This window comes from Littorina saxatilis, linkage group LG8 (genome assembly GCF_037325665.1).
Source record: "Littorina saxatilis isolate snail1 linkage group LG8, US_GU_Lsax_2.0, whole genome shotgun sequence".
Lineage (NCBI taxonomy): Eukaryota > Metazoa > Mollusca > Gastropoda > Littorinimorpha > Littorinidae > Littorina > Littorina saxatilis.
Window position 1 is genome coordinate 72785321 of NC_090252.1, and position 72089 is coordinate 72857409.

The 72089-nt window shown below is 41.3% G+C and overlaps 1 protein-coding gene and 1 long non-coding RNA gene across 3 annotated transcripts; both read right to left on the bottom strand.

Moving 5' to 3' along the window:
* Positions 1 to 28740: 28740 nt before the first annotated feature.
* LOC138974434 (hexokinase type 2-like) lies at positions 28741 to 47911 on the bottom strand. The gene is made up of 8 exons (XM_070347148.1): positions 47891 to 47911; positions 47255 to 47476; positions 33271 to 33426; positions 32360 to 32472; positions 31466 to 31624; positions 29788 to 29804; positions 29293 to 29432; positions 28741 to 28827 (listed from the first exon to the last, which is right to left on the bottom strand). Exons 1-8 carry the CDS (start codon positions 47909 to 47911, stop codon positions 28741 to 28743), a joined length of 915 nt encoding a protein of 304 aa, XP_070203249.1.
* A 6699-nt stretch (positions 47912 to 54610) lies between these two features.
* LOC138974306 (uncharacterized) lies at positions 54611 to 58281 on the bottom strand. 2 transcript variants are annotated; one of them, XR_011458388.1, is made up of 4 exons: positions 57602 to 58281; positions 56991 to 57106; positions 55974 to 56034; positions 54611 to 54811 (listed from the first exon to the last, which is right to left on the bottom strand). It is a non-coding gene; the product is annotated as an uncharacterized lncRNA (long non-coding RNA). The 2 variants fall into 2 exon arrangements; XR_011458389.1 differs by lacking the exon at positions 57602 to 58281 and adding an exon at positions 57469 to 57488.
* Positions 58282 to 72089: the final 13808 nt, after the last annotated feature.

Here is a 72089-nt window from a genome sequence, read left to right on the forward strand (position 1 = left end):
AACAAACTGACATGTACAGTCAGTGATAAGGGAGGCACCATAGCACTGATCTACAGGTCAAACAAACTGACATGTACAGTCATTGATAAGGGGCACCATAGCACTGATCTACAGGTCAAACAAACTGACATGTACAGTCATTGATAAGGGGCACCATAGCACTGATCTACAGGTCAAACAAACTGACATGTACAGTCTTGATAAGGGAGGCACCATAGCACTGATCTACAGGTCAAACATACTGACATGTACAGTCATTGATAAGGGAGGCACCATAGCACTGATCTACAGGTCAAACAAACTGACATGTACAGTCATTGATAAGGGAGGCACCACAGCACTGATCTACAGGTCAAACATACTGACATGTACAGTCTTGATAAGGGAGGCACCATAGCACTGATCTACAGGTCAAACATACTGACATGTACAGTCTTTGATAAGGGGCACCATAGCACTGATCTACAGGTCAAACATACTGACATGTACAGTCATTGATAAGGGGCACCATAGCACTGATCTACAGGTCAAACATACTGACATGTACAGTCAGTGATAAGGGGCACCATAACACTGATCTACAGGTCAAACATACTGACATGTACAGTCTTGATAAGGGAGGCACCATAGCACTGATCTACAGGTCAAACAAACTGACATGTACAGTCATTGATAAGGGAGGCACCATAGCACTGATCTACAGGTCAAACAAACTGACATGTACAGTCTTGATAAGGGAGGCACCATAGCACTGATCTACAGGTCAAACATACTGACATGTACAGTCATTGATAAGGGAGGCACCATAGCACTGATCTACAGGTCAAACAAACTGACATGTACAGTCATTGATAAGGGAGGCACTATAGCACTGATCTACAGGTCAAACAAACTGACATGTACAGTCTTGATAAGGGGCACCATAGCACTGATCTACAGGTCAAACATACTGACATGTACAGTCAGTGATAAGGGAGGCACCATAGCACTGGTCTACAGGTCAAACATACTGACATGTACAGTCATTGATAAGGGGCACCATAGCACTGATCTACAGGTCAAACATACTGACATGTACAGTCATTGATAAGGGGCACCATAGCACTGATCTACAGGTCAAACATACTGACATGTACAGTCAGTGATAAGGGGCACCATAGCACTGATCTACAGGTCAAACATACTGACATGTACAGTCATTGACAAGGGAGGCACCATAGCACTGATCTACAGGTCAAACATACTGACATGTACAGTCAGTGATAAGGGAGGCACCATAGCACTGATCTACAGGTCAAACAAACTGACATGTACAGTCTTGATAAGGGAGGCACCATATCACTGATCTACAGGTCAAACATACTGACATGTACAGTCTTGATAAGGGAGGCACCATAGCACTGATCTACAGGTCAAACAAACTGACATGTACAGTCATTGATAAGGGAGGCACCATATCACTGATCTACAGGTCAAACATACTGACATGTACAGTCATTGATAAGGGAGGCACCATAGCACTAATCTACAGGTCAAACAAACTGACATGTACAGTCTTGATAAGGGAGGCACCATAGCACTGATCTACAGGTCAAACATACTGACATGTACAGTCATTGATAAGGGGCACCATAGCACTGATCTACAGGTCAAACAAACTGACATGTACAGTCTTGATAAGGGAGGCACCATAGCACTGATCTACAGGTCAAACAAACTGACATGTACAGTCTTGATAAGGGAGGCACCATAGCACTGATCTACAGGTCAAACATACTGACATGTACAGTCATTGATAAGGGGCACCATAGCACTGGTCTACAGGTCAAACAAACTGACATGTACAGTCTTGATAAGGGGCACCATAGCACTGATCTACAGGTCAAACAAACTGACATGTACAGTCTTGATAAGGGAGGCACCATAGCACTGATCTACAGGTCAAACAAACTGACATGTACAGTCTTGATAAGGGAGGCACCATAGCACTGATCTACAGGTCAAACAAACTGACATGTACAGTCATTGATAAGGGAGGCACCATAGCACTGATCTACAGGTCAAACAAACTGACATGTACAGTCTTGATAAGGGGCACTATAGCACTGATCTACAGGTCAAACATACTGACATGTACAGTCATTGATAAGGGAGGCACCATAGCACTGATCTACAGGTCAAACAAACTGACATGTACAGTCAGTGATAAGGGAGGCACCATAGCACTGATCTACAGGTCAAACAAACTGACATGTACAGTCATTGATAAGGGAGGCACCACAGCACTGATCTACAGGTCAAACAAACTGACATGTACAGTCAGTGATAAGGGAGGCACCATAGCACTGATCTACAGGTCAAACATACTGACATGTACAGTCTTGATAAGGGAGGCACCATAGCACTGATCTACAGGTCAAACATACTGACATGTACAGTCTTGATAAGGGAGGCACCATAGCACTGATCTACAGGTAAAACAAACTGACATGTACAGTCATTGATAAGGGGCACCATAGCACTGATCTACAGGTCAAACAAACTGACATGTACAGTCATTGATAAGGGGCACCATAGCACTGATCTACAGGTCAAACAAACTGACATGTACAGTCATTGATAAGGGGCACCATAGCACTGATCTACAGGTCAAACAAACTGACATGTACAGTCAGTGATAAGGGGCACCATAGCACTGATCTACAGGTCAAACATACTGACATGTACAGTCATTGATAAGGGGCACCATAGCACTGATCTACAGGTCAAACAAACTGACATGTACAGTCATTGATAAGGGAGGCACCATAGCACTGATCTACAGGTCAAACAAACTGACATGTACAGTCATTGATAAGGGAGGCACCATAGCACTGATCTACAGGTCAAACAAACTGACATGTACAGTCAGTGATAAGGGGCACCATAGCACTGATCTACAGGTCAAACAAACTGACATGTACAGTCTTGATAAGGGAGGCACCATAGCACTGATCTACAGGTCAAACATACTGACATGTACAGTCTTGATAAGGGAGGCACCATAGCACTGATCTACAGGTCAAACAAACTGACATGTACAGTCATTGATAAGGGAGGCACCATAGCACTGATCTACAGGTCAAAGTCTGTAAGTCTGCACGGAGAACAAGGCATGTTGCACTATGTGTGCAGGGGGCGTGGCCTGTGTCGTACAATGTGTGCAGGGGGCGTGGCCTGTTGCTGACAGACGGTACAGGTGCACCCGTCACCCACAAGGTAGGTCACACAAGGGGACGTGTCATTCGCTGATTCGCGTCATCAACTTGAGTTTCCTGGAACCTTACGACGCCAGGTGTTGACATGAAACACGGAAATGACACAAATAGAAAGATAAACAGCAGCACAAACAAACACACTGAGACCAACAGCAAAAAGACCAACAGCAAAAAGACTTAACAACACACACACACCACACACACACACACACAACTGTAAAGAAATATAAGCACAAGGTATAAACGAGCCTATTAATAAATGTCGACAGTTATGTTCAAACTCTGTTCCTGTGTTGATATACAGGCTCTCTTCTGATACCAGCACCTACACTCTTCGTCGCTAGGCACGCCTAACTGCACGTTAATTACACGTTAATTAGGTCTAGCACACTTGAGACTTTCTACGCCCCGCATAAGTTAACAAAAGTCTTGTCATTGGATGCGGCTTTTAAAGACAAACGACATCTCCATTCTCGACATTTGATATGAGGAGATAGTTAACACAGGCATTCTGTAAGATGGTCAATCATTTCATTCACAGTATGTGCTTAAATAAGCCATGAATACTTGGTGCGCAAAGTTTGACGTGTACGTAAAGCTATAACGTCATATGATGAAACCAGCTGTTCACAAATAATACTATATTTTCTTTCTTATTATAAGAAGTCTATCACGACTTGCAGTAGTGTTTGGAACTTAGCGCATGGTGGCCGCCATTGTTAGTCTCGGCTTACCCCTTTATTGGGGGACAACAAACTTCCGGTGTTTTTTTGACAAGAATTATGAAAAACCTTCACCTTGGGTCTGTTAATTATGCTGGGTCACGAGGTCCTGCCAGTCGTGAATATATATATATACTACCACAATGTTCTGATATAACCAGCCCTCGTTTACTCTCGTTAGATGTCTCCAGCTGGTAGAGTTCAGTATGAGAAGAGGGTTTGGATCACAAAGCAAACAAGGTGATATCCACACTGAACGTTGTTCAAGTACTACATCAACTTTGCACGCGGGTTTTTTAATTTTTAAATACCTTCCTTTAGTGTAAACCAACCTGTAAACCACCTTCCACGTGCCCTGGCGTTTACAAAGTACAGGTCTGTTCAGTTACACGTGAACACGTGCCAAGAATCAACAATATAGAAATCCTGCTGTTACAATCAACAATCAACAATATAGAAATCCTGCTGTTACAATCAACAATCAACAATATAGAAATCCTGCTGTTACAATCAACAATCAACAATATAGAAATCCTGCTGTTACAATCAACAATCAACAATATAGAAATCCTGCTGTTACAATCAACAATCAACAATATAGAAATCCTGCTGTTACAATCAACACTATAGAAATCCTGCTGTTACAATCAACAATCAACAATATAGAAATCCTGCTGTTACAATCAACAATCAACAATATAGAAATCCTGCTGTTACAATCAACAATCAACAATATAGAAATCCTGCTGTTACAATCAACAATATAGAAATCCTGCTGTTACAATCAACAATCAACAATATAGAAATCCTGCTGTTACAATCAACAATCAACAATATAGAAATCCTGCTGTTACAATCAACAATCAACAATATAGAAATCCTGCTGCATCGCACATTGATACAAACATAACGCACACATGAGCACAGTCATAGAAACAAATATTGCGTGTTCAAATTCCGACATGGTAAAATCTTCAATTCTCCAACAAACAAAATTGGTACCTACATTATCAGCTAGAAACACACATTGTGCTAAGTCAGCCTCAAGCCAAACAAGGCACGGTATGTTGTACACTCTCTGTTATCTAACACACAACGAATTACACTCAACATGTTATTACCTAACTACCAGCCTCAAGGTGTATACGTGTGCCATATATATATATACTAGATGATTACCCGCTTCGCCGGGTACCGGCTTCGCCGGGATGATCGCGAGACGGAGTATGAATACCCGGCTTCGCCGGGAAGAAGTAGAGCCGAATACCCGGCTTCGCCGGTGTGAGTTGCGCACCGTACGCCGGCCGCGTTCGCCGGGTACCCGCGATTGACGCCACACGAAGGAAGGGAGATAAACGCGCAAAACACTGGAGAAGATAAGGAAGAGTTACGGGGAATGGATGTACAGAAAAACCATAAAAACCAAAATCGGTTCAGCGCTGCGCGCTGAGAGCACGTGTTGAACATTTTCATCGACCAGATTGGGGTCTACCTGAATATGCCCACCAAATTTGAAGCAGATCTATCGAGAACTTTGGCCGTGAATCGTGAACACACAGACAGACAGACAGACAGACACACACACAAGCCGTATATAGATATAGATGCAAACGTATTTTGTGCACCCATTGTCGTAGGGGAAAGTCGCTAAACCTGGAACAGTTAAGGAGAAACAGCCGTACCAGACAAAAAAAATGGATATTGCAAAGCGTTCTTTATATTGTCACATACTAGACTCTATCAGTAAATAAACGAACCACATAAAATAAAATAAAAGTCACGCAACTCATCAGACTGATCATTATAAAAATGTCTGCATTTGTTCCAGGTTGGACGCATGGGTGTGTAAAGTGGAACACTGTGTTGTCAAACTCGGAACACATACAAACACACCCTGACTCTCTTTCTAGCTCTGTCTGTGTCTCACACACACACATATACACCCACACACTCTCATTCACACACAAACAAGCACACATTGCCACACACACAAGATAAATAAATACGTCATAACATTTTGATTAAGCCATTTTATGTAAATGTCTTTTTTTCAACATCATATTTTGATTTTTACCAAGGAAATAACAAATCGGATAACAATTTAAGCCTTAAATGTAAAACAAAAAGATAAATAAGGGCTAGGTCTAAAAAGGACTGAAAAACAAAACCTTAAAAAAAAAGAGGAAAAAATAGGCAAAGAACCGATTTTGCAGACAATGTCCTTTGTCTTCTACTGTCAGCGCAGTCATCGTGTGATTACTGTGTGCACTTCTGGCACTATAACATATCCTCAGGGGAGTTGGTGCCACATATGAAGCAGTACCACGAAATTTCGCAATTGACTGAATGTAAAAATCATTACGCATAAAGTCTCAAAACAAATAACTAAAAACAGATTTAAGAACTGATTTTGCAGACACACAAAAATTGCTAAGTACATATTTCGAAGTCCTTTTGTCCGCTGCTGTCAGCGCAGTCCTCGTGTGCCCACTGTGTGCACCTCTGGCACTGTATCATGTTCTCAGGGGAGTTGGTGCCACACATGAAGCAGTACCAAGTGGATAGAACGCATCGTCGAGAATGTTTTCCTTTTTTCCCTCTGAGCAGAAGATATTCCCCTCTTGTTTCTCTGATCAGAAGATATTCCCCTCTTGTTTCTCTGAGCAGAAGACTGTTGTAGCTTCATTCTTTCCGGCCTCTTTTCTGTTGACCTGCACGCCTTTTTGCAAGTGAAATCTCCAGCTTTTGCTTATAAGGAGAAGATTGTTTTTTCGTGATGATCTCTTCGACGAGCTTGTGGTTGTGCGTTGCAGGACATCAGCAGCAGGTAAGCTTACATTTGCTGCTGACACCAAGCAATCATAATGACCAGAATCTCCTTGTACAGTGTACAAAACAACGATGGGGGTGACGTTGGCAAATTTAGTTCAGCTTCAAGAATGCTATTGATTAGTTCTTGTTATTCCCCCCCTCTGCTTCTTTTTCTCTGTAAACTTGTAGGGCTAGTTATTTTTCGGTAACTTACCCAACAACCAAAATCACTTACCCAACAACGGGCCTGAATCCTCGATAGCTCATGGGTAGAGACTGTACACATTGTGGATATACTTTTTGCGACTCAAAAGTTCAGAACACTCTAATGTACAAAATATACATTTCTGGAGCAAACAATACAACCATACCGCATTCAAACCAGCAACTACAGGCTTGAACACATGAATCTCAATATAAAATCCATGAGTTTGGTTGTTTTCTGAATTCAGATCTGCCGTGCACAATCGTTTATCGCTAGCAAGATTCCAAGGAAAAGTAACTCTCATACTTTGTCTAGCGACACGAGTAGTTCCCCTTCCAGATTTCGGCTGCATCGACAAGACTGCAATCCGACGGTCAGTTTTCAACAATATCTCATTTTATAAACAGATCACACGCAATCAATTGCAAACATTTAATCAACTTAAAAAACATGCAGCGGTTTCATACACTATTTTGCCCCAGAAAACTGAACTTCATACAGTTTTTAACGTTGGAACAAGGGTGTAAAACTTCGTCTGCTTGTCACATTCGATGAAAGAACATTTCCTGAGCGATACCAAAACATGAACAGAACACACACTATCTGCCTTTACCGCCACAGCAGAATGACAACATAACTGTGTACTTGATTTTAGTTCAAAACATGGAAACTGACAAGAAGTGTTAACAGAATTGAATGATTTGCACGGAACTATACAACCGCGCATTAATCGATCGCCTGCGCAGGTAGACTGGTTGGGTAAATATGATTCGATCAAATTTTCGCACAAAAACTCCTCTTTTCTTTGAATAACTGAAGAAAGGAGGAATAAAGAGGTTACATACCTCGTCTCAGGGATTATCAAAAATAATGGTCCCAGTTCGCGGTCATGACTCGGCATGTAACCTCTACTTCTATCTCTGGTGTTAATGTAGAAGGTCTTCCTGTGAACTTTACTTCTTCTTTTGCAAAATTGTTTGTTTCCTTCTAAATGACTTTTAAGAGTTGTGACAGTAACACCATATGCTCTTGATGCGCAACCCAAACCCATATCTCCGTTTTTCACTGCCGACAAAGCGCAGCCCATTTCTTCTGGTAACCACCGCCGTTCGGGTCTCATAATACTGTCAAACAAATCAATCAATCATTCAATAAAACTTATAGAAAGGAAAAACACAACAAAACCGAAAAGAGAATTGAATACGTGAATAAAACAGCAGTGTTCTGTTTATTGTTTGATGAGGGTAAGATGGAACAGAATGCGGCAAAGCTGGAACACTGTTCCATGTTTGCCTCTCTTATGTGTTCCATCATTGCCGCATGGCACCTGCATGGATTTCGCGTTTTTCTGTTGGATACACGTGACGTTTCAAATCTTTTTTTCTGTTCAAGTTATTGCAAATCTATGAAGGTTTATCACAGCAATCAACATTTTACGTGAACGTATATAGATAAAGAGTAATAATACGAATTGTAGACGGTAGAAATAAGAAGAAGAAGGAAGAAAAGTTTAAATAACGTACCATTTTTTTTGTTTTGCCGCGGTAGTCATTTGTTTTGCTGGAATAATATCAAGGAATGTCACTAGACATTTCTGCAAAACAATTGTTCATGAATTGTTCCCCGTTGATCGCATATTGAGGTGTTCCAAGTTGGCCGACTGTTCCAGGATTGGCGACTTTCCCTTACCCCAACTAAAACATTCATTTCAGTGTCATTTCATTCGAACTTTATATGCCATTAAAGGCCCTCTACCTGTCTATTTGACATACTTTCCGGATCAAAGATTTCTGATGTAGATGTCACATGACCGCCTCTGAAGTAAGGGTACCCCCAAAATCGACCTAACTAAAACTGCAGGTACTCATTACAAAATCGACAAAAAATCAGAATAGGGGCAACTTGGCAACTTTCACATACGAGAAGAATGCCACATTAATCCTTTATCCAGAACAGGTTGTTGTGTTTTGCTATCTTGCGTATCTCTTGTGTTATGTCATTTCTACTGATGCAGGTGTGGAGCGCATGCATGAGCAGTAGAAAACGAGAGGTTATTGCGTCCATTTTGAGGGGTACCATGACTGTATTTGAGCAGTGACTTTCTTGTAACCGATGTCATGACACAGCCCGAAGGGTTCACAGGAAAAGACAGGTTAGTTGTTGGATCATTTAATCACGGACAACACCTAACATTCACCAGCAGGCCCAAGCACTGCAAGGTCTTTGCAGTAGATTTGACAAACCAATTTAAGGGAAGGGACCGCTATATAGACCTCTCTTTGCTTTCGTGCTGATAACTAGTGTGGCTTATTGTCTCTCGATGAAGATACTACTCTGTGCGTTTTAGTTGTTCTTTGATCGGTTTACCGGTAGGCCTAATTAGAGAAAATTAGTTTGAATGGACATTCAGGGAAAATTCAGAGCAGAAAAATGGACAACTGTTCCACATTATAAAGGAGTCTTAATATTGACCAGTGAAGAGGCCACCACGAATTACTGTAATAAACACTTTGTATATCAAAATGGCACGATACAAATCACCATACGAGTCAGATTAATTCAAATATGAGTTAGATTTGTATGTATCAGTTTATTATGAAAATTATGAATAAAGTACAGGGTGACCCAAAACGACGTTAAACACCAAATAAAGAAAGAAAGAAAGACAGGGTGACCCGAAAAATATGCAACGCACAGAAATGTTAATAACTTCTACATCTGTTGACCAAGTCACTTCATATTAGTGGGACATCCATGCATTATGCATGACCCTTCCACAAGGTGATAGTTTTATTTAATCAAATGGTCTGAGTTTTGTGCAATTTCAAAAAAGGTTGCCAAATTCGGGGATCGACTCAACAGTCCGAGGTTTGAAATTGAGCGCTAGCCAGACTTACACGATTTAAGCCCTCCAGAGCTCTGTAGGACGACATCAGAAGGGACATTAGGCGCATACAAGCTGACAGCTGACATGATTGGATGAGTCATGGACAATTTCAACGTTCGTGTTGCAGCAGTTCTTCTACGAAGAGGACTGTGGATAGAGCAGATTATCAACTACTTAGTATAAACCAATTTCTACCAAATTCGCAAGACATAATTTCCCAACATTCTGCTACTGTTTGGTGAAGAAATTTTCTAAATCTCTCTTCGCATTCAAAAATGAGATAAAAAAAGAAAATAGGGCGGTATGTTTGGACCACCCTGTCATGGAGCTCGACGGTGCAAAAGAGGAACAACATGATCATCGCACAATACTACAGATTGAAACATACACTACACAGCACTTACCTGAGAGGTTACAACTTCTCTTAATTTAATACTATAGATTACAACATACACTACACGGCACTTACCTGAGAGGTTACAACTTCGCTTAATTTAATACTATAGATTGAAACATACACTACACGGCACTTACCTGAGAGGTTACAACTTCTCTTAATTTAATACTATAGATTGAAACATACATTACACGGCACTTACCTGAGAGGTTACAACTTCTCTTAATTTAATACTATAGATTGAAACATACATTACACGGCACTTACCTAAGAGGTTACAACTTCTCTTAATTTAATACTATAGATTGAAACATACATTACACGGCACTTACCTGAGAGGTTACAACTTCTCTTAATTTAATACTATAGATTGAAACATACATTACACGGCACTTACCTAAGAGGTTACAACTTCTCTTAATTTAATACTATAGATTGAAACATACATTACACGGCACTTACCTGAGAGGTTACAACTTCTCTTAATTTAATACTATAGATTGAAACATACATTACACGGCACTTACCTGAGAGGTTACAACTTCTCTTAATTTAATACTATAGATTGAAACATACATTACACGGCACTTACCTGAGAGGTTACAACTTCTCTTAATTTAATACTATAGATTGAAACATACATTACACGGCACTTACCTAAGAGGTTACAACGTCTCTTAATTTAATACTATAGATTGAAACATACATTACACGGCACTTACCTGAGAGGTTACAACTTCTCTTAATTTAATACTATAGATTGAAACATATATTACACGGCACTTACCTAAGAGGTTACAACTTCTCTTAATTTAATACTGTAGATTGAAACATACATTACACGGCACTTTCCTAAGAGGTTACAACTTCTCTTAATTTAATACTATATATTGAAACATACATTGCACGGCACTTTCCTAAGAGGGGCACATTTCTGACAACAGTTTCTTGCGGCGAGACTAAGAGCAAGCTAAGTCGTAAGAGACTTGGGTTTTTATATTTAAATGGGATAAATTGTTCTCTGAGAGAGAGAGAGAGAGAGAGAGAGAGAGAGAGAGAGAGAGAGAGAGAGAGACAGAGACAGAGAGACTGATCCAGTGTTTTCTCAATGGTGAAGTGTGTTAGAGAGTGCGATAGTGGGTGTCAGTGTGTAGTTAAGTGTGTGAAGGAGAGTCCAGACCCGCACAGCAAAATAGTAAAACAACAACTGAGTCTGATCCAAGAAAAAGTCATTCGATGCCAGAATCAACCAGGAATTACATCAGTAAATAAATGAATAATTCAATAAATAGACAAATACAATCTTCAGGGAGTAATGCAGCGCAAGTCCATGACAGCAGCTCAAACACATAAACCACAAACAGTATATAACGTTTTGAACGGGAAACTACTTGTTGTTGAAGTGTTCCCTCTCTTGCTCGATGTCTCTGTCATTCTAACACACAACATTCTCTTTCAAATTTCTTCTTTTTCACGAAAAACAGCATTTCATGGATTGATTGATTGGTTTTCACTTCAATTTATTTTATTATTTCTTTTTCATGTTGTACACGTAGAAACTTGAGCTTGCTCTGTAACCAAAAAAAAAAGCAATTCGCGAAGGCTGCAAAGCTAAACAAATAGATTTAAAAAAAAACACCAAAAACCACATAATTTTCAACAACAACAGCAACAAAGGCAACAGCACGTAAAACAATGATACTGCATGACGATAGAGAACTTTAACCCAGATTATAATTATATTCAAACCAAATCTGATACCCATCGTCGAATAACCGTAAAGCAAGGGTGAAAAGGAGAGCCTCAGATCCAAGGGAGGCTATCTATGTTACGTAGTTTGATAAGCTTGGCAGAGTTGTTTGCTCTCTCTCTCTCTCTCTCTCTCTCTCTCTCTCTCTCTCTCTCTCTCTCTCTCTCTCTCTCTCTCTCTCTCTCTCTCTCTCTCTCTCTCTCTCTCTCTCTCTGTCTGACTACTGTTTCTGTATCTCTCTTAATTGATTTGAATGATAATTACAATGAACGGTTTTCGCATATTTCAAGACAGCTACGATGTAAACTAAAGACGCGAAGGCTTCAAAACATGCTTACCATGTAATCACAGCACCAACCTCCCTGATGACTGCAGATACATTGCGAGACATAACATGGTTACCATGTGATCACAGCACCAACCTCCCTGATGACTGCAGATACATTGCGAGACATAACATGCTTACCATGTAATCACAGCACCAACCTCCCTGATGATTGCAGGTACATTGCGAGACATAACATGCTTACCATGTAATCACAGCACCAACCTCCCTGATGACTGCAGGTACATTGCGAGACATAACATGCTTACCATGTAATCACAGCACCAACCTCCCTGATGACTGCAGGTACATTGCGAGACATAACATGCTTACCATGTAATCACAGCACCAACCTCCCTGATGACTGCAGGTACATTGCGAGACATAACATGCTTACCATGTAATCACAGCACCAACCTCCCTGATGACTGCAGATACATTGCGAGACATAACATGCTTACCATGTAATCACAGCACCAACCTCCCTGATGACTGCAGATACATTGCGAGACATAACATGCTTACCATGTAATCACAGCACCAACCTCCCTGATGATTGCAGACACATTGCGAGACAAAACATGCTTACCATGTAATCATAGCACCAACCTCCCTGATGACTGCAGGTACATTGCGAGACATAACATGCTTACCATGTAATCACAGCACCAACCTCCCTGATGACTGCAGATACATTGCGAGACATAACATGGTTACCATGTAATCACAGCACCAACCTCCCTGATGATTGCAGACACATTGCGAGACATAACATGCTTACCATGTAATCATAGCACCAACCTCCCAGATGATTGCAGATACATTGCGAGAAATAACATGCCAACTTTATTTTTTGCGAATGAGAGAACCAACGTGTCACTGTGAAATCAGGGGACGTCACTCTGTGGCTTGGGGGTTGTTCATTGTTTAGGAGCATAGAACATTCTGATACATGTTTTTCTACCAATAATTACCTGGATATTAAAGCGAAACTGTATGCTTACATAACTGTAACTCATACTGTAAGTTGCTTATCAATAAAACGGTGCAGAGGGTAATCAAATCGTAGAATGCATGGTCGACGAATAAACCGTTAATACCCCCGACATTTACACACACAAAAGTAGATCTAACTCGACCTGTCCACAATTTACCCAAACGCCAGCAGAAAAATGTGCCTTGTCAAACGTTTTGATCAGTATTGTCGTTACTGACAACATTGTTATTGAAACAATCACAGTGAACTAAGAGATTAATTTTATAGAGCAAATCGAGAAAATGAATTATTGAACGAAGCGCCTAGCTAATCATTATTTTCAAGATTTGCTCTATAAATCTCTCAGCGCACTGTGATTGTTTGATGTGATCTGATGTCTCAATATCTTAAATAATAATAATGATAATAATAATAATAATAATAATAATAATAATAATAATAATAATAATAATAATAATAATAATAACTGGACATTTGTAAGTACCTAACCTATGGCTCTAGGCTCTTTACAAAAGAACATATACATAATTTAATAGAACATATAAATGCACACCCTACATAAAACAATTAACCAAACGGCCACAAATCACAACATGTACACTGTACACACAATATTCATAATGCTATACACACTATATATACACACATACCCAGCGAACACTTTCAACAATCTTACCAACTTTGTGGGAGAGGAGCACGTGCAGAAATGGAATATCAATCTCCTTTCGGTAACTGTAATCCAACACTGAACTTTGACCCTATAATCATAGCATGAGAATGTACAGGCTGCCTGTACTTGGAATGACCGGTCTGTTGTTCTTTCCGCCATCTAAACTGAGCAAAATAATTATTGCACCCGTTTTTGTACCCCAACTAAAACATTCAATCCCGAGTAATTTCATTCAAACTGCATATGCCATTACAGGCCCTTCACTTGGCTATATGGCACACTTTCCGGATCAAAGATTTCTGTTATAAGGTATGACGTGACCGCCGCCGAAGTAAGGGTACCCCCAAAAACGACCTGACAAAAACGTCAGGTACCAATTAAAAACTAAAAAAAAATTCAGAATAGGCTTAACTTGGCAACCTTTACATACGAGGAAAAAGCAAAATCAATGATCTATCCAGAACTGGTTGTCTTGTTTTGCTATATTGCGTATCTCTTGTGAAATGTCATTTCTACTGTGCAGGTGTGGAGCGCTTGAGCAGTAGACAACGAGGGGATTTTGCGTCCATTTTGAGGGGTGCCATGACAACAAGCGCTGTATTTCAGTAATGCCGGATTGGATTGCTTCGAAACTTAATGATTATGTAGCATTATCCAGTTTGCTGTCAGACTTTAATAAGAAATCAACAACTGAGAAAGTCTCAAAGCGGGAGTGAAAAAGCGAGCCACAGATCAAAGGGAGGCGATCCATGTTGCGTCATTTGACAGGCTTGGCAGAGTTGTTTGCTCTCTATCGCTATCTCCTATCGCTTGCCTCTCTCTCTCACTCTCTCTCTCTCACTCTCTCTCTCACTCTCTCATTCTCTCTCTCTCTCTCTCTCTCTCTCTCTCTCTCTCTCTCTCTCTCTCACTCTCTCTCTCTCTCTCTCTCTCTCTCTCTCTTTTCATTTGTATCGTCAGCCCTTTGATTCCTGGTCTACGTCTACAGTTTCATCATCTTCATGTATTGATATGTTATTCTACCTCAGAACTTTATTACAAAAGAGAGAGAGAGAGAGAGAGAGAGAGAGAGAGAGAGAGAGAGAGAGAGAGAGAGAGAGAGAGAGAGAGAGAAATACTAAGTGTGGTAAATCAAAACGCGTTAAACTACTCAGACATTAAGTGGTTTTTAACAAAATTTTAAAAACTTTTTAATGACTTTAAGTGCTTAAAGGCTTACTAACTCGCTCCCGTGTTTACGATGTGTAGTTTGCCCACAATCGATGTCAAATGCATCATAAGGCCATATAATGACGATATGTCGCAATGCGCGGACCATATACATGCATTACAGCTTGTTCTAGCCTCTGAAAAAGTGAGGATGTCAACAAAGACGCGAAGTTATTTCCCTTGCGTCAACGTTACCTCTGTTGGCAAATCTATAAATAGGACGATCTAGATCAAAATAAAAATTCAAATATCTCAACATTTAAGGGGTCCTAGACCACAATATCTTGCAGGGAACTTAATTTAGCATGTCTCCAGCTGTGGGTAAAGCAATTAGCGTGAATAGTCATCAGCTTTCTATGCCTTTAAAGGATGATGGAAGTGAATTCCAAACTGAAGTACCCGAAAAAGCAAGACTGATCTTATACAGGTCAATTCGTGGAATAGGTGGGATCAAGTTGACCGACCCATATCTGTGGGTAGCTTTATTAAATAATGATGTAATGTAAATCGGCACTTTACCGTAATACAATTTATGCATGAACATGGCTTTGTTTAACTTGAGATGCTTTTCCAGCGGAAAAAAGTTAAGCATTTTTAATTTCATATTTGTTGAGGCATTATCCTTTACGATAAGTTTAGCCGAGCGACGATAGAGAGAGTCTAACTTTTTCAAGTGGACATCACTGCTGCCATCCCAGAGCGTCGAAACATAATTAATGTGAGGCATTACATGAGCATGGTGGAACATTTCCAGAGTCCTTCTGTCCGTAAATTGCTTTAACTTGGATAAGAGGAAAACGTTCTTGGCCACTTTCTTGCAAATATGCTGTTATTGTGCCTGCCACTTGAATTCACAGTCAATAATTACCCCTAAAACGCGATGTTGTTGAACTTGTTCAATTGATTGCGTACCAATAGTAAGATTTAGTTTGAGTGGAGAAATCTGGTGTTTTTGTCTGGTTGCAATTACCATACTTTTAGTTTTTATTGGATGGACAAGCATAGCATTAGCACTACACCAGTTATTTACATCGTTTAAAGCTGTTTGAAGGGAGGACTCTATTACTGGAACAGACTTTCCACTTGAATGAAGAGAAGAATCGTCAGCAAAAAAATCACTTCTTACATTACTATCAGAAATGTGCAGTGGCAGATCATTGATATACAGACAGAACAAGATCGGCCCAAGCACATAACTTTGAGGCACCCCACATTTCACAGTCTCCTCAGTAGATATTTTACAGTAAAGGGCAGTATATTGAGATCTGTCATGTAAATAGGAAGCAAAAAGGTTACACACTGAACTGTTTCTGATATACAATTGAATGATCAACAAGATCAAACGCTTTTTTAAAGTCAAGAAACACAGCACCACTGATTTCAGACCGGTTTGTTGCAGACAACCAGGTGTCGCATAGCGTGGTAAGGGTGCTGTGACAAGAGTGATTTGTTCGAAAACCAGACTGAAATTGATGGAAAAGGTTTCTGCTTTCTATGTACGCAAGCAAATGTTTGTGAATATGTTTTTCCAATGGTTTGGATAAAATGGGTAATAAGGAAATGGGTCTAACATTATTTGGGTCGGATAAATTTCCGCCTTTATGGAGTGGAATTACTTTTGCTCTCTTTAACAAACTAGGTACAGTATTTTGCTTTACAACAATAACAATAACAATAACAGCACTTTATTGTCCATTAAAATATTACATACAAATGGAAATTTTTCTTCGGCACACCCTGTCTGCCTGTAAACGATTATAACAACAATTGTATAGGACGACACACATAAAACATAAAACATAAAAGGGATACAATCAAATATGATATTGCACTATGTAAATTTACCCTCTCATATCACAGGAGTTGGGTTTCACAGCCGAGTAATCACATTACAAATATTTCCCACACACCTTCACATGTACACATTGTTTGTTTTTTCCCAGCCGACCAGCCTCTACGTGATGCGAGAAGAATTTAAAATGGTGACTGCAGAAGGCAGGAATGACTTTTTAAACTGGTTTTTGCGTGCCAAAGGGACCTTATAACGTTTACCTGATAGGGAGAATTTCGAAACAGGGGTTGAGAGGATGGATCGGATCACGGACAATTTTGAGAGCTTTCCGCTTAATGGCAGCTTCGTAGAGACTGGTCAGCTCTCGTTGGGGTTGCCCAACAAGCTTGCTAGCCGTCGCAACAATGCGGTGGAGTTTAGCTTTGTTTTTAACATTTATGGTACCGTACCATGTCACAGTGTTAAAAGTAAGAATGCTTTCAATCAAACTGCGATACACAAGTTCCATATATATAACACTTTGATTGACATTAATATATTTAAGCTTCCTGAGAAGAAAAGGTCACTGCAGAGCTTTCTTATAAACAGCATGAACATGATCACTAAAACTAAAGTCAGCTTATTGTCAATTGAAACCCCAAGATATTTGAAGGTTTCCACAAGTTCAACTTCCTTGTCGCTTATTCTCACTTTTTGGGGACCACAATTATCACTCTTTCCTCCAAAAATCATTTCTTTTGTTTTGCCTACATTCAACTGCAAGAAACTGGACTTGAACCATTCATTCAGAAGATCAACTTGGGTAAAATACTTTGACAAAGTTTCGTCGTCCTTCAGACGCCCAACGAGGGCCATGTCGTCTGCATATTTAATGAGGGCTAGAACTGGATCATTTAAAAGCATGTTGTTTGTGTAAATGGAAAAAAGGACAGGAGAGATGGTAGAGCTAATTTGGCCAAGTAAGGAGGAATCTTATCAGGACCCATGAACTTTTTATTGTCAAGGCCTTCTAGCGCCTTACCTACCTCATGCACTGCCATGTCTGGAATAGTAAAATAAAATCGTCTGGTTTACATTTCTGATTACAAAAATCATGTAATTTTGAGAGAGAGACTTCAATGTCAGAATCAGGACTGTCGCATTTTGCAGATTCATTTAGCCTATTGGCAAGGGACAAAAAATGGTTATTAAAATCTTCAGGGGAGATGGTTGTGGCAGACCGATTTGAGTTCTGTTTAGATTTACCTAATATGTTATTAACAGCACGCCAAACAGTTGCAATATCTTTCTTGTCCTCGATCAATTTATTAAAATAATTTGCTTTTGCTTGACGTGTTAATTCTGTCACTTTATTCCTTTGTTTCTTAAAATCAGACTTCATGTTGTTTGCTTTGTAAAAATCACGCAGGGACATGGCTTCTATAATCTGTTCCGTCAACCATGGGGGAAGAGATGGATATTTCACTCTGTGGTGACGTAGTGGGGCATGCTTATCCACTATAGGATAAAATATATCTAAAAGGGCGCCCAACGCCTCGTCAGCAACAACATGATTAAATACAGAGGAACATGGTGCTAAACTGAGATCAAAGAAGAACTTGGTTTCATCAAACGTTTTAAAGCTTCTATATTCAATAGTTGTATGGCCCTTGTGCACCGGCTTAGGCAACTTGAACGACCAAGAACAAAATATTGAACAATGGTCACTGATGCTTGAAGGTACAGTTTTCACGTTTGACACCATGGAGGTATTATTAGTGTAAATGTGGTCAATCAACGTTGATGTTGTATCAGTCAATCTGGTTGAGGTGTTCACAAGTTGATGGAATCCAAAGATAGATGTTACTGAGCGCCAGGCTGTCTGGGTTTTATGCAAATCTATGTTAAAATCACCAAGTAACAAAACATTACGATTATTACATTTAATGTTATCCATCAAATCAATAAAATCGTCAGACCAAGCTGAATGGGATGCGGGATTTCTATATACAAAGCCGAGAAGAAAAGAATTCGAATTCTTATAAGACATTTCGAGCCAAAGGCATTCAATACTGTTCACTTCCAGATCAGCCCTGCGCTTAACAAACTTTGCTATGGAATCATGGACATAACCAGCAAGACCAGTATGTTGTACTTCCATACTGTCGCGTCGGATAACAGAATAATGAGGTATCCGCAACATATCATCACAGATGCGTGAGTCCAGCCTAGTCTCTGAAATCCAAAACAAATGGGTTATGGGAGAATGTTGATTTAATAACACGCAGAGATCAGGAATTTTGTTCAAGAGATGATAAATGTTTAAGTGACCGATATTCAGTCCAGCGGCTGAAGCTAGTGCCGACATGCTTATAAATGTTAAGAGTACACGCAGAAGCAGACACAATGCGCACACACTGGACGTTGTAGAGTGAATGTTCAAGATTTGCCAGAAAAGGCAAAGTTCTTGTCGTCTACGAGTTACACAATAGAGTTGTAAACAATACGTGTCACTGGCACGTCAGACGATATGGAGAAGTGCTAGAACCGAAGGGAAAGAAACACACTCTTTCCTCAGTGTCCATGTCATGTCACAAAGACAGGCAGTCCGAGTACAACGCAAGGCACAACTAGAAACACAGGTATAGTCACTGCACAAGGTGCAAAAACGCTTCGAACTTTATCGTAAGAGTATAAGCGTAACACAAGCTCTATAGGTTGTATAACACTGCTAAGACAATTGAACCAAATAATGTTTGTCCAAGGTGACCCGGCGATCGCGCTCACACACACACACACACACACACACACACACACACACATACACATACGCTCGCGCACACACACACACACACACACACACACACCACACACACACACACACACACACACACACACACACACAGAGAGAGAGAGAGAGAGAGAGAGAGGGAGAGAGAGAGAGAGAGAGAGAGAGAGAGAGAGGGGGAAGAGAAAAAGAGAGAGAGAGAGAGAGAGAGAGAGAGAGAGAGAGAGAGAGAGAGAGAGAGAACAAGAACAAGAACAAGAACAATTCTTTATTTAAGAACAATTCTTTATTTAACGAGGGTAATAGAGTAAGCAGTGATCTGCTTTTTTACATCTGGCCCTCGCCCTAAAGAGGGACTAGTCTAAAATTGCTAAAGAATAAGCAAGTAAAGAAAACTACTGCTACATGATTAAAATAAAATGAAAGTAAGAACATATCATCAATTTACATACAATACATTGCTTAAATGAAAAATGTAAGTTCATTTGACATGAGTTAAGAATTATAGAGTAGATTGCACTGACGCAACAAAGCTGTACTGAATGCCATGCCCATTGACATACACTGCATTCGAAAAAAATCAGTGTATATAAAAATAATAATACATTGTTAAAGAGAGAGAGAGAGAGAGAGAGAGAGAGAGAGAGAGAGAGAGAGAGAGAGAGAGAGAGAGAGAGAGAGTGAGAGAGAGAGAGAGGACAGATGAAGAGAAATATATATATATGCGAGCGATAGGAGATAGAGAGGTAGAGAGAGCAAACAACTCTGTCAAGCCTGTCAAATGACGCACCATGGATCGCCTCCCTTTGATCTGTGGCTCGCTGCTTGACTCCCGCTTTGAGATTTCCTTGTTGATTTCTTTTGCAGTTGGGTCTAAGTTCGCCTCGCCGCCCCTGCTCAGTGAACTCTCGCCGCCCCTGCTCAACTCTCGCCGCCCCTGCTCAACTCTCGCCGCCCCTGCTCAACTCTCGCTTGCTGTCCCGCTGACACTGACATGTTTGTAAATTGTTTTTTGTAAAGATAACAACAATATTCCGTTAAGAAAGGTACATAGAAGTTGTTTCTGCTATCAAGAGTATGAATCACGGCGACAGAATAGTGTAAACCGAAAGCACAGGTCTACTTTGCTGTGTGACCGTTCGGGTGCGACTTTGTGTGCGTCAGTCTGTACTACTCCTTACTAGTGTGTGGGCTCGCGCGCGCGCGTGTGTGTGTGTGAGTGCGGATGGGTGTGTGTGTTTGTGTGTGTGTCTGTGTGTCTGTCTGTCTATCTGTGTGTGTGTGTGTGTGTGTGTGTGTGTGTGTGTGTGTGTGTGTGTGTGTGTGTGCGTGCGACTTTGTGTGCGTCCGTACCACTCCGTATGTGTGTGCACGCGCACGCATGTGTGTGTGTGTGTGTGTGTGTGTGCGACTTTGTGTGTGTTTGTTTGTGTGTGTGTATGTGTGTGTGTGTGCGTGTGTGTGTGTGTGGAGGGGGGGCGGTCTTTATTGATCAGTTTATTTCAAAAGCCAGATTTTGAATACTGGTGCTTTGGACCTTATGATTATCTTTCACATTTGTTTTAGTTCTTCAATAATGCCATGCATAGCTTATCGCCATAGCTTATCACAACACCCGAACAAAGTGGAGTGGAAACTGTAACCTGTTTAATCACACGCTGCTGTAGCAGTGTGCCCTGATTTCGGAGAAACACTGACTGTCTCGATCTGTGTAAAGTGTCATATGTTGGTCAACAATACAAGTAACGTACACTATGTCCTTATCGTATTGACGCTGAACGCGTGGGGTGGTGAGCACAACGCTGACTGTCTCGATCTGTGTAAAGTGTCATATGTTGGTCAAAAATACAAGTAGCGTATACTATGTCCTTATCGTATTGACGCTGAACGCGTGGGGTGGTGAGCACAACGCTGACTGTCTCGATCTGTGTAAAGTGTCATATGTTGGTCAACAATACAAGTAACGTACACTATGTCCTTATCGTATTGACGCTGAACGCGTGGGGTGATGAGCACAACGCTGACTGTCTCGATCTGTGTAAAGTGTCATATGTTGGTCAACAATACAAGTAACGTACACTATTTCCTTATCGTATTGACGCTGAACGCGTGGGGTGATGAGCACAACACTGACTGTCTCGATCTGTGTAAAATGTCATATGTTGGTCAACAATACAAGTAACGTATACTATTTCCTCATCGTATTGACGCTGAACGCGTGGGGTGGTGAGCACAACACTGACTGTCTCGATCTGTGTAAAATGTCATATGTTGGTCAACAATACAAGTAACGTATACTATTTCCTCATCGTATTGACGCTGAACGCGTGGGGTGGTGAGCACAACACTGACTGTCTCGATCTGTGTAAAATGTCATATGTTGGTCAACAATACAAGTAACGTATACTATTTCCTCATCGTATTGACGCTGAACGCGTGGGGTGGTGAGCACAACACTGACTGTCTCGATCTGTGTAAAATGTCATATGTTGGTCAACAATACAAGTAACGTATACTATTTCCTCATCGTATTGACGCTGAACGCGTGGGGTGGTGAGCACAACACTGACTGTCTCGATCTGTGTAAAATGTCATATGTTGGTCAACAATACAAGTAACGTATACTATGTCCTTATTGTATTGACGCTGAACGCGTGGGGTGATGAGCACAACACTGACTGTCTCGATCTGTGTAAAATGTCATATGTTGGTCAACAATACAAGTAACGTATACTATGTCCTTATTGTATTGACGCTGAACGCGTGGGGTGATGAGCACAAGTATGTAGTAGCAATAGTCTGAAGCTCCACGTGTGTGTACACAGGACTTGACAGGCTACTTGCCAAATATTCAACAATGTACTGCTATGAATCACAGAGGGAATGATGTAGACTTATACAAGTACTCGTGGATTACTAATGGGTTAAACAATTTTATTCAGCAAAATTACATACAACAATGCCGCATACAATCAATTGATAAATGGAGCACAACAAGCACAGCTTATCAACGTGCTCTTAAAAGCAATATGATATTTGGTTTGGCGGACGATGCGGGGAACTGTAGAAGGGAAAACGAAGGAGAAAAAAATCGACAAGCAAAATACATATATAGTGCAAAAGCAACAACATCAAGACAGTTTAAGACTAACAACATACAATTTCACACACACACACACACACACACACACACACACACACGGCTCACTCACGCACACCCGCACATACGCGCGCACACACACACACACACACACACACACACACACACACACACACATGTCCGCATTGGGAATGCATTCTGAATCGGATAATAATGTTGAACAAACATATCACGTAGAGTCATCAGACATGTACATAGGGTAAATTAATGATTATCCAAACCGTTTGCTGGATGCAATGAACCTGTACAACTGGTCAAACATTAATTTATTTTCGATGACTGACTTGTCTCTATTGCCATACAAAAGGTCGTCCAAGGTAAGCGAATCAAAGTCAGAAAGTGTTGACAGGCTATCGTGTCGTAACTGACAGTACAATGAACATTGAAACAAGTAACGGTCCGCATGTTGACAATGAAAACCACATGCACACGAGGGATCAAGAGTCAAGTGTCTGTTAAATATATCTCCATTTAGGTTGCTTATCTTTAACCTCAGTCTACAATGAGTAATTTCCGAAATGCGATCAGATGTGTACATAGTTATACGACGGAACAACAGTCGTTAGAACCAATGAATATTTAAATAACCCAATAGAATCAGTTTGTTTAATGTTATCTGGAAGCTCATTCCATAGAGCGATAGCAGACGGGAAGAAAGATCGTTCATACAATTCAGTTCTGAAGCGGGGAATCACTCTGGCAATGGTTTCCGTCTGTGATAAGGGTTTACAGAAGATACAAGTGGAGGCAACAGTTCAGACAAAAAAGGCAGAGTATGTGCGTTCACTAATTTGATTTTTCTAATTCAACTGCTAACGTATGAGAGCAGTTGTCCCAAATCACGTCGGAAAAATCAAAGTGAGGAATGATGAATGATTTATACATTACTTCAAGTACCTTTCGGCTGAGATTACTATTGAGAAACATCCAACAGAGTGACATATATCTTTCTTTCTTTCTTTCTTTCTTTCTTTATTTGGTGTTTAACGTCGTTTTCAACCGTTCAAGGTTATATCGCGACGGGTGACAAATACAAGATAAAACAAGATAAAATGCGCGAAGTGATATCAAAGCAAATAGTCAATCTGTCAGGCTCAAACTAAACCATCAACACTGACAACCCAGAATCAGTCATGACCGTGACTAGTAAGACTTGGCTAGCCGAAACCCGAAGACCTAGACGGGTGATGCTGTTTTCCAGCAGACATGCGAATATAGGACCCATTTGCATGAGCAGATTTTTCATTCAAGGTATATAATGGTCCAAAAAGAAATCTCTAATCGCCCCAAGGGCTACACAGTGTATTTGGATGTTGTAATTATGTCACCGTGCACACACCAGACATACCTTGGGATAAGCGTTGGACAGCTCAGTTATTCAACACTGAAACGGCTATTATATAGCTAGGGTAGAGTTCCGATTGGTTTTGATTTCTGTTTGAGCCCTCCCCCCCCCCCCCCCCCCCCCCATGAGATTATATTAAATCGCGCACAGAGTTAAGGAGTGCGTTTTAAGGGTTGAATAGATGACACCACACACGGTTGTATTTAAATGTTCCGTTAATTAAAGCTTTGATAGCATTTTTTGTACTTTTCTTTGTGAATCTGATGCCAATATTTCGCGTTATAATAACATTGAAAGAAAAGACATGTACTGATCAAAGAATTGGAAATGTCAGAATAATGGGTGATGGACAACATTTAGCAACGAAATGATATGTTCTGTGCAGTTTTCTTCTTCTTCTTCTATGTTGTCTTATCATCCTTTCATTCTAAAATACAACATTTCTACTGGCAGTTTTGCATTTGCGGATACATCATTCATTAATAACATATGGCTTTCACATTGCTTTATTTAAACATTCATTAGTACAATACATGTAAACAAGTTACACGCTGACAGTTGTTATCCTTGTGTCTGGGTGACTCACTCAGAGCGCCGATCACTTCCCTTTACCAACACAAGCGCATGCAGTTCAATCATTCTCCACGTTAACTTGCCGGAAGTGCTTTGATCTCTGTCACCCATCACACTCAAATCTCTCTCTCTTTCTCTCTCTCTCTCTCTCTCTCTCTCCCTCTCTCTCTCTCTCTCTCTCTCTCTCTCTCTCTCTCTCTCTCTCTGTTGCTTTCTCGAATTTTTGCTTATAACCTTCACTTGCATGACAGTATAACTCTCATTTCTCTATAACACACATAGGAAACGTCAGCAACAAAACAACGGCGTAAGCCTATCAATTATAATGAAATACATTCCTATAATCCAAGATGATGGAAGACTAAAACTAATGGAAACAAAATGCAAATATCACTAAACGTTTTGAAACTTCAATCAATTGCAATGTTCACAGAATCGAAGAAGCGAACAGTCCATCGCACAGCAGATAACGACAATGCCAACACACACGCACAAAAACACACACGCACGCACAATGTTAATATAAGATGCGACCATTTCAGTTTTTCGTTGTCTGGGGGTCCTGCAGCTAATACTACAAGATGTAACAGGTAAACTGTTGAGCTTACAGCGGCACACCAATACATGTGAATTACTTGTATCTCTTAGTTCTGAGTGCAATAAATACTGTCAATACGTCATCTACGTTACTATCCGGGTGTACTTTTGAAGAACATAAATATATTTAAAAAATAAAAACCAAGCTCTTTCTGATCACATACACTATCACTTTAAATGTGTCGGCCGCCAGTGCTGTTGCTGTGCAGTCATTTTTTGTGTACGAGGAAATCCTTGTGCGTCGACATCATGGCTAAAAGTAATTGTCCGGAGAAAGAGATGAAAAAACTTCTTTCGGGAATACAAATTGATCCCAATTTGGGGGCCATTTTACACACGAGAAAAATGTTTAGTGTATGTACAGGGCTTTGATTACTGCTAAGGAGCGTATGAGTCTAACGAAGAGGCAACTACGAGAACATATGGACTTGGGTGTTCTTTAATCGTCATCTACGTTACCGGCTTTTTTTTCTAGCAAAAGAGAAACAAATAAATACTCCAAATGTTGATATGATTTTCAGCCACAGGAGCATACTACGAAACAAATATTGGCAGGTTCTTCCGGTGACTCCTGGCTCTGTCGTGAGGTGGGTGAAATGCAAGCGCCTGTCATCTACGTTACCGTCGTGTAGCTTACACACACATATATATAGTACGACCAAACGGCATTTTCTGAATCACGATGGGCACCCATTATCCCGTGTTGGTGAACGATAAAGCTACACAAAACCACAAATATTGAACAGAAAAACTTTGTAAAACCTACTGGTCGCTTTTACTGACTGCGAGTGACACACGCACACAGCCGGCATACTAAGGGAAAGGTGGCGGTCGTGGAAGGGCTTCTGCTACACGCACACACCAGGCATGCTAAGGGAAAGGTGGCGGCCGTGGAAGGGCTTCTGCTACACGCACACACCAGGCATACTAAGGGGAAGGTGGCGGTCGTGGAAGGGCTTCTGCTACACGCACACACCAGGCATACTAAGGGAAAGGTGGCGGTCGTGGAAGGGCTTCTGCTACACGCACACACCAGGCATACTAAGGGAAAGGTGGCGGTCGTGGAAGGGCTTCTGCTACACGCACACACCAGGCATACTAAGGGAAAGGTGGCGGTCGTGGAAGGGCTTCTGCTACACGCACACACCAGGCATACTAAGGGAAAGGTGGCAGTCGTGGAAGGGCTTCTGCTACACGCACACACCAGGCATACTAAGGGAAAGGTGGCAGTCGTGGAAGGGCTTCTGCTACACGCACACACCAGGCATACTAAGGGAAAGGTGGCGGTCGTGGAAGGGCTTCTGCTACACGCACACACCAGGCATACTAAGGGAAAGGTGGCGGTCGTGGAAGGGCTTCTGCTACACGCACACACCAGGCATACTAAGGGAAAGGTGGCGGTCGTGGAAGGGCTTCTGCTACACGCACACACCAGGCATACTAAGGGAAAGGTGGCGGTCGTGGAAGGGCTTCTGCTACACGCACACACCAGGCATACTAAGGGAAAGGTGGCGGTCGTGGAAGGGCTTCTGCTACACGCACACACCAGGCATACTAAGGGAAAGGTGGCGGTCGTGGAAGGGCTTCTGCTACACGCACACACCAGGCATACTAAGGGAAAGGTGGCGGTCGTGGAAGGGCTTCTGCTACACGCACACACCAGGCATACTAAGTGAAAGGTGGCAGTCGTGGAAGGGCTTCTGCTACACGCACACACCAGGCATACTAAGGGAAAGGTGGCGGTCGTGGAAGGGCTTCTGCTACACGCACACACCAGGCATACTAAGGGAAAGGTGGCGGTGTAACACGAGAAAATTACTCCCACGAGATTTTTACTCCGGAGTAAACATTTCGTACGAACAAGTTACTCCCTTTACGAAAAAAGCACTCCCCCATTGCACGAGAATATTACTCCCCAAGACAGGTGAGTTCCGAGTAAACATTTCGTTCAAAAATGTTACTCCCCTGACGAATAAATAACGAATGAATTACTTCACCCCAACACGAGCAATTTAACTTCCCATGCCAGGTGTACGACATTTTTACTCGCTTGGCCCCTGTTAGTCTTGGTGGTGGAAGGGGTGGAAGGAGGGTAGCGCGACATTCGTGTGCGCGAGATCACTTATTGGCATTATCCCTTCGCCCGCATCCCATTTTTGCGTACGAGATTTTTACTGGAAGTAAATAAAATGGGGAGTAAACATTTCGTGGAGGGAGTAATTTTTTCGTGTCTTGGGGAGTTCTTTTCTCGTACGAAAAGTGTACTCGGAGTAAGAATTTCGTACGAAATCTTTACTCCGGAGTAAATTTTTCGTGGAGTAAAAATTTCGTGTTACAGCGGTCGTGGAAGGGCTTCTGCTACACGCACACACCAGGCATATTAAGGGAAAGGTGGCGGTCGTGGAAGGGCTTCTGCTACACGCACACACCAGGCATACTAAGGGAAAGGTGGCGGTCGTGGAAGAGCTTCTGCTACACGCACACACCAGGCATACTAAGGGAAAGGTGGCGGTCGTGGAAGGGCTTCTGCTACACGCACACACCAGGCATACTAAGGGAAAGGTGGCGGTCGTGGAAGGGCTTCTGCTACACGCACACACCAGGCATACTAAGGGAAAGGTGGCGGTCGTGGAAGAGCTTCTGCTACACGTGCACACCAGGCATACTAAGGGAAAGGTGGCGGTCGTGGAAGAGCTTCTGCTACACGCACACACCAGGCATACTAAGGGAAAGGTGGCGGTCGTGGAAGGGCTTCTGCTACACGCACACACCAGGCATACTAAGGGAAAGGTGGCGGTCGTAGAAGGGCTTCTGCTACACGTGCACACCAGGCATACTAAGGGAAAGGTGGCGGTCGTGGAAGGGCTTCTGCTACACGCCCACACCAGGCATACTAAGGGAAAGGTGGCGGTCGTGGAAGGGCTTCTGCTACACGCACACACCAGGCATACTAAGGGAAAGGTGGCGGTCGTGGAAGAGCTTCTGCTACACGCACACACCAGGCATACTAAGGGAAAGGTGGCGGTCGTGGAAGGGCTTCTGCTACACGCACACACCAGGCATACTAAGGGAAAGGTGGCGGTCGTGGAAGGGCTTCTGCTACACGCACACACCAGGCATACTAAGGGAAAGGTGGCGGTCGTGGAAGAGCTTCTGCTACACGCACACACCAGGCATACTAAGGGAAAGGTGGCGGTCGTGGAAGGGCTTCTGCTACACGCACACACCAGGCATACTAAGGGAAAGGTGGCGGTCGTGGAAGGGCCACCAGGCATACTAAGCGGTAGGTGGCGGTCGTGGAAGGGCTTCTGCTACACGTGCAGCCCCGATGGCACTTGCGTTTGGCAAACATACGAGTTTGAACTGCAACATGAAAAACATAAACTTAATGAGATGCACTCAAGATGATTTATTTTTAAACCGCAAGTTTGTATTTATGCATATGTATTTTGCTCTAATGTGTGGAGAAAAAAACATTCCTTAAATGATTTACAACGGAAACATTGCAAGATTGAAGTGGCATAACAATCTGTTGATAATGTACGTGTGAACAGAAAAAGGACACAAGTATAATGCCAGAAGTGTGAATGCGTTTTATGGTCAAGATCTGACTGAATGAATTGTTCTTAAAACCATGACTACCTTTACCTCGTTATTTACACCACACACACCACACACCACTGTAAAAAAAATGACAACATCGATGCAACTTGATTATTGTGAAAGACAGGGCCTCCAACCATGGTCGACAAAGACGAATCCGAAATAGATCAGACTGAAGCAGAATCTTTTTTTCTAATAAGATAAAAAATAATATATATTGCTCACCTCGGTTCCTGGTTTAACCAACTCTTCGGTCCTCGATTGCATCAGGCCATAGAAGCGAGGATGACCAATGTTCAGAGAGGGACCGTCAGCTGCGATTGTCACATAAGGCTGGTTCATGCGATTGATTAGTGCTGCCAGACCTGCACAGGAACATACACAAACCGGACATAATGTATACCCTGATGAGACATACACAAACTGTACATAATGTATATCCTGATGAGACATACACAAACCGTACATAATGTATATCCTGATGAGACATACACAAACCGTACATAATGTATATCCTGATGAGACATACACAAACCGTACATAATGTATATCCTGATGAGACATACACAGACCGTACATAATGTATATCCTGATGAGACATACACAAACTGTACATAATGTATATCCCGATGAGACATACACAAACCGTACATAATGTATATCTTGATGAGACATACACAAACCGTACATAATGTATATCCTGTTAAGGCATACACAAACCGGACATAATGTATATCCTGATGAGGCATGGGCTCATACTTATGCATTTGACCTGAAGTCTGAATTTTTACTAAAATAAAACATTGACAATGTGCATGACGCTGTTAGGCCCTGTATTTTGTAACATGAAATGTCCCATCCCGTAGGATAGCAGACTGTTCAGTAGATATATAACTGTATTACATAGACAGCATTAAAGTAGACAGTTTATTATGTGGTACAGGTAAATAATACACGTGATAATGGTCATGGGCATGCATTCGTGTTAGAATCGGGTAACATTGAACTTGAGAAAGAAAGCTTCCTTGGCTGCTTTACATAACCCGTTTTCACCAGCATTACTGTTGTGCTTTAATTTGGCTTTAGGCTGTTAAGACTATTTTGTCTGGCTTTATTTCAGTGTGTTTCTCAAAGTTGTATTTTATGTATAACGGTATAAATCTCACAAGCATTTCATTCTGTCTTTTATGTGTGTAGGTCGGCCTTACATTTGACAACAAAATAAAAACACTAGTTGTCGGTGATCAACTTTAGAATTCGTCTACAAATTGGCAACAGATTACAAACAAGTTTTGTTTTCCTTATGCTGGTTTGCTTAATGATTTGCGTGTGAATGTCTACTTGCTTGACCGTTCACTTACGATTGTTTGAATACATATGTATCGTTAACTTTAATTTTGTTTTGACGCAGCGCTGCTCCTTATTTGCTAGTGCGTGTGTTTCCCTACGTTAATCCACACATGTAATCAGCGAAACCCAGTCATCTGATATCAGGTACATTATAATTGTAATAATTCAACATCCACAGTGACCAAGTTATCAAATTGTGAGCATATAGTTTACCGGCAGCAGCGAGAAAAGCTCCACGTTCAGAGACGACTCCACACACGTGACGAACAATCCTTGAGTCCTCTTCCGAGCAATTTTGCAGTTTTAACTTCCCCAGCACAAATTTTGTGAAAGTTAAATTTTCAGTCTTGTCGCTGAAAAAAACAAAAACAATCAAATGTAGCTGTTGTAATCATGAAAATAGAGAATACTACATGGCTTGCTGTGTCGTACCAGATTTACACGAGTTGTTTTTTTAAATATTGAACTGCGAGCGAAAGCGAGCTGTTCACTATTTGAAAAAGCAACGAGTGTAAATCTGGTACGACACAGCAAGCCATGTAGTATTCTGTTTATCCTACATACTGTACTTACGTGTATTTTACTGAAAATGTCTTGCAGACGAGGCAGCTAAATTGAAGACGCTTGTTTTGGAACCTCGATCTCTTCTAAAGCCTCGTGCAATCTATTACGTCAAAGCAAAGAAACGTCAGTCTGAAAGTGTGGCGTGACGTGTTAGTTCTGAAGATTCATCGAGGGTAATTAGCGAGCGTAATTTTTGTTTCTATAATGACGTTTGTCTCGGTGACTTTGGCATCATAAGCAGTGGAAAAACAGGTCCCTGCCAGACTTGCTTGACATGACCTCATTTACATGATATACACACGTGTGATTTGAACGATTATTATCTTACGGATGTCTCTCTCACGTATGTAGGATAATCATCATTATCAACAAGCACAAAAAGAATTGGAACAATTTCAATGATGATGTCAACAAGCGAACAAAATATAATATCGCCGTTCTCGTCAGAAGGGATTGTTTGTAACACGAGAAGATTAATTCTTACTTCTCTATCAGGGAGACGTCGTCGGCATTAATACTTCCTCTCTCCTTTAACTTCGAAGATTCAAAATTGCCAATGAACAGCAGGCCTTTCTCTGACATTTTTACAAGGACCAGCCTCAAGATCTCCCCGAGGTACATGATGCTGACCATCTTCTCCAGACTGAAATACACAAACAATGAGGCAATCATTCTCGACATGTTAAATTACACAATTGTGTTGGAAAACCAAATAATAAACGAGCATATAAGTTATGTTACCTTGTGAAAATAAGCAAAACACGACCTTAAAAAACAGACGTGCATATGAATGTAACAATGATCACAATAGTCAGCCTTTGGTATAACTTACAATACTTATCTGTATTTCTGTGTCAAAATCATGAATTTTTTTCACACAAGCCAACCATCTTACTTGTGACATTTTTTTAAAAATAATACATGCTTCCAGAAAATGGTGCCACTTCCTAATACCCGCGCGCACGCTCGTACGCACGCACACGCACAAACACACACACACACACACACACATACACACACACAAACACACACACACAAACACACACATACACACACACACACACACAGCTTGAATTCAGGACAATAATCAAAGTAATATTTGCATGTGCGCATAATATAGCATTTTGAAAGCAGTCCACAGACCCATTGCATATTCATTTTATAATTTGTTTTTGGTCGCGTAACCCATCTCAATTAACGCCCAATTTTTGTGTGATATACTCTAACGCAGTTGATACCTGCGTAATTAGGAAAAGCGTGTCACAAAGAGTAGGCAAGACGGCAACACAAAACAAGCTGCTGTTAATTGCAATTCAATATATGAGGCTTATTATAGTCACACTAACAATGATTAAAACAAGAAAAATAATCCCCATACATCTGTTCACCCGGGTCCATTGAACACATGTCGAGCTCTTTGTCGTATTCGGTTGTGAAGCGGGCAAGACCATCGCCTAAACTCAGAGCACCCATCTCCGCTTTCACGAATTCCTGAAGTAAAGGATACATTTACTACATAAACAGCATATTAATTTGTGCATAATTCGAATACATTGATTAATTGATTTAACTGCAACGCACAAACATCAAAGCTAAATTATGTGTGTAATTTGTTGACTTTTTCCCGTGTTTATTACCAGCACGTTCTTTATCAAGAAAGTCGATGATATGTTTGTGTGTTTTCTTAGGTACCAGCGATTGGCTTATCCTGTATTGCAGTCTCAGCTTCCTCAATCTAAATACATATTGACCTTTTCAAATCAATCTGCTCAGTTATTTGTGTGAGCCTGTTCGTTACAAATGAAAAAAAAGAAAATGAAAAAACAAATTACAGAAAATAGGCTCCAAGCATTAATCTCAGATAAACTGACTGTTTTAAAACATTGACAGTAAACTTCCCAAAACTCGTACAAAGAAGCGCGGGTGCTGTTGTGTTTTAAGAGAGAAGATGGAAACACTGTATTCATCAGCTACAGTTGTGCGGATGAGTTGTGTGTGGAGCAATATTCGGGGACAGACTGTGAGTACTCTGCAACTCCCCCATTTACTTAGCAGGGTCCTGATTTGGCCTATACGGTCCGCCGGACCCAATAAGCAACAACTATCAATCAATCATTTACTTAGCGATTGCATTTGTTATCATGACCATCATTGAACTGTAGCTTAGAACTGTACCCACGGAATACGCGCTATATAAGCTTCATATTGATTGATTGATTGATTGAGTCTGCGCACATTGGCAGCAAAAATAGAAACATATCTATGTCTTGCAAGACGTCCAATGTTTACCATTTGCGTTCCATTGCCCCTCTGTTCGTTGATGTAACAGCTGTAAAATCCGTTCCCCACGACGAGGGAAAGCTTGCAGCTGGGGTCATCATAAGCAGCAGCGACTAGTGCACCGACAGCATCGTTAACAACGATCTTCACATCCAGGATGCATGCCTGTGCAGAACAGTATACCAGGAGAAAACGCTTAGTAGGTTGTACTTTATAAATCATTCACAATGACTCAAAAAGCAACATAAGCTGGTTATGTTAACATTTCTACAATACAGTTCAGAACATTCAGAATATCGACCAATGCGACATTATGGTGAGTAAATATCATACACAAAAGGCACATGATAGCCATAAGATGAAACATAACCACCACATGGTCCATTCCTTAACGTGGTGTGGTGGTTTGCGTGTCTCGGTGACCCTAAGAGCTATGCCAGCGGGAGTGTAAACTCCTGGCAGGGCTTCCCAAGCTGGACAGGTCGAAAGGTAGAGGCCAGACTAATATGGACCAACCTTGTGCTCACAGGGCAGGTCCTTGGGCCATGAGCTAAGGGTGAGGTAACCCTGACAGAAACCTCGAGTGCTGAAGACGTATGTGTTGGGCCGCACGGCGCACTCCAACAAACCACAACACTACGCATCAACTGCCATTATGACACTTGGAGACACTCCAAGTGTGATCGGCGATCGAAAAGAAGAAGATGAAACATAAAAACAAATCAGATGAACGTGAAGTTCTCTTAAGATGAGTGTTTTCATTTTGAAATGTTTGCAGTTTGTCTGTTTTAGACTACACTAGCGGTTTAACGTTGCGACTTAGAAGCAAATACCAAATATTCATTTTGTGTGACATTTATAAATAGATAGATGGATATAAATATATATATATATATATATGTCGTGCCTAATTCACGTAATTGCCGATTCCGCGTAATGGGCAACATTTTTGCCCATTTCGCGTAATCGGCAAAACGCTGCCCAATACGTGAAATCGGCAGCGTTTTGCCGAAATCGCGTAAACGCCTCTAAAACCTGCCTATTTCGCGAATTCGGCAGCCGATTACGCGGAATGGGCAGCCGATTACGCGTAGTGGGCAAGTTGCCCATTACGCGAAATCGGCAATAGCAAGTTAAGTGTGTGTGTGTGTGCGTACGTGCGTGTGTGTGTGTGTGTGTGTGTGTGTGCGCGTACGTACGTGCGTGTGTGTGTGTGTGTGTGTGTGTGTGTCTGTCTCTCTCTCTCTCTCTCTCTCTCTCTCTCTCTCTCTCTCTCTCTCTCTCTCTCTCTCTCTCTCTCTCTCTCTCTCTCTCTCCCCCCCCATTGTGCGGCTGCGTGTATGTTTGACAAAGATTGTCTGCGCAAGAAAGCCGTCGTAAAACGGCTCCTGAAACGGGCTCAGAGAGCCAACAAGCAAAATTATGAGGCATGCAGGGAAGAATATGTACAGGAACGCAAAGAGTACAAGGAATTGTTGTATAGAAAGAAACTTGATTTTGATTTAGAAAGACTTGCCAAGTTGAAAAATTCCATTAAAGACCCAAAAGTGTTTTGGCAAACTATTCGGTCATTGAACGCAAAGAAAGCAATCTTCCATGGCATCTCAAGTGAACAGTGGTACGAACATTTTTATGAGGTTTTTAACACCGTTGATTTTGTGTCTGGAGTTGAAAAGGATACCGATGAAGTTGAGGAGGAAGTAGTTGATGAATTATTTAGCGAAAACATTTCAAAGCAAGAAGTGATTGACAGTATCCGTAATTTAAAAGTAGGAAAGAGTGCTGGGCCAGATATGATTGTGAGCCAAATGTTGAAGCATGCCAATGAAACAGTATTGGACTTTCTTGTTGATCTGTTCAACATGTTGTTTGACACGGGAACTTTTCCTGAAGAGTGGTCAAGATCAATTATCATACCAATTCATAAGAAAGGAGACGTGAATGTACCGGATAATTACCGTGGCATAGCCTTGACCAGTGTTGTAAGCAAGGTTTATACACACATTCTCAACAAGAGATTGACAAAGTGGGCTGAGAAAGAGGAATAAATAATTGAAGAACAAGCCGGCTTTAGGTCAAGTTACAGTACTGTTGATCATATTGTTTCGTTATATGACATTGTTCAGAAGCATTTATTAAAGAATACTAAACTGTACATAGCTTTTGTAGATTTTAAGAAGGCATTTGACTCTGTGAACAGGAATGCATTATGGGAAGTTTTGAGGAAAAGTGGTGTAAACGGGAAAATGTATAAGGCCCTAACAGCCGTTTACACATCAGTGAAAGCATGTGTGCGTGACCGATGTAATTATTCTGATTATTCTGAATGCCCAAGAGGGGTGAAACAAGGATGTTTATTGAGCCCTTTGATGTTCTCCTTCTTTATTAATGAACTGGCAACAGAAGTGTCCTGTAAGGGAAGACATGGTATACAGTTGATACCTGGTGCGACGGAGATATTCTTACTACTTTTCGCTGACGATGTTGTTTTGATGTCTAATTCTGTCATATACTAGCGGAAAAAAGTTAGGGACGGGCCACTGATTTCCCCGCTGACTTTCATTTGTTTAAAACACCCTGTTCTTTCGTCAGCAAAATCAAATGGCTGTCGCATGCTACACACCAATGGGTAGGTTATGCTGTGTTAGCAGGAAAACTGCACGGGACTCCCGGGCGCAGAGCTGCAGCACGTGACTAAAATAGCAAAATCGCCAAAAAGTAGGCTGTTGTTTGGCGTGCGCACTGGTAGAATAAGGCAGGTAACATGGCAAAATTGTTGTGCACATGCAAGGACAATCCTTCGAGTGTGAATTGTGATCACGAACTCGGCTTTATAAGCCGCCGATTTTCTGCGAGCTGCCATCTCCTCACCATGCCTGCCAGACGGAAGCTGACAACATTCAGCCGAGGAAGAGCAATTGCCTGGCTCCACGACGGCGTATCCAAGTGCGAAGTGGCCAGGCAACTTGGGGTATCGCATTCAGTCATTGTAAGGCTGAATCAACGGTTCCAGACGACAAACAATGTCGAGGAGAGGCCCAGGTCGGGTCGCCCCAAAAAGACTACTCCTAGGGAAGATCGTTTCATCCAACGGCAGGCGCTGCAGCACCGGGCCACCACCTGCAAGGTCATCAGATGGCAGTTACGGGAGGCCACTAACATCAACGTTAGTGAGAGGACCATCGGCAACCGCCTGCATGACGCCCGGCTGCGGAGTCGTCGTCCTGCTGTGCGTCCCCTGCTGACACAGGCTCATCGCCGGGCTCGTCTGGCCTGGAGTCGCCGCCACTTGAGATGAACGCGCCGTGACTGGGCTCAGGTCCTATTCAGTGACGAGTCCAGGTTCAACCTGTACCATTCTGACGGCCGGCGCAAGGTCTGGAGGCGTGAGGGCGAGCGTTATGAAGACGACACAGTGCATGAGAGGGTGGCCTTCGGCGGGGGCTCTGTCATGGTTTGGGGGGGCTTCAGCCTTCATCAACGCACCCCCCTGTACCATGTGGTCGGGAATCTCACTGGTCAACGCTACAGGGACGAAATTCTCGCCCCTATTGTCTTGCCGACCCTGCAGCAGATTGGCCCAAACGCCGTGTTTCAGGATGACAATGCTACTCCTCACAGGGCCAGGCTTGTCAACGACTACATCCAGCAAACCGGGGTCGTCAGGATGGATTTCCCTGCCTGTTCGCCAGACATGAACCCCATAGAGCATGTATGGGACGAACTGGACAGGCAGGTGAGGGCCAACCACCAGCCTCCCAGAAACCTGCAGCAGCTGCTGCAGATGCTCCAACAGGAGTGGCAGGCCATTCCACAGGCCTTTTTCACGAAGCTTATGAACTCTATGCGGTCAAGGTGTGGTGAACTTGAGCGCAAACGTGGCGGACACACCCATTATTGACCTCATGAAAGACTTGTTATGTTTATTTGTGACCCCTCTGCTGTTTGTGGACATGAATAACCGAATCGGCTCGATGAAATAAACCCAAATTTTGCATTTGCGTTGCACATTGCCTGAAGTAAACGTGTTCCAAATTTCCGTACGATATGTTCATTCGTTCTTTTGCTGTGATTGCGTGTGTGAACCGTCCTTAACTTTTTTCCGCCAGTATATGTTTACAAAACCAACTGAACAATTTAAAAAGAGAAGCAGATCGCCTGTGCTTATCAGTTAACTTGGATAAAACTGATGTCATGGTGTTCCGTATGGGAGGCCACCTTGCAGCTCACGAGAAATGGTCCTATGGCAGTCCGAGTAACCAACTCGTACAAATACCTCGGCATGTTGTTTACTACAAAACTGAGTGTAAATGTTGCTTTGAGTGAGATGTCCAGAAAGGGAAAGAAAGCAGTCATTGAGACACAGTCACTGCCACCCGAAAAACAGCAAATGTAAAAACAAATAAAAATTACTACCAAACTGCATGTCAGCCAAGCTATAACCTGTGTTTGTGGTACTGAAAGATGAAAATAGCAGCTTAACTTGTATTTTTGAGAAGCGTTTTTTTTCTCACAATTATGCGTAATTCTTCATGTTCATCTATTTGTTCATCTTTTCCTATTATCGTTCTCTTGTTTCGAAAATAAATGTTTGCCTCGTTTGCATCACTAGTATACTGTGTGTGTGTGTGTGTGTGTGTGTGTGTGTGTGTGTGTGTGTGTGTGTGTGTGTGTGTGTGTGTGTTTGTTTGTGTGTGTATGTGTGTTTGTGAGTGTGTGTGCGTGCGTGCTAAAAAGTATATTATCACAGTCATGGTCAGTATCGACGACAACACACACACACACACACACACACACACACACACACACACACACACACACACACACACACACACACACACACACACAAACAAACATACACACTAAACTCACTATTGCCGATTTCGCGTAATGGGCAACTTGCCTATTACGCGTAATCGGCTGCCGATTCCGCGTAATCGGCTGCTGAATTCGCGAAATAGGCAAGTTTTAGAGGCCTTTACGCGATTTCGGCAAAACGCTGCCGATTTCACGTATTGGGCAGCGTTTTGCCGATTACGCGAAATGGGCAAAAATGTTGCCCATTACGCGTAATCGGCAATTACGTGAATTCGGCACGACATATATATATATATATATAGACAGAGAGAGAGATAGGTACATAGATAGAGATAGATAGATAAAGAGATAGAACGAACGAACGAACGAACGAACGAACGAACGAACGAACGAACGAACGAACGAACGAACGAACGAACGAACGAACGAACTTTATTACTCAAGGATGGAGATTTTAGGCTGTCCTTGCTAAACTAAGACATAAAATAGAGACAATAAAAGGACAATCATCAATCACAATCATACAGTATTACAAACTACAACATTACCTATAGAGAGATAAAGATAGATAGATAGATAGATAGATAGATAGATAGATAGATAGATAGATAGATAGATAGATAGATAGATAGATAGATAGATAGAGGGATAAATAGAGAGATAAATAGATAGATAGAGGCAGAGGTAGAAAGAGGTAAAAAAAATTGGCCAACAAATTATTGCAACAATTTTCGCACGCTCAGAAAAACGTTAAACCACAAGCCATTTTAATTGAACTTTATATGCTGGAAAAGGTAATTTTGTCTACTGTTCATATCATTTGTTAGATCGGTGGTACTTTGTATAGGCATCCCGTGGCAGCCTGTCAAACAAGGTCACCCCTAAAATTGACCTGACAAAAACCAATGCCCCGTATTTAAAAATCAGAATGTGCACTTACAAAACACTTCTGACTACCATTGGAAAGGCCATTCAATTTCCTGTTTAGAGCATTGTGTTTCATGCACCTTACGTCTCTAGTATTTATATAGCCTTTTGTCAAAGGCCGTAGGTGGCAACCGTTTCAGAGGCCAAACATGGCACGTTTTGTAGCCATTCTTGAGGGGTCTTCCACTGAAAGAGCCATTTCTGCTTAAGTTCTCAATGAATTTTTTTTTGTTTGTTTGTTTGCTTAACGCCCAGCCGAACACGAAGGGACATATCAGGGCGGTGGTGCTTTGACATATAACGTGCGCCACACACAAGACAGAGGTCGCAGCACAGGCTTCATGTCTCACCCAGTCACATTATTCTGACACCGGACCAACCAGTCCTAGCACTAACCCCATAATGCCAGACGCCAGGCGGAGCAGCCACTAGATTGCCAATTTTAAAGTCTCAGTTAGGTATGCCCCAGCCGGGGTTCGAACCCACGACCTCCCGATCACGGGGCGGACGCCTTATCACCAGGCCAACCGTGCCGGTCCCCAATGAATTGCTTTGAAAATTTCAGAAGTTATGACCAATAGGCTGACCAGAATGTATATTGATTTTTGTGAACGTGTATACTAAGCGTGTCGTATTACGTAACTTTTCCGAAAGACCTAAACAAATATTCCACAACAAATCGTGACATTGCATGCTAAGCAAAAAATGGTTTGGAAAAATGGTACCAAACTTTTAGGCAGATCGGAGTGCTGGTTTACATTTGCTGGAGATGGGAACACGCAAGAAAAATGTTCTATCACCGGTAGTCTTTTTGTTGTTGTTAAATAATTATATTGCCAAACGTTATGACATGTTGGGATAATTGAACGAGTTTCAATACACATTTGCTTATCACCTGTGTGCTAAAAGGAAATGTCGCTTGTTTTTATGAAAACTCAAAACTAATTTTCAATGTTTATTCGTGCAAACCGTCACACAAACATGCGTGCCTCTGTCAGTATGCGTGTGGGTGCTTTCGTATTTCAGGCTAGATTACAAGTCAGCTGTGTTAGGGTGCAAGCGTTTTGATAATTTACCCCATACCAAATCCCCCCCCCCCCCCCCCCGCACACCCCGATACCTGTCAAATTCCCTCAAAATGCATGAACAATTCTGTTACCTTTGATCATCACCAGAAAAAAATCCTCCGAATTCCAAAGATCAGGACGAAAACATAGCGAAACACTTTAGATATCAGATACCGACTTTATGTAATGCGCTTCAAAATCATATTTGAGAGAGAGAGAGAGAGACTCAGACTCAGACTCAGACTCAGAACTTTATTACAAAAGGATAAAGGTTTTAGGCAAAGCCTATTCTTCCAACCTGTCCTTTATACAACACATAAAGACAGACGAACATAACAAATAAAAATTCAATCATATAAGATATAGAAATACATTGTATGAATTGCAATACTATATGCAGTTACGGAATTATATAAGGAGAACTCAAAAATTACAAAATTACATTGACATAGTTAAGCCTTTCATTTTGAGAATTAAGTTGCTCAGATGAGCTACACATCCGTTAACACTAGTACAAAATGTTCAACAAAATAACAATCGAACAAGACATTTCATTCACGAATGATGTGTGAACGGGACTGTCTCTTAAACAATTTCACTGAAGTTGCATTTCTTATCTGTTGGGGGAAGGAGTTCCAGAGAAAAGCTCCCGAGAAGGCTAGGCTCGATTTGTAGAGGTCTATGCGAGGTATAGGAGGGATGATTTTTTGGGACCCATATCTTTTTGTGGCATGTTTGAAATGTGATTGCAAATATTTAGGACAGTCGTCATTTAGAATTTTATACATGAACACAGCCTTGTTTAACGTCAACTGATCTTTCAAGGGGAGGAAATTTAGGAGCTTTAGCTTTTCATCCGTGGACCTATTCAAATCATGCAGAATAAGTTTTGCAGCTCGGCGATGCAGGGAATTGAGTCTTTTTAAATGAACATCACTGCAGTTATCCCAAAGTGTCGAAGCGAAGTTTATATGAGGCATTATGTGGGCGTAATAGAACATTTTGAGTGCTTCAGAATCGGCGTAATGCCTTAATTTTGATAACAGGTACAAATTCTTTGATACTACTTTGCAAATATTACTCAAATGAGTTTGCCATTTCAACTCTTGATCAATGGTAACACCTAATAGTCTATGTTCCTTAACTTGCTGCACTTGAGTTGAACCAACTGACAGTTGTAATAGTAAAGGACTTAACTGGTGTTTTTGTCTCGTGGTTATCACCATACTCTTTGTTTTAATCGGATGAATGATCATTGCATTAGAAACGCACCACTCAGTGATTTCATCCACACTTGTTTGAAGAGAAGAGTTGACGGATTCCAAAGATTTTTGACTGGTGTGAACAGAAGAGTCATCCGCGAAGAACTCACATCTAACTTTTTCATCGGACACATGAAGGGGTAAGTCATTTATATAAATACAGAACAAGATAGGTCCTAATACAGACCCTTGAGGGACACCACTCCTGACAATCTCGTTTGACGAAGTTTTACAGTTAATGGATACATACTGTTTCCGTTTTGAAAGATACGATTCAAAAAAGGCACAGGCGGAGTCGTCTTTTAAATAGCACTTTAGTTTTGTCAGTAGAAGTGAGTGATCTACTAGGTCAAAGGCTTTCTTAAAGTCCAGAAACAACGCTCCCGTTATTTCTGCTTTGTTTATTGCTGACAGCCAAGTCTCGCATAAAGAGCTTAAGGCGGTGTGCCAGGAATGCTTGGAGCGGAATCCAGACTGAAAAGAATGAAACAGATTCATTTGTTCCATATATGCCAGTAGGTGTTTTTGTATGTGCTTTTCTAAGGGTTTAGATAGAACAGGTAAGAGGGAAATAGGTCTAAAGTTGTTTGGGTCTGTAAGATCCTTAGTTTTTGGAAGTGGTAATACCTTTGCACACTTTAAAATAGAAGGGAACACATTTTGTTGTATGCTTAGGTTATAAACATAAGTTAGGGAATCGACAATGTAAGGTAAAGCAAGTTTTAGCAACTTGACTGGAATCTTGTCTGGACCCATTGACTTCTTATTCGCCATTTGTTCTACCAGTTTTCCTACCTCGTGCACTGAGATTGGAGGAATAGAAAATGTGTCAGTTTGAGTCAACTTTTGTTCACAGAATGTTTTTAATTTTTCAAGACAATCATCCGTCTCTCTCTCTCTCTCAGAGAGAGAGAGAGAGAGAGAGAGAGAGAGAGAGAGAGAGAGAGAGAGAGAGAGAGGGAGAGAGAGAGAGAGAGAGACAAGACAAGACAAGACAAAATCTTTATTATCGAGGGTAATAGATAAGCAATAATATTACTTTTTTACATCCAGCCCTCGCCCTAATATAGGGTCAACAAGAACAGAAAACAATCAAACTTAATACATTATATATATACAGATACAAATTTTAAAAAATAAATTGTCATGCTGCATTTTAATTACAATTTCCAATGATAAAAAGTGTCAATTTTTAACATATCTTAATTTAGATCTGCATATTATTATAATTTTGTTTAACATGCACATACAATTTAAATGAATTGATGAACCATTCAGCACATGTTTAGTTGCATTATGTGCGACATATACTTTTTTTTGAAGCTGTCTGTGTTTGTTTTATGCTTAAGAAAAATAGGCAGTGAGTTCCATAGGACCGCACCTGAATAAAGAAGGATTGTGTTTAGAGAGAGAGAGAGAGAGAGAGAGAGAGAGAGAGAGAGAGAGAGAGAGAGAGAGAGAGAGAGAGAGAGAGAGAGAGAGAGAGAGAGAGAATATGCATGTATTCCAATTGTAAATAGTCAGAAATATAGTTATTGACTGTGTACTTATTCTTATCGCTATGAGGGGTTGGTTTGCTTGTGTGTGTGTGTGTGTGTGTGTGTGTGTGTGTGTGTGTGTGTGTGTGGGTGTGTGTGTGTGTGTGTCTGAGGTTATTGGAATTGTAAATCGCTTTGAGCTGTAAATCAGGACAGATGTTTATGAAACCTTGCAAACAAGTTTTGTGACCCCCACCCCTTCACCCGGATTCAAACACTTGGGTCAGTGCGCATGCTCTACGAACTGACCTGCTGGGCTCACAAATGATTTATTTCTTCACTTTTTTTCAGCCAAGAAATGGGGTGGGGCGGGAAACATTTTTGAGTAAGAAAAAAGGAAACGCTTTAAAAAAATTTTTTTTAAAGGTATTGTGAACAGTGAACTTATCTGTATTCAAATGTGGTTATAATGTGAGATGACATTTTGTGTTAATTAAAACAGTCTGGTTTTCTTCGCGTTTTCGATTTACACTCTTGATTTATAAATACTGACACTCATCTTACAAACTTGAGTGTTTGATCCACCCTGGTGTGTGTGTGTGTGTGTGTGTGTGTGTGTGTGTGTGTGTGTGTGTGTGTGTGTGTTTGTGATTAGTGGGGTGGGCGGGTGGTGGAGGGGTGGTATTGGATCGGGGGGGGAGGGTTGGCAGGGGGTATCGGTGCACTAAAGGCACCAAGTGTTTGGGTGTATGTGTTTGTATTGCGATTCAGAGAAAACTACTATACAGATTTTTATGAAACTGCACACTTCTCCCTACCACCTGACCTACTGGGGTCCCAAATCAATGTTTTCATCAATTTTTGTCAGTCAAGATATGGGGGTGGGGGTGGTGCGGGGATAATTGTGGAGTAAGCAATACGGAAGCACCTTATGGTTTTCTTAGGTATTGCAACGGTATATAGTGAAGTTAGCTGTGTTCAAATTTGTTTATGATCTGTCAAGCCAATTATGTGTTACAACGTTTTTGAGTGATAATTGTTGTGTACGCTCTCGCCAATCCTGGATAATTTTCGGCATGCACATTGATAAGTACCGTATTATAATAAAGTGATACACTTCATTCTTTTATCTTCGTCGCGATATAACCTTCGTGGTTGAAAACGACGTTAAACACCAAATAAAGAAAGAAAGAAAGATTCTTTTATCTACACTAAGTAATGTTTTATTTATCTTTTCTAAAGATAAAAATGTCAGTTAGGATGACGTTACGAATTACAGTGTTTTCTGTAAGGTCATATGTGTCCACCCGGTACCCCCCAAAACTGACAAAACTCTTATAAAAAAATGAATAAGAAAACAACGTTTTTTGTCTGTCTGCAGTTGTGGACATATAGCTTAGAGAAACATGTGCTCAAAATGTGTAATGGATTTCACGTGCGATTTTTTTTTCTTGGGTTGAGGAGAGGGGGTGGGGAGGGGGGGGGGGCATATGCCCCTTGATCAGTCTCGGGCGCTCTGCGACCTCGATTTACACTCTTGAATTCTAAAAACACCCCCCTTACAAACTAACTGATCTACCCTGGTGTATATATATATGTGTGTGTGTGCGTGTGTGTGTGCGTGTGTGTGTGTGTGTGTGTGTGGTGTGCGATTCATAGAAATTTACTGGACAGATCTTCATGAAACTTTGCACACAAATGTTCCGACCCCCAACCCTTCACCCTGATTCAAACTCATGTATCACAAGTCCAGCGCTCTACCAACTGACCTACAGCGCTCCCAAATTATTTCTTTTTATCATTTTTGTCAGTCAAGATATGGGGGTGGGGTTGGTACGGGAATAATTGTGAAGCAGACAATAAGGCAACAACTTATTTTGTTTACAGGTATTGTATCTGTATACAGTGAACTTAGCTGTGTTCAAGTTTAGTTATGTTCTGTCGAGCGAATTTTTTTTAAATACGTTTTTACTATTAAACGAGTGATAATTTTATGTGTACGCCCTCAAGAAACCTCGATCATAATCTGAAAATGCACGTTGATAAGTACCGTTTTATGATAAAGTTATACTCTCTATTCATTTATCTACACAAACGAATGTTTCATTTATCATTTGTAGAGCTAAATATGTCAGTTGGGATCATGTTAAGAATCGCAGTGTTTTTCGCAAAATCGTACTTGACAACCCCCAGTAAAAAAATTCTAAAAAAAAGGTTAATAAGACAACCACCTTTTTTCTTTGCACAGATGTGTCCATATTGCTTAGAGGAACCTGTGCACAAAATGTGTAATGTTTCTTTCACGCGATTTGAACACACAAGTAACCCCTTAAGAGGCACGCAGCGATAACAGCTGTAAGCGCGAAACAGCGTGAACGTTCCATTTTTTCCTCATGTGTTTGCATGACTTGCAAATGTACGCCAGCAGCTACACGCAAATGAAACTTAGACAGAATCTGTATCAATTATGTATCTGTGGATATACAAAGTCATGAATTTTTTTCAAGACAAGCGAACAATCCTATGACAAGTTTAACACCATTGTTTTCCTAAACATTGCATCACATCTGGATAAACAACCGTAACGATCCTAACGTTCGCACGAAGTATCTCCAGTATGTTGGTAGAATATTCGCAAAGTTGCAAAGCAATCCACCAAGTCATCGCTAAAGTGCATACCCCTAAAAAATGACGCAAAAAGTCCCGTTTTTGACTGCTCTTGCGATCAACATCTGCATCAGTAGGAATAGCATAGCACACGAAATACGCAAGGTAGCAAAACAAAACAATCTGTTCAGGGTCGATAATTGGTTTGACTTTTTCTCGTATGACTAAGTTGCAAAGCTTTGCCTATTGTGATTTGTTGTCGATTTTTCATTTGGCCCTTCCGTTTTTGTCTGATCGATTGTGAGGGTACCTTTACTTGAGCGGCGGTCACATGATCCCTGTAAAATAAATATTTATTCCAAAACATGATCCGGAAGGTTCAGTGAACGGCCGTAACTGGCACATCAATTTGTAATGACATGACATGGGAATTAATGCTTTAATTTGGGTTTGAAATTTGTTGAAATAATTTTTTGGCCAACTTTGGTTGCTACATAATGATGTTACGCCTAGGAAGTGGACGTACGTAGGGCAAAACGGAGGACTCCTGTTTCCTGCATGAGTCTCTCTCTCTCTGTCTCTCACGCAAACGAACGTACCCACACACACACACACACACAAACACACACACACACACACACACACACACACACACACACACACACACACACACACACACACATAGAGAGAGAGAGGGTTGTGGGTGGGTGTGTGTGCGTGCGTGTATGTGTGTGCGTGTGTATGTGTGGGTGTGTGCTTGTGTTTGACATTTCTGCCGACAAAAGAGACGAGAGAGAGAGAGAGAGAGAGAGAGAGAGAGAGAGAGAGAGAGAGAGAGAGAGATAGAGAGAGAGAGAAAGAGAGAGAGAGAGAGAGAGAGAGAGAGAGAGAGAGAGAGAGAGAGAGAGAGAGAGAGAGAGAGAGAGAGAGAGAGAGAGAGAGAGAGAGAGAGAGATGAAATAGAGAGTCCGAGGAAGTGCGCATTTTTCTTGTGCGTTCCCAGCAAATGTAAACCAGCATTCAGATCTGCCTGACACTATAGCACCAATTGTCTCAACTATTTTTGGCTTAGCATGCAAAGTCACGATTTGTTGTACTTAAACCCTGAATTAATAAGAATATTTGCTTAGATCTTTCTGAAAAGTTACGTAATACGACACACTTGATATACACGTTCACAACAATCCACACACATTCTGGTCAGTCTATTGGTCATAACTTCTGACATTTTCAAAGCAATTCATTGGGAACTTGAGCAGATATGGCCCTCTCAGTGGAGGACCCCCTCAAAAATGGCCGCAAAACGTGCCTTTTTTGGCCTCTGAAACGGTTGACACCTACTGCCTTTGATAAAAGGCTACACAAATACTAAAGACGTAAGGTGCATGAAACAAAATGCTCTGAACAGGAAATTGAATGGCCTTTCAAATGGTCGTCAGAAGTGTTTGGTAAGTGCACATGCTGATTGGTTGCAGATTTTAAAACATTGGGCATTGGTTTTTGTCAGGTCGACTTTAGGGGTGACCTTGTTTTACAGGCTGCCACGGGATGCCTTTACAAAGTACCACCGATCAAACAAATGATATGAACAGTAGACATATTTACCTTTTCCAGCATATAAAGTTCAATTCAAATGGAATGTGGTTTAACGCTTTTCTGAAAGTGCGAAAATTGTTGCAATAATGTTTTGGTCAAGTTTAGATAGACAGATATATATATATATATTATAAGAATAAATTGAGAGAGAGAGAGAGAGAGAGAGAGAGAGAGAGAGAGAGAGAGAGAGAGAAAAGAATTGCGTGTGCGTGTGCAAATGGGTGTTTGGAGGAATCACCATGTTGTCTTCCGGCAAAGATTGCTGGAGTAGCTCCCTCAGATCCTTGTTGTCAAATCCCCTACAGTGAAATTCTTTGGTCCACTTGGTGAGGCAAGCATAGGACCAATCTGAACTATGTTTGCATGGGAAGGAGAAGACGAAAGCCACTCGATACTTCTTGCCCAACATGTCATGGGCTTTGACAAATTTCCTGACGCAGTCTGCAATGAACCCAAAGAGCTGAAAAAGACACAGGAAACCAGCTTCAAAACTACATTTTTTTATATTTAAAAAAATGTCTAATGTAGCCAAGTGCTAAACTGGCTACTAATTCGTTATAATATTTGTCTGTCATTTCTGTCTTGTGTAAGTTTTGCCGATCGCTTTATGTTTTCGATTTGCTCAGACACCTGAAGATCGTAAACGCGCTTAGTCGTCTGTGTCCACAAGTCTCATAGTCTTTGTTCCTTTGACGTCAAGCCGCCCTCATAGGGAGAGACGGGTGTTTCGGGCTTGCAGCTGGTCAGTTACGCAATTTTATGACCGAGCCGGGGCTAGATTCCCGGAAGATGTTCTGGTGAAGTTGTTTGATGCGCTCAGATCATGTCGCTTTCCTCTTTTAGGTTGCTTTTTGTAAGATTGTGATTTGTTTACTTGCTTGACCAGTATATCCATAAATGATTTACAGAAATTGGAACAAAAAAATATGTTTTGGAATTATCGAATGTTTAAAGATATTTTTGCATGTGAAGACTATGTCACACACCTGCCATATCAGCAATGTGTTTCAATGATGAAGTTTAGAACATTAAACAACAATTTGCCTGTACAGAAAGAACGTTATCTTAACATCCCGAGGTCAGAAAGAACTTGCACCAAATGTGTATCACAAGACATAGGTGATGAATTCCATTATTTATTTGTCTGTGATTTTTTCAAAGAAGAAAGAGCTGAGTTGTTACCACCTTACTATTGGAAAAAACCTAATGCACTTAAATTTAAAAAGTTGTTTGCTACTAAGAAAAAGAAATTGCTATAGAATATTTTGGACTTTATTGATAGAATTTGTAACAGCTTTTCATAATTTTTTAATTTTTTATTTTTTTATTTACTATATTAGCATATATCATGATTGTATTGATTGTATTTATTGTTCAAAATGCCCCCATGGGTTATGGACCAATAAAACTTGAACTTGAACTTGACCCATGAGATGCCATGCCAGTCTTGTTAGCTAACTTCTGATTGGTTGCTTTGACCCCACCTTGTTCTATGTACATGATAGCGTGTGTGATATTTGGGGAGAACTGAGAACTATCTGAGACAGAGAGGACGTACTTGTTGTGTACCCTGTTATGGAGACATACTGATGTAGACTATTGTACTATTGGTGTGGCTTTGTGGCCTTCGGGCTGGGTTGGCGAGGAGAGGAGAGGAATAAAAAATTAAAGAGAAATGTAAATCGACAGACATGGTTTTCCAAAGTTTAATTTTGCATCAAGTGATTCGTCGTTCTGTGCCAGTGAACGCTTGTCTATCATTGTCCACATGTGAGTGAAAGTCCAGAACGAGAGCAAGTGATGTTCGTTCAGTGCAAGACACTAAAGAGACACCCACATAGTGTTCTCCTTACTTCGGGGTCTTACTTCTACTACGTGACTACATTCACCTTCCTACCACATCAAACCAATCGCATATATCCTCCTTCCACCCCATCACACTAAAAACAAACTTTTTTCCTGCACTTTGTTAACCTTTGCTCACAGGTGTTGTAACCACTATTTTAAACATTCAACAGTATGTGTCGCAAAATGACGAAACGAGATGAAAAGTAAAGATTCAGGTTTCAAAGGAAACAAATAGCCTGAACACGTGAAACAACATATGTAAATCACAGCATAAAGTTGCAATTTCACTCTAGTAAAAAGAATCTAACCATAGTAATGAGATGCACAACAACTTTGCAAAATGCAGTCACCTGTATTCTTGTGCTTAGTCGAGCTTGCTGTGGCATGGTGTAGTGTTCATAACGTACATCAGTTTTCTTCCTAGCTTTAAACTTGACGAGTTGAATCTTTAAATTGCCACTGCCAAGGTCAACCACCAGAAAAGCAGAATTCACGGTAACTGCAACATACATTTTAATAATAATAATAATAATAATAATAATAATAATAATAATAAGAACATTTATATAGCGCTAAATCAAAAACTTTTGTTAAAAAGGCTTGCTCTAAGCGCTTGACATCTAAACTAAAACGTCATTCACACTCTTTGCAATGATGTACAAGAACTTCATGTCACACTCTTTCATTCAGTATAGCACCATTCACACAGTTGTTATTCTGTACAAGACAATAAGTTAGTCTAACATTTAGAATGTTCATAAGATGAAAACAAGAGAAAACCAGACTGATTAAAACAACTGCTTAGTACTAACAAAGCATGAATCTTAATGATAACGTAATACATGTTTAACTGTTAAGACCATAAAAAACCTATATGCTAAAATAACTTCGAACTTTTAAGAACTTCTTATAAGATACACAGCACATCTAGATAAACACCAGAATGATAAAACAAAAGGCCTCGAAATCAGGTTCTATTTAGGTTAAGCATTTAAATGACAGAACACACATTGTTGGCATATTTTACTCTCATAAGAATGACTGATTGCATTGCGTATGCTTAACCTCATGTGTGCAGCTATGAACACACTGCTGCTGCTGACGATGATGATTATGATGGCAACAACTATCAAATATGCTTTTGCTACAATCGGCTAAAAACGGACAGCAATTTTTAAACTAAAAACAAATTATTCATGCACACAAAGATTGGTCTATATACAGCGTAAACGTCACCACAATAACTCTTTAAAACTATTGCATTCTGTGTTAAGATGTAAGTTAAAAGTAGACAATACCAGACCATTCATAGGAATCTGTGTTTTCTGATCAGAAGCATTAATAATCATTGATTTTATGTTGAAGGGATAATTACCCTCCGCAATGCCTTGAAACATGTCGAGTATCATAGTATGTAGATCAACTTACCTTCGCTCTGTGGAAGAGGTCTACGGTACACATCATTGTCGGTGTGGCAACGGTCCATCTGCTTCTCAATATGCTGCATCACATCCCTGCAGTCTTGTGTTGACAACTGGAAACCTTTCACGAACTCCTCCAACTTGATACACAAAAAGGGTACCCAGATATATTTACCACAGACTTACAACAAACTCATCACCTTAAGTTCAATACATCTATATACAGGCAAACTAACATGAACTGTACCAGATTTATCATTTAGTTTAGGCCTGCGAAGTTCATATCTCTTTCTCTCTCTCTCTCTCTCTCTCTCTCTCTCTCTTTCTCTCTCTCTCTTTCTCTCTCTCTCTTTCTCTTTCTCTTTCTCTCTCTCTCTCTCTTTCTCTTTCTCTTTCTCTTTCTCTCTGTCTCTGTGTCTCTGTCTCTGTCTCTCTCTCTCTCTCTCATGAGCATGAAGTAACATTTTGAACGTTAGTATGCGTAACAATGATAATACCATACCCTATTTCTTAACAAATCAGTAATGAACAGAAACCCTCTTCTCAACAAAATGCATATACACTGCCCAAAATAAGTCAAGGACCAAAAATCCAAACACAAATTACGCAAAAACCAATTAATCAAAAACATGGAACTTGTAATATGTTGTGGTCAAATCATTCAACAACAATCACGCCAAAGTGCATTGAATTCCATTCATAAACAATTGAGTTATTGTCTCTTAAGTGAAGGGGGGGTCAAAATCAAAAGTCGCAAGTCTTTGCAGATTGTCAATTCTAATGTTTCACCGGTTTCCAAAGTTCAATAATGTGTATAACCCCCACGATTCTGGCGGCTTGCAGCGATCCCTCATTGAGTGGACAATGTTTGCCAGATTAACCTGGGGGACGGCCTGCCGCTCTGGCTGAAGAAGAACGAGCAGCTGTTGGAGGTTTGCAGGTGGAGCATGATTCTCGCGAACACGACGGCCCAACATGTCCCACGCATGCTCGATAGGGTTCATGTCGGGACTGTTGGCTGGCCAATCCATCCTGTTCATCTGTACCTGCTGCAGGAAGGCGTCCACAAGCCGTGCTCGATGTGGGGGAGCATTATCGTCCTGTAGCGCTGCATGGGGCCCAATCTGACGCAGCATGGGCAGGACTTGGGGCCTGAGGATCTGGTCCCTGTTGACATGGGCATTCAAGTTGCCCCGTACATGGTACAGTGGGGTCCTGTGATGCTCACTGATCCCAGCCCACACCATCACTGACCCTCCCCGGTAGGCTCTTCTCTCCCTCACGCATGAGGGATCATGCGTTCTCCTGGACGCCACCAGACCCTGGTCCTGCCATCATCATGCTCCAGACTAAATCGAGATTCATCGGAAAACAGTACCTGGGCCCACTGCTGTCGATTCCATCTCAAATGGCGGGTGGACCAGGCCAGCCTTGCCATCATGTGACGTGGCGTCAGTAAAATGCGGCCAAGTTGACGCCTTGCGTGCAGCGTCTGGTCATGACGGCGGTTGTGGACGGTCTGCTCGTTGATGTCAGTGTTGGTTGCCACCCTAAGCCTTCGTCTGATGGTGCTGGCAGTGGTCGTCCTGGTCTGCAACGCCTGGCGTGTGATGTAGTGGTCTTGACGTTGTGCGGTGCTTCGAGGGCGCCCAGACCGGGGTCTGGTTTCCACACTTCCAGTGGCCAGAAAGCGCTGCCGCAGCCTCACGATGACGGAATGGGAGCAGCCAAGTCTTGCAGCAATCTCTCGGAGCCGGATATCCTCTTGAACCCAGGCTAGAGCTCGTCCGCGGTCGACAAGGTTAAGGTGGCGTCTTGGAGGCATGGTTGTTTGGTGGCCTGCTGTGATTTTGCCTGGGCTTATAAATCATTTCTGGTGACGACATTTCACTCTCAGAGGACCAATGGTTCACGTGAAAAAGATTGGTTGGGGCAGAATCACCTGTGCTGAGCTCTGCAGGAGGGTTACTTTCACGTGCGTTTTTCTCAATATTGCGGATTCTTTGCTTGCCTGCACAGAGAAACAGGCAAAGTCCGAGTACCCGTTTTTGCTGTCACAGCAAAGGCAGGGAAGCTGTCAAGACGACCACAAAGCGGAGAGGGTTATTGTCGCCGATTGTTGTGATATTTGCACAATCAACGTTGGGATCGAAAAATAGCTTTTGGTCCTTGACTTATTTTGAGCAGTGTATGTTTTTAGAAAAACAACATCTATTTCGTTATTACCGGTGAACCACTCGGTTCAATGTTGTGCTATAACCATATATTTGGAAAGTAAAGCAACATATCTTCAAATCGGCTGCTTATTTGATTCATTTGAAGACGTCACATTATGGCGTAAGAGGGTTAGACGTCACGCGAAGGAATTACTGAAAGTCTCGGTCATTTTGGCTCATTATTTTGAGCGGGCCGAGACTAGTTGGAAGGCACTATGGCGGAAAAGAGAGTTATCTTTTCATGTCTTGGCGTCTCAAATCTTATTAGTCAGAAAGCGCATGCACGTAGTCTCGACCAGCGCGTGGTGTGCTTCTTTCTGAGTACTTTACGTCACAAATTGTACTTTACGTACTTGATGATGACGTAAGTTAATTGTATGTGTTCTATTTCGTTGACTGAGCACGGCCGGGACCAGTTGGCGTGAGCGCTGGGATTTCGAGTTTCATTCGACATGTCAATGCATCGCAGTATGAAATAATACAGGTAGGAGGTTAGTCGATATCGACCAAAGTCGATAAGTGCATTCTTCACTATTGTATTGAGTCTGATTTCGTCGTCCATCTTGAATCAAAAAGCACTCTTCTTACAAAAAAACCAAAAACTTCGTTGCGAGCTATGGCGAAGCTTCGCATGTCAAAACTTGAGAAGCGATGTTGGGGTCAAAGTACCACACCGTAGCTGCGGGTTTTTGGTATTAAGACTTTGCGAAGCTTCGTGTAGTCGACTACGGGCTCAATTAAGGACAGGCTTAAGTAGGCTAGACCTAGATCTAGTGTCTCGCTTTCTTGCACAGTGTCACCTATGCTTACTGTGTGTGTGTGTCTGGGCCGTAGCAGCCCTACCGGCCACTCCGGCCATGGCCGGACCAGTTTTTTGTTAAAAAAAAAAAATCGTCTTCATAAAGCGGGGCTCACACACAGGCGGAGCAAGCGGAGCAGGCTGCTCCGATCCTGCTCCGCTCTCCACCTGCCCTCTCACACACAAGCTCCGGTTCCGGAGCAGGCTGCTCCGATCCTGCTCCGGTAGGGGATTCCCCTATGATATGACGTAGTTTCTCCACTCGCGCAGTCTGATGGGAAATATTTTTACACGTGGATAAGAAGTGGCGGGAAAAAAAACACCGTGATGTTTACCAAAGGAGACAAAAGTCTTGTCTTTTATCGCAATTACTGAACATATTTCTAAATGGACTCTGTATAAGTCAGTGTGTGTGCGTGTGTGCCAGTGCGTTTTAGAGCTTTTCAGACACAAACTATGTGAGTGTGGGGGTCGGGTGAAGAGAGAGGTGGACTAACAACTGTTGGGACATGTTTTAAGTTTTGGTTCTTTTTTGTTTTATCGAGTTATATCCGAAGCTTCAAAGATGTTGAATGTGTATAGTTACACTAGCTTCCATGGAATCCATTCTTTTTTTTTTAGATCTACTACTAACAATCTCTCTTGCAGACGGTTAGACTGTTGCTTTATGTTACGCGCAATATGGCTTTGATTTAGATTTAGTTTTTTTCATTTTGTGTGTAGTTTGATTTAGCTTCACTCTACTCAGAAGAAATGTTTTAAACATGATTAACAAAATATTACTTTATGGATGTTTGCAAATAGAAACGTACGTGTGTCAACAGCGCAACAAGTTTCTAAAGAGGACGATATAGAACGCTCATGGCCGGACCGTATCAGGTTGGGGGTGGCCCCCAATTGTGTTCGGGGTTCATTAGTTGAGGGCGCTAGGGAGGTCTGGACGTTTTGAAATGTAGATGAGAATATGTGGAATCTAGCTGGCGCGTTCTCCGAATATTTGTCATGATTTATTGATTTTTATTTTATTTTCACCCTTGGAGGAGATACATGTTCAGGCCGGGGGGGGGGGGGGGGGTGACAGGAACCCCCCCTGGATCCGTCCTTGACGCTAGACAAATCACTTTTGCTTCGCATGTGAGTCAAAAAGTATCTGTGCTGTAGCTTTTTTTATGTTTTATCTCACCCTCATTTGTGAATGTTGTTTTCACACACACACACACACACACACACACACACACACACACACACACACACACTCACACACACACACACACACACACACACACACACACACTTTTGATCCCATTCCATGTATTGCGAAGACTTTATTCAGGGTTTTAGCTAGTACTTAAACATCCAATTTCAAAGCACAAGTCTGAGCTGAGAATAGATATGCATAAATGTGTAAAATAATGGTGATTTGTGATCAAAACACTTCACAGGGAAGCTTGTTTATATGTCTTATGTATGTGTCTTCCATCGCCCTGGCAACATCAGAACTCCACACCAGCCTGCAAAAGTATAAACATAAAAGGTGACACAAATGAAACAAATGCAGCCCATAAAAATGCTTAATACTTCTTGACCTGTTGACCTAGTTAGTTAATATTTGGCGATTATTAACTATATCTTATGCATGACAAAGGTCAACACAGTGGCGAGTTCACAGGTCAAATGGAGGGGTAATTTGGAACACTTTTGAGTTTTGATCTAGCTGTAATCTTCTTTTTTCAGCACATTTTCAACCAAAAAAAAAGGACTAAAACATTACGTCTCCAATGAGTTAACAAGATCGTAAGATTTTGTTGATCTTGTCCGAGTGGATTTTCTGTATACAAGTGTTATCTGATAGTTACCTTATTGCTTCATGTGTCATTAACGGTGTAACTGGTTGTCTGAGGGATGCATTGACTAAGATCTCATATATGCTAGATGTCGAAAAACTACTCAAATTACCTGCCCTCGAAAGGGTGGTAACCAAGCTAAAAAAAAGACGCCATAGGAAATTAAGTAGCGTGGAAGGATGGGAGGGTATAAACTATGAGAATTGGGTAAGTATATTAATTATACGAAAATTTATTATTGAAATTTTCATTTAAATTACATAGTTTATACCCTCCAAAACTAACACTCTTAAATTCTTTAATGCTTAAATCGGGTTAATTAGTGTACGGCTCCATATAAAACCCGAAACGGTTGAGTTTATCCCCGAATTCGGATCCTTTTTGGAAAGAGCCCAAAAGACAGACCATTTCACCTACAACATTGTAACTTTTGGTATTGGTCATACCTAAGCTGAAATTAATGTACAGCAAATATACAGTGCAAAATGCCGTTAACGGTCTTGCAGGCAACTCAGTTAGCTATCCTGCCTATGCAACTGACTCACGAAGTCTCGCACACAGATAAACAAATGAGGGAAGGGGCCTGTGTCGTCTTCAACCAATAAACACACACACACACACACACACACACACACACACACACACACACGCGCGCACTAATGATGAATATTGCATATATATGCATAATGCAGAAGAAGACAACTTAATCTGATAATCTATAGATGTAGTGACTGGTGCAATATTTAACGAATTTAAAAGGACGACTCTGAAATGTATCATGTGAACCAACTTCTCAATAAACAAAATGAAGACCAGTTTAAAAAGTTACCTGTTTCATTTTGGAATGTTTTTGGTCCCATCACATCTCTGATGTACACTCCATAGACGCACTGTAGTAATAAAAAAAAACTGTTTAAGGAGAAAAAAGATTATGCAGGGAGGAAGAACAGTAAGAACAACAGAATCAGCAGCAACATTCACTAATCTTACTCCACATAACACATAACACTGAATCTCAGTGAAGAGTTAGTGATCCAAATATTTTAATTAAACAGAGAGACACAGAGAGATTGAGAAGGAGACAACAGCTGTGCATGTGCGTGTGTGTTTGTGTGTGTGTGTGTGTGAGGGGAAATTTAGTCATTGAAAACTAAACACTTTCTACTCTTCAATATCAAGTCATAGACATAAGATTAAGAGCCACTGGGAAAGTTGGACATGAACATGTATATGTTGCAGGTGAGGAGGGGGGGGGGGGGGGCTGGAGGGTCTTTGTTGTTTGTAGATTATAACTTTAATAGCACAAATTCCTGTTTTGTAACACTGTTATGTATAAGTAGAAATGACTGTGGAATAACTTTCTTCTGTTATATCAGTATGATTATTTGCAAAGTTACCCGGATCATTGTGGCATCCTCTTAATCCTATCACGTCTGAGACTTTAGTAGACGTGCCTGTAGAGGGAAGGGATGGGGGAAGGGGGTGGAGGGTGGGCATAGAGAGTGTCGGTGTAATATGAAGGAGGGAGGGGAGAACCATTGGTAAATAAAACTCTTATAATATCAACAGTTCTGAAACTATTTGAGCACGAGTTTCCCATTACCACACAAAGGTGCAGATAGCAACAGATGTTACACTGAGAGTGGGGGGGGGGGGACTTTTAGAGGGTTAGTTGTTGGACTGTAGTATCTGAATAGCAGTGCTATGGGGTGAGGGTGGTGCTGGGGCGGAGTATGTATCGTATGTAACTTGAATTGGATATTAATAAGCATGATCACTCAGACTAGAGCTAAAGACGGTGTTAATCTTCACAGACATTACATAATATGAATTCACAAGCACGTACCTTTTGTTTTGCCCTTGAGTTTGGTAGAAGGCAATATTGAGTGTCGAACACAAGTTGCATTGATCACTGACACTGCGTCACCCTGCGGTCAATCTCCTCTGATCTGCAGATTGCACCTGCACAAACCCAAACAATGTTATGATCGCAAAAAGCCTGCATAGCTAATGGATCTAAGAACACAAACACTCGATGGATCTAATTAGAGAGTCTGCAAACGAGTCATTTTACGTTGGAAATTCAATGACAATGAATCTGTCAGTCAATGAAGCAGATAGATCTGTCCCTGCGATTGTTTTTTGCAAGCAGATACATGTTTGAACTTCACTTATCCCGTTATCATTCAACAAATTGATATCTTGCATGATGAATTTTGTGCCGAAGAGCTGAACAAACAATCAAAATCAAGCAAGTGGTACATTCAGAAGACAAACTTCAGTCGCAAAAAACAAACTGACGAGAAAGAACCTAGCTTAATTACTGCTGTATTGATTTCGGCCAAACCAACGCATTTGCATACTGAAGTCATTCCTCCTTTGATTCCAATCATTGTACATGATCTTAATGCAAAAATATATACGAAAACAAGCTGATCGAAATGAGTAACATTGCACCTGCATTGAGTCGATTGACTGTACTGCAAAAGCGAAGGTCGTCTGCGACTGGAGATTTCGAAGTTGAACAGCAGCGTTTCTTCACACTCAGCTGTTGGCTTCCTCGGAAAAGTGAAAAGCGTGACTTGAAATCTAGCGGAAACCACATTGTATCTTTCCGTTTCGGTATTCTTGTGTAAAATCCATGAAAAAGTTCTTTCGAAAAAGGCGGCCGTCGTTATTTGGGATGCCACCTAGTGTCACACTACTATTTCCGGAGAAAGTGATGAGTGCGCTGATTGGCTGCACCGCTGCACCGGAGCCAAAAAATAGAAACGTGTCCTATTCCTTGCTCCGCACCGCACACACAACTTTCTCCACTCCTGCAACGGAAGTAGCGTCATCTCTCCGCCTGGTGCAGCCTACTCCACCCTTGCTCCGCTTGCTCCACCTGTGTGTGAGCCCCGCTTAAGCTTCAGCGCTGTGTTAGGAGGAAGGAGGGGTCGTGACTTAGATCGCACAATGACAGCGTTAAGCGAGAAATTGTCACTAATTGACATTCACAAGTGAAGACTATAGATCTAAATCTAAAGTAAAACTAAAAGGCAAACTGCGTATGCACCGACTGAGACGCATTACTGATCCACTGAGCCATCGCGTTTTGCACTGAAGAGACATCTGAGTTATCTACCTTAGTTCACGTTGTTGCTGAGGCGGTAAAGTTTGCTTTCGATCCATGTTCTCCGATATGGCAAGTACAAGAATGCAGGTAAGCGGTCTGTTTGTGTTTTGTCGAAGATTTTACCGCGGTAAAGCACTAGGCCTTCCATGAAGGTTTGAGGACGGACATAATTTGTGCTGGCCGGATGAGTATGGCAGATTGACACCAGTTCTGGGTGTGCGTGTGTTTATGGAGCGGGACCGTACCTTTTTATTTTTTTTATGGCCGGACCACTTTTAGGAGCTGTGCTACGGCCCTGCGTGTGTGTGTGTGTGTGTGTGTGTGTGTGTGTGTGTGTGTGTGTGTGTGTGGGTGTGTATGTGTGACGGAGTGATTGAGTTTGTGTTACTGTTTGTCTATTTCTTACGTGAGCCTTGAAGGCTTCGCCTCTTGTTCAATGTTGGATTGCTGGGAGGCAAGTCTTCAGGAATTTGGCAAAGAACTGAACCCGCAGTATCAACGACAACTCGGGGTATCGGGGTGACTAATGTATTGGAATGTCACACGCTTTCCTTCTTTGCCACTACTAAAGCAAACGTGTGCAAGATGTAGAGGTTACATGCCGAGTCTCAGTGATTATTAAAAATAATGGTCGAAGTTAGCGGATCATGAAAAATGCGAGCTTCAGCGAGCTTTTTCATGACCGCGAACTGAGACCATTATTTTTAATAATCACTGAGACGAGGTGTGTAACCTCTTTATTCCCCCTTTCTTCAGTTATTCAAAGAAAACAGGAGTTTTTGTGCGAAAGTTTGATCGAATCCGAATCACTCAACCAGTCAACCTGCGCAGGCGATCGATTAATGCGCGGTTGTATAGTTCCGTGCAAATCATTCCATTCTGTTAACACTTCTTGTCAGTTTCCCTGTTTTAGACTAAAATCAAGTACACAGATGTGCTTTTATTCTGCTGTGGCGGTAAAGGCAGATATTGTGTGTTCTGTTTATGTTTTAGTATCGCTTTAAGATAATGTTCTTTCGTCAAATGGGACTAGCAGACGAACTTTTGCACCCGTGTTCCAACGTTAATTACTGTATGAAGTTCAGTTTTCTGGGGAAAATAGTGTATGAAACCGCTTTATGTTGTTTAAATTGATGAGGTGTGTGCATTTGGTTGCGTGTGATCTGTTTATAAAATGAAATATTGTTGAAAACTGACCGTCGGATTGCAGTCAGTGTTGTCGAAGAAACTGCGTTAAAAGAAGGGGAACTACTCTTGTCGGCTAGAGTATGAGTTACTTGCCTTGGGAATTTGCTTGTGATGAACGGGTTGTGCACGGCAGATCTAGATTCAGAAAACAACAACACTCATGGATTTTATATGGAGATTCATGTGTTCAGGCCTGTAGTTGTTAATTTAAACGCGGTATGTTTGTATTGTTTGCTCCAGAGATGTATACTTCGTACGTATAGAGCGTTCGGAACTTTTCAGTCGCAAAAGTAGTACCAAAACAGAACAGCTTCTCAACCCATTGCACTATCGAGGATTCAGGCTGTTGCTGGCTCGTTATTTGTTTGGTTGCTGGGTCATTATCGAAAAATAACTAGCTCTACAAGTTTACAGAGGTAAAGAAGCAGAGGGGGGAATAATGTATGTTACACGCTTTGGAGCATGTGCAAGAACGGATTCAAACTCGAAATCGTCCCTCCAAAAGCCCCAAAATGCACACACGACTTTTATTTCTCCTGCTGTTGTCGTGTCTTCTCTTTACAAATTCTTCAACGCTGAGAATACTGAAAACGGCATCCCAGACTACAGTACTGTTTCCATACGCGAGTTTAGCTTCCCTTGGAAAGTGGCTCGCTCAGGAGGCCTGTTAGTCTGAAACTAGAAGGACAGAGTTCTGAACATAGATGACAAAGACCCCGGAAAGAACAAACATTTCGCGGATGCAGACACAGAAAGACGTCATGAAGAATGGAATGCTTCAAAAGATACAGACTGTGACGATGACTGTGACGTCATTCACATATACCGAGACGTCATTCATAGTTGTTCGTTCACTTTCGTCAAAAAGTAGATCTCTCCACAATGGCTGCTCCTGTGTTTAGGTTTAGGCCAAAAAAAAATGCTTTGGTTACGGTTTCATGGCCAAAAAAAATAGGGTAGGTAGGTCGATTAAACTTTTTTTTGTTGTTTTTTGTTGGTTGGTCCCTCTTGAAATGATAAAAATAGTTTTCGAGAGTCATGCCAAAGTCCAGTTCGAAAGAGTCTTCGGGCTCGGCACTTATTTTCGTCGACCCAACACATTTTATCCCGAACAGTTTGCCGTCCAAAGTTGGATGAAAATCATGAAAAATGTCCACCAAGGTTGCACTCTTCGAGTACCGACTTATCAGTCGTGTTTGTTCGATATGAACGCACTTTCCGAATACGATTGCAAATGCAGACGACATCTTTTTACGTTCGCGCAACGAACGAACGCACGAGACTGACTTCCCTTGGATATGGGAGTTGTAAAAAGCGGAGTGGTGTCCCTTGTCGGGCTTGTTGTTGTCTGCTCGCCGGCGATCGATGTTTTCTCTGTGCCGTGGTGTTGTCGTTTTCGGTGGGTTTTTGTGTGTGTGTGTGGTTTTTTTTGTGTATACATATGTGTTTGGTTCATTTTATTTTTAGCTTTAGGACCAAAAAAAAAGTTTAGGGTCGGCCCAAAAAGTTAGGGTCGGTCGGGAAACCGTAACCAAAGCATTTTTTGTGTGTGGCCAATATCAAGCGTGAGTACGCAAAACGTGTTTGTTCTCTCCTCTGTTGAAGCTGTGAGACATAATCGCCATTACGAGCTAGTCGTGTGACAGAGAGTGTTCTTGCACACTCGACTGCTGCTGTTTCACTCCGGCTAAAGCCGTCGTGAAACATCTACAGTCTCGTGTGCAAGAAAACTCTCTGTCACACGACTAGCTTGTAATAGCGGGTAATGTTAACTCTTACCAGTTCACTCCCTTGACATTTACTCTATTCTAAGGACAAGCCCTTTCATGCACTCAAAATAACAACACTAACCGTTTATTGATTTAATTATCGTTGCATGTTGACAGATTTTTAAAACGATCAATACTTTACTTGCTATGAACATGGTTTTTCTAATATATTTTTGGTGTGCCTGTGCTCTGTTTGTCATTGTTGCAAACGTTCGTGATTGACAGTCAGGAATCGTCGCTAGCTGATATTGCAGCACAGCTGTGACATTTGAGACGCCAGATGCAGAAGAAATTCATGTAATTGTTTTGCTTCAAATCATTCAACTGAAGTCACCTTCTTTTTTTTTGATATTTAGTCAAGTTTTGACTAAATATTTTAACATCGAGGGGGAATCGAAACGAGGGTCGTGGTGTATGTGCGTGTGTGCGTGTGTGCGTGTGTGTGTGTGTGTGTGTGTAGAGCGATTCAGACTAAACTACTGGACCGATCTTTATGAAATTTGACATGAGAGTTCCTGGGTATGAAATCCCCATACGTTTTTTTCATTTTTTTGATAAATGTCTTTGATGACGTCATATCCGGCTTTTCGTGAAAGTTGAGGCGGCACTGTCACGCCCTCATTTTTCAACCAAATTGGTTGAAATTTTGGTCAAGTAATCTTCGACAAAGCCCGGACTTCGGTATTGCATTTCAGCTTGGTGGCTTAAAAATTAATTAATGACTTTGGTCATGAAACATCTGAAAATTGTAAAAAAAAATAAAAAGTTATAAAACGATCCAAATTTACGTTTATCTTATTCTCCATCATTTGCTGATTCCAAAAACATATAAATATGTTATATTTGGATTAAAAACAAGCTCTGAAAATTAAATATATAAAAATTATTATCAAAATTAAATTGTCCAAATCAATTTAAAAACACTTTCATCTTATTCCTTGTCGGTTCCTGATTCCAAAAACATATAGATATGATATGTTTGGATTAAAAACACGCTCAGAAAGTTAAAACAAAGAGAGGTACAGAAAAGCGTGCTATCCTTCTTAGCGCAACTACTACCCCGCTCTTCTTGTCAATTTCACTGCCTATGCCGTGAGCGGTGGACTACGAGTATACGGTCTTGCTGCGTTGCATTGCGTTCAGTTTCATTCTGTGAGTTCGACAGCTACTTGACTAAATATTGTATTTTCGCCTTACGCGACTTGTTTAAAGGATTAAAAAACAAGTCGCGTAAGGCGAAAATACAACATTTAGTCAAGTAGCTGTCGAACTCACAGAATGAAACTGAACGCAACGCAACGCAGCAAGACCGTATACTCGTAGCATCGTCACTCCACGGCCCGTGGCAAAGGCAGTGCCAGTGGACTATTGACAAGAAGAGCGGGGTATTCGTTGCGCTGAGAAGGATAGCACGCTTTTCTGTAGCTCTCTTCGTTTTAACTTTCTGAGCGTGTTTTTAATCCAAACATATCATATCTATATGTTTTTGGAATCAGGAACCGACAAGGAATAAGATGAAAGTGTTTTTAAATTGATTTCGAAAATTTAATTTTGATAATAATTTTTATATATTTAATTTTCAGAGCTTGTTTTTAATCCAAATATAACATATTTATATGTTTTTGGAATCAGCAAATGATGGAGAATAAGATGAACGTAAATTTGAATCGTTTTATATAAAAACTTTTTTTTTTACAATTTTCCGATTTTTAATGACCAAAGTCATAAATTAATTTTTAAGCCACCAAGCTGAAATGCAATACCGAAGTCCGGGCTTTGTCGAAGATTACTTGACCAAACTTTCAACCAATTTGGTTGAAAAATGAGAGCGTGACAGTGCCGCCTCAACTTTCACGAAAAGCCGGATATGACGTCATCAAAGACATTTATCAAAAAAATGAAAAAAACGTTCGGGGATATCAATCCCAGGAACTCTCATGTAAAATTTCATAAAGATCGGTCCAGTAGTTTGGTCTGAATCGCTCTACACACACACACAGACAGACAGACACACACACACACACACACACACACACACACACACACACACATACACCACGACCCTCGTCTCGATTCCCCCCTCTACGTTAAAATATTTAGTCAAAACTTGACTAAATATAAAAAAAAGAAGGTGACTTCAGTTGGATACTCTGCAGGTCATGATAATCATAACCAGTCAAAGAACAGTGATTTGAAAGGAGTCATTTAGGTTTCTTCTGTGCTGACTATTTACGAGTTTCATTGTGGTTGTATTTGCAGAATACCAAACAGTAGAAGCATAGTCAGACCAAGATTGATTGTGTGTGTCACGATCTGGTGACATAGACCAAGAAAGTGTCACTCAGTGGGGTGCCTTCTCTTGGTCAATTGCGACTGAAAGCGCCTGTGCGTGAGTGGGGGCTATACGGCAGAGTTTTGCTGACAGTGCGACCACGGATGTTTTGTGCCGCACGGATTTTTCGGGGTTAATTCTGCTTTGCGAGGCAGAATTGTGGATAGCTGAACTTGATATGTGACAAGGTCAGTCACGTGTTATTGGCTAGGTGGTCTGTGAGAGACACAAGGACGGCGCACTTGACACTCAGCGGCAGAAGAAGAAGGATCGAATACGACGGTTTCTAGAGTATGATGGATTTCACCGGATAGAATATTCGGCACTCTAGGGGAACTTCAGCGAGTTATCACCTTCTCACTGCCACATGTTTTGCTGAGGACGAGTCGTCAAATCTTTCCTTCGTCGTGCGATGGTTTTCGCATAAGTATTCGACAAGGGGTTTCTGGATGTTGTTGTCACTGTTGACGAACAGAGGCCATTCCAGGGAGGAAACGGGTTTTGCTTCCACGAGAGTGCTACATTCATAGGCTGTTTGAGGTAATAAATCATTATTTAAAGGTCCAGACCATGCTGTTTTAGCGTCAAAAACGCTTCGAATCGTGTTCCTGCGCGACCGAACACTTCCCGATGTTTGCAGTTAGTTAGAAAACCACTTTCTTACCGTCTTCAACAATGTTTGGTTTACTTCGGAATCTTGTAAGGCCGTAATCCGACGAATTTTGTGACCGAAGCGACGGATTTCTTCTCCAAAACGACCCGCCATTGTGCCGCGTGATCTTCGCGAGACTGGCTTATGAATAAATTATCCGTGACGTCACACAGTGTGAAGATGCCGTTTACCAACATGGCAACAAGCGTGACTGCAGACGAAATTGAACCGTACATGTTCGAACTACCAGTTTCTCTCCTCGAATCAAGCATGAAAGATGAGGAGCGGAGGCCACTTCCAGCAGTAGTGAAAAGACAGTGACGATGAAAATTGCGACTCTGTTTGTCTCAGCGATCAAAGGTAAACACGCCCGCTCTCTGTGCTGAACTTATCGTCTCCTTTGGAGTCTGTGCTATTTTTTCACTTTCGCCTTGTCAACGCACTCGCGAATAAGTGGGATATTGTTTAAGTGTTCATGCATTGCATTCACGAGTAAAAGAACAACAGCTCATCGCAGTTTTAACTGTTCTTGATTATTTCAGAGACTGGTGTCAGAGTTGTATTGTGTGGGAGGGGCAGATTTGAGAGAGAGAGGAAGTTAGCCTGAGGTACATTGTAGAATGAAAACTTGCAGGGGAGCAAGAATGCATCCCCAGCCACGAAGGTGTACATACAACTTTTTTTGAGGTGCCTATATTTGTTTGATTTTTAAATGTATGTATTTGTTGTTGTTTTTAAAGGCTATCAAGAAAACTGTTGTCATTTAAATGTGACACTCAGTCAAATATAGTTTCACACACACACAAGATTAACTCACTTGCATGCCCACAGAATAAGTTTGCTCTTCACATTGTTCTGTTGTTGTTGTTTTTATAATGTAATCATTGTAACATCAACACTCAGTAATAACCAATATTACAACACAATCACTTTTTCATCAGAACTCACTCACATACTACATGTATTAAACCCTGGTTTATGGACACTTGCATTTGTACTTTGCATGGGAAAGCAGCCTGAATTTCAGGTGAACTTTAATAAAAGAAGATTTATATGTATGTTGCTCTAGATGCATGTTTTAATAAATAATAATGACATTCAGGAAAGTAAAAGGACTGTTGAAGTTTGCTGTTGTAAAATGTCTGATGATTAGGGTTTTGTTGCACATTTAGTGAATTGACTGTACCAATTGCTGTTATTATTTACACCCAATCAGTGCATCCACATGATATTATGTAGCTTAAATTAAAGAAAATGTTTTGATGTGTTCAGAACATACTGACAAGTTGCACACTCACTGACTTTCCGAAAGAACAGGAAAGTTCTTCCTGCCTGTCTGGTCGCTGCCATCAGAGACCTCTTTCTGTCACAGAGCTACACAGGCTTCAAATGTATGTAAGATAAATAAAAGGTACATTACAACTCTTAACTGCGGGGTGTGTGTGTGGGGGGGGGGATGTGCATAACCATTGCATACTTAAGGTCGGCTTAAACTGCAAACAGAAATGTGGAGCTTGCGTAACAATTCTTGCTTTGTCAGATTTGGAGATAGGCAGCCTCAGTCTATATAGTTGGTCGCCAGTTGGGGCGTCCTGCTTGGTGACAACTTGAGCTTTGTCAACTGGTCTAGCTGTAGCAGTCAAAGTCTGGGCACTGTTGCATTGTAGTCTTGCTGTGTATGCAGAGCTTTGTTGTAGCTGCCATAGGCCAGTGTTGCCATAGGCCAGTGTTAGGATCACCACCCCCTCAAACAGCTCGTTCAGTTAACCTGATGCCTGTTTTAGACAGAAAAAAAAGTTACCACAATCAGCAGAACTTTCACTGGAGAATGGGCATAATACTTTCATTCTTTTCTTTCTCATAGCTTTTTTTGGTTTTTATAATCTCTTCATTACACTAAATAACATCCATCTTAAGACCTATTTTGAGCCTTAATTTAAGTTGACTAGTAATGATATTAATCATAATGTATTTATTTTTATAATGTACAAACTAGAGTATGTATGTGGATATGTGTGTGATGGTGCTGGTATGGATATGTGTGGTTTGGGTTATGTGTGTACTGATGTGTACATTTTATGTGTTTTGTATGTTTTGCGAGTGCGATTTTATGTGATGTTATTCTGTACACCAGCCAAAACAAAATGTCTGGTATATTAGATAATAAACGCACCTTTAAATTTATTAGCGACTACACCCCGTCACCCTGCAGTCCCCCTCCCCCCCATTACACCCTACACTTTTAACATTGTATAAAAAATCATGTCCCAATATAGGTCCCTAGTTACCTGGGAGGACGTTAAGCTCCATAATCAACATCAACAACGTATTGAATTGAATTGAAAAGCTGGGGTTAGGAGGTCTAACTTCTTGAATTAAAGTGTTTTTTTCTCAGGTGCATGTAGTTTTTTTATTTGCTTGAAATCATGGTGTATTCTGGTTGTAAGAGAAGAGTCAATTTCCTTGTAAGCCTGCAAAATTAAGATTTGTCATTTTTGAAGTACACAAGTTTTTGTAAGAGTCCAAAATAGTCCAGGATAAGGAGGAAAAACATAGGGTGGGTCAGGAAATCTGAAACATTGCATAGTTTTGTTTTGCCTATGTAGACACAAAAAGTACTTAGAGCACTTTTTCCCTCCCAAGAGAGCATAGCTTAGTTTTAATTATTTTAATGCCACTGTTAGCAAGAGGAGTACTACAGACAGCAATCAAACAGTGGATTTTTTCTGTAGACATTGTTATTTCTGTTTAGGTGTTTCAGTAGTTTTCTATGCGGATAAATCATGCTGCATGATCACTAGAAACAATCCAGCTCTGTAGCATGCAAGTTTTTTAAAGGTTTTTTTCCCATGTTACTCTGAGAGAAAAAAAAACCCACAGAGATAAAGTTGAACTGGCAGTTTGACTGAAGCAGTGGTAATAACACAGAGTTGTGCTCTTCCTACAATCAATGTTTTGATGTGGATGATGATGTCCGAACATGTACTTGGTTGTATTATTTTGCTAGACTATTTGTTTCTGTTAGATATATCTGCTCACATGATTGTTGTTCATAATTTGACATTACATTTACTGCTGATCAAAATTTATTGTTGGAATAGGTCTGCTAAATATTCTGACTGCAGTTTTGTAATAAAATCAAATAACACAGATGTTTTAAGTATCAAAGTGCTTTTCACACACACACACACACACACACACACACACACACACACACACACACACACACACACACACACACTCACACACTATGAGTATGACTGCAAACATGAATTTGTACTTGTATTAATTATAATTACTGTATTACAGAACCTGATCTGAAAAAAGGACAACAGCAAATTATTCATGCAAGCTTGCTGTATTAACGATTTCTTTATCCATTTAATACAACACTGAATTAAAAGATAACAACTATAACAACGTGTGTGTGTTTGTGTGAATGTCTATGTGTATATGGACGGACACTGATTAAACCTGAGACTCATCGATTACCCAGGTGAGTGTAAAAGAGGGAGAGAGAGAGGGAACTTTAAGGTGGGTGCATGGGGACGGACATGTAGTAACAGATATATGTTTTAATCTGTAATCTTAACACATGTGCTTAAAATTAGGAACAGATGCCATTCCACTACAAATACTGTCAGTCTGACAAAAACGCCCAGTGACACTGAACCCCTATCCCTTACAGAACACATTCAGTATACATGTACTCACTTCCTTTCGTCTGCGTTTAGTGAAAGCAGATCGTTCTGATGACATTGGTATCCGGTTTCTGACCTGTGAGTGGTCAACAATTGTCGGAACTGGAACTGCGTCAGGCAACAGCTGTTTTGTGTGTGCCAGGTTTTCTTGCCGGCTTAACTGCGTTCACATTGGAAGAAAGTGTCGCGAAACACAGCACATCGTGTTGGCCGTTTCCAGTTAATCAGTCTTGCTGCAGAAGTTGTAAGCCCATCGGAAAAAGGTGACAACTGATGCCTGAACCTTTTTTCTATACTTCATAGCTATCAGCAGCCGTGCGCATTCCTTCGGCGTGTTGTTGATGCTCGATGTAGGCAAACGCCCACTTGAGCCTAAGCTGTACACGAAATGACGTCACAGCCGGTTCTCGTCTACTGGCGGCCATTTCGAAGTCTCGTTTAGCAGACGAATTTGGCGGAACGTTTTTAATTAAATCACAATGATAAAGCTACAAATCGGTGAATTTCTTTACATTTTTGGAATCTTTAGGTGCATTTCTCTAACCTTCAGTCATCGGTTAGTGGTTCTAATAACCTTTAAAACAGCGTGGTCTGGTCCTTTAACGCTGTTGACGAGTCTGTGTTTGTGGAATGAAATACTCTCTGTTGTTCTTTCCAGGTTAGCGCATAATTTGCTCTCTGTGACGCTAAAATACTAACCTGTATATGGTTTTTGCAGGTAGGGAGAGAAGGACGAAAAATGGCTGTTTTGTTGTTGTGAAAAGTCCATTTTGTGCAGGCCCACGTGCTCGATGAGATATGTAAAGATGACATGTTTAAAGGTGGAGGGTGAGGGGTAGCTGACATGTTTAGTGCACCGATGCTTTCTGTTTGCAGCCTTCGTTTTCCTAACTTCTGTTCGGCTGCCTTTTGGGGGACCACGCTAACCAGCACACCGGCTAACCAGCGAACCGGCTAACCAGCGAACCGGCTAACCAGCTAACCAGCGACTGGGTGCGGCGCCTGATGCCTCCACAGTTCCCTGCTTCGTCACCACGCTAACCAGCACTTCATTCGACGGAGCAGTTGTGGAGGCTAAAAAGACTAATTACAGGCCGTCCACCCAGTGGCCAAAGAAAGCTAAGTGCACCATGTCTTTGCACCCCGTTGACCACCGTTGTTATTTTTGCTATCTGTGATTATTTTCGAGTAGTGACAACGTGGGGTGTGAGACACCTGCATTAATTAGCACTTTTGAGCAGAACAGTCGTATTTTCTTATCTTTACACGGGATCAGCGTGTTACTATAATTTTCTATATTCTAACTGGCATTTTGTCAGTGACCATTGGTTTTTACGTTTTGTGGAACGTAAAAGAACATATTTTGAGTGAAGTCTCGAGGGAGGTGGCGAGTTTTTACATAAACAGGCGTCTGAAACTTATACTTTTGTTGTCTCTATTTAATTGTATGACTGCGAGAGTGGATCGTGGTGTGATTAGTTAGTTAGTAGTAACTAACCGTTTCATAATCACCTTAACCTTTGCCGTGCTTCCTGGGTTCACCTGTACCCAGAGACACACTAAAATCATTGTAACTCTGGAACCATTAAAGGTATCGTTTTGAAATTTTAAGTATCTCTCACACACCTAATTTGCTCTCTGTCTGCAAATTTTTAGTGTGTACATGACAAAACATCAGAATTAATTGATTATGATAATTTACATAAACACTACCGATGGCGCGGGTTCTGCTACACCCATAATTACCAAAGCGGCGGAACAGTGTCTATCTGCCTGTTTGTCTCCAAGAGACTGTCTGTCTCTCTGTTTGTCTGTCCGTATCTCTCTGTCTGTATGTCTGTTGTCAGTTGCTCTGTCTGTCTGTCTGTCTGTCTATCCGTCTATCTGACTGTCTGTCTATCTGACTGTCTGTCTCTGTCTCTCTCTCTGTCTCTCTCTCTCTCTGTCTCTCTCTGTCTCTCTCTCTCTCTGTCTCTCTCTCTTAGTCTCTCTCTCTGTCTCTCTCTCTTAGTCTCTCTCTCTGTCTCTCTTTCTTAGTCTCTCTCTCTCTCTCTTTCTTAGTCTCTCTCTCTCTTTCTTAGTCTCTCTCTCTCTTAGTCTCTCTTTCTTAGTCTCTCGCTCTCTCTCTTTCTTAGTCTCTCTCTCTCTTTCTTAGTCTCTCTCTTTCTTTCTTAGTCTCTCTCTCTCTTTCTTGGTCTCTCTCTCTCTCTTTCTTAGTCTCTCTCTCTTTCTTAGTCTCTCTCTCTCTTTCTTAGTCTCTCTCTCTCTTTCTTAGTCTCTCTCTCTCTCTCTTTCTTAGTCTCTCTCTCTCTTTCTTAGTCTCTCTCTCTCTCTTTCTTAGTCTCTCTCTCTCTCTTTATTTGTCTCTCTCTCTCTTTATTTGTCTCTCTCTCTCTTTATTTGTCTCTCTCTCTCTCTCTTTCTTAGTCTCTCTCTCTCTCTCTTTCTTAGTCTCTCTCTCTTTCTTAGTCTCTCTCTTTTTCTTAGTCTCTCTCTCTCTCTTTCTTAGTCTCTCTCTCTCTCTTTCTTAGTCTCTCTCTCTTTCTTAGTCTCTCTCTCTCTTTCTTAGTCTCTCTCTCTTTCTTAGTCTCTCTCTCTCTCTCTCTCTTTCTTAGTCTCCCTCTCTCTCTTTCTTAGTCTCTCTCTCTCTCTTTCTTAATCTCTCACTCTCTTTCTTAGACTCTCTCTCTCTCTTTCTTAGTCTCTCTCTCTCTCTTTCTTAGTCTCTCTCTCTTTCTTAGTCTCTCTCTCTCTCTTTTTCTTAGTCTCTCTCTCTTTCTTAGTCTCTCTCTCTCTCTCTCTTTCTTAGTCTCTCAGTCTCTCTCAGTCTCTCCCTCCCCCTCTCCCTCCCCCTCTCCTGCAAGAGGTCGGTGAAGGGAGAAACTCGATGCAACCACTGAAGTAGCGCTGTGGGTTTCCCTGAACCCACCCCGTCGTTAGAGAAATAAACGGTAAAAACCCTCTTTCAAATGTATGGGTTCAGACAAACCCGCATCGTCGTTAGAGGAATAAACGGTAAAAACCCTCTTTCAAATGTATGGGTTCAGACAAACCCGCATCGTCGGGAGTGTGTAGTCAAAAGCGGCATCCGGCAAAGGTTAAGTGATATATTGAAACGTGACAGTGTACGTTGAAAAATAATTGTCTTGCATGCAAACTTCCAATGCATGTAATGTTTTACAGTTAAGACTGTGTTATATATTCACGTAGGGTTCTGAAGTGTTTCAACAAAGTTCATTTCTTGTCACAGACAGAGACAGAGACAATAAGACAGATACACACAGACAGAGGAGGGGAAGGGAAAGGAGTCATCTCAGAGACCGACAGAGACAGAGACAGAGACAGAGACCGACAGAGACAGAGACCGACAGAGACAGAGAGACAGACAATAAGACAGATACACACAGACAGAGGAGGGGAAGGGAAAGGAGTCATCTCAGAGACCGACAGAGACAGAGACAGAGACAGAGACAGAGACAGACAATAAGACAGATACAGACAGACAGAGGAGGGGAAGGGAAAGGAGTCATCTCAGAGACCGACAGAGACAGAGACAGAGACAGAGACAGAGACAGACAATAAGACAGATACAGACAGACAGAGGAGGGGAAGGGAAAGGAGTCATCTCAGAGACCGACAGAGACAGAGACAGAGACAGAGACAGAGACCGACAGAGACAGAGACAGAGACCGACAGAGACAGAGAGACAGACAATAAGACAGATACACACAGACAGAGGAGGGGAAGGGAAAGGAGTCATTATAGAGGAAAGGACGGTAGCCATTCTGTTGCTGAGCGTTTACTAGACATCAAAGTCAACAGTCAATGTGTCCTTTGCATTGGTCGATCTCAACATTGAAACAGGTGAGTCAGTTTGATTTAGACATGCATGTTTTAATCCTCTGGTGAACCTTTTTTTGCAATCAATATAATGTGATTTATTTGCTTGTTTTCATTATGATTATTTTCATTAATTTTATAACCAAAAAGGACATTTCGTTCACTGAAAACAATGTTTTTGCCAATATGTATAGATACATCAATCTGAACAACATTTCTTATCATTGTACAATTCAACTTTTTTTCCACAAAAAAAATCAATATTTGCACAATAATCGCACTTATTATTTTTACTAATCCTCATTTTATTTAATAAAATATTGGTGGGATACACGTTATGCAACA

Bases quoted from the DNA above. Each gene is read 5' to 3' on its own strand.
- LOC138974434 (XM_070347148.1), bottom strand. From the start codon at position 47,911: ATGGATATACTGGTCAAGCAA. The intron at 47,477-47,890 runs GTAAACAAATCA...TGTCTTTTTCAG, and splicing joins TGGATATACTGGTCAAGCAA to CTCTTTGGGTTCATTGCAGA. The intron at 32,473-33,270 runs GTAAACATTGGA...CCTTTACTTCAG, and splicing joins GGGGCAATGGAACGCAAATG to GAATTCGTGAAAGCGGAGAT.